The sequence below is a fragment of the Mus musculus genome, chromosome 2, assembly GCF_000001635.26.
Source record: "Mus musculus strain C57BL/6J chromosome 2, GRCm38.p6 C57BL/6J".
In the NCBI taxonomy this organism is placed as follows: Eukaryota; Metazoa; Chordata; class Mammalia; order Rodentia; family Muridae; genus Mus; species Mus musculus.
The window spans coordinates 176,202,854-176,274,942 of NC_000068.7; the positions used below are offsets into that span (position 1 = coordinate 176,202,854).

General features: G+C 40.7%; 1 protein-coding gene and 1 pseudogene across 3 annotated transcripts; both read left to right on the forward strand.

The window, feature by feature from the left end:
• Positions 1-183: 183 nt before the first annotated feature.
• Gm42249 lies at positions 184-928 on the forward strand (annotated as a pseudogene).
• Positions 929-23,711: 22,783 nt separating this feature from the next.
• 2210418O10Rik (RIKEN cDNA 2210418O10 gene) lies at positions 23,712-59,019 on the forward strand. Of its 3 annotated transcripts, none has more exons than NR_130971.1 (6): positions 23,712-23,833; positions 27,272-27,326; positions 32,466-32,592; positions 32,798-32,858; positions 48,667-48,849; positions 54,389-59,019. NR_130971.1 is itself a non-coding variant. In NM_001305137.1 (6 exons), the coding sequence occupies exons 4-6, from the start codon at positions 32,559-32,561 to the stop codon at positions 34,225-34,227; spliced, it is 309 nt and encodes a 102-aa protein (NP_001292066.1). In that variant the 5' UTR covers positions 23,712-23,833; positions 27,272-27,326; positions 28,628-28,729; positions 32,466-32,558; the 3' UTR covers positions 34,228-37,483. The 3 variants fall into 3 exon arrangements, 2 of the variants coding, with proteins under 2 accessions (NP_001292066.1, NP_001292065.1); NM_001305137.1 differs by lacking the exons at positions 48,667-48,849; positions 54,389-59,019 and adding exons at positions 28,628-28,729; positions 34,014-37,483; NM_001305136.1 differs by lacking the exons at positions 48,667-48,849; positions 54,389-59,019 and adding an exon at positions 34,014-37,483.
• Positions 59,020-72,089: the final 13,070 nt, after the last annotated feature.

Genomic DNA, 72,089 nt, shown 5'->3' on the forward strand with positions numbered 1-72,089 from the left:
GAGGAGAGAAAACCTATGAATGTAACCAATGTGGTAAAACCTTTGCTGTAAGAAGTGACCTCCAAATACATAAGCGAACACATACAGGAGAGAAACCCTATGATTGTAAACAGTGTGGTAAAGCTTTTATAAGAAGGGGAGACCTCCAAATACATAAGCGAATACATAGAGAAGAGAAACCCTATGAATGTAACCACTATGGTAAAGCCTTTGTAATAAGCTGTCATCTCCGAATACATAAGGGAACACATACAGGAGATAAACCCTATGAATGTAACCAATGTGGTAAAGCTTTTATAAGAAGTGCGGACCTCCAAATACATATGCGAATACATACAGGAGCGAAACCCTATGAATGTAAACAATGTGGTAAAGCCTTTACAAAAAGCAGTAATCTCCAAATACATGAGCGAACACATACAGGAGAGAAAGCCTATGAATGTAACCAATGTGGTAAAACTTTTATAAGAAGTGGTCACCTCCGAATACATAAGCGAACACATACAGGAGAGAAACCCTATGAATGTAACCAATGTGGTAAAGCTTGTATACATAGTGGTAACCTCAAAAGACATGAAAGAACACATACAGGAGAGAAACTCAATGAAGGCATCTAATGTTATAAAACCTTTGCAGCAAGCATTGTTCTCCAAGTATATAAATGAACACATACCAGAAAGGAACCTTTTAAATGTAACCAACGTGGTAAAGCTTTTTCGAAAACCAATCGTCTTTACACACATAAAAGCACATATAGTTGAGAGAAATGCTTTGACTTCAACCAATGTAGTTATACTTTTTCAAAAAGCAGTCATGAACAAAATCATAAAAGAACACGTATAGGAGAGAGATTTTTGAAAGTTAGCAATGTCCTTTTACACCTTACTCACAAAGCAGTGGTCTCCAAATATATAAAGAAATACATACAGGAGAGAAACTCTATGAATATCATCAATGTTCTAAAGCCCTTCTACATCACAATCATCTTCAAATCCTCTTACACGCGTTCGCGACCGGCCAGGAAAGACGCGACAAACCAGAATCTTCTGCGGCAAAAGCTTTATTGCTTACATCTTCAGGAGCAAGAGCAAGAATGCAAGAGACGAAGAGAGGGAGTGCCAGAACCCCGTCCCTTTTAAGGAGAATTATCCTCCACCTAGGACGTGTTACTCCCTGATTGGCTGCAGCCCATCGGCCCAGTTGTCATCACGGGAAAGGCAGAACACATGGCGGGAAAACTGCCCCTGCACGTGTGCAGATTATGTTTACCACTTAGAACACGGCTGTCAGCGCCATCTTGTGACGGCGAATGTGGGGGCGGCTCCCCACAAAATCCGTAAAGAACATGAGGTGGAAAGAAATCCTCTGAATATCTCTAATTAGGTAAAGTCATTGTACAAAATAGTCATTTCCCAACACAAAAGTATACACACTGGATAGAAACCCTATGAATATAAGAATGTGGTAAACATTTTAGAAGTCACAGTAGTCTCTAAGTCAATAAAAGAAGACAGAGTTGAGAGAAACCCTATGAAAGTTATCAAAGGGACAAAGCCTTGTACATAAAGATCTTCAAATACATAAAAGTAGACAGAGGTGAGAAACCCTATGTCTGTAATGCATGTGGCATTGCCTATACTTATGAGTCATATTCAAAGACACACACAAAAATCATAATAGAGACAAAATCCTGTGAGAGTATTTAATATGGTGAAGCTTTTTGAATATTTCTAGAGTCTTCACAATGAAACAATCCATACTGCAAAGAAATTTAGAAATATAATATGGTGAAACCTTTTCAGATTTCCCAAATCTTCATCATTATGAAAGAGAAACCCTATGAATGCATTCAATATGGGGAAGTCTTTTAGCATTTCTAAATCATCATCATGAAAATAATCATACAAAGGAGACCAAGGGGATACAAGAGATGTTTCTTACTGTCTTGCTTGAGTTATAGTCCTGACATCCTTTGGAGATCAACAGCAATGTGGAAAGTGTAAACTGGATTAAACCCTTTCCTCCCCAAGTGTTTCTTGGTCATGATGTTTGTGTAGGAATAGAAGCCCCGACTAAGCCGGGCGTGGTGGTGCACACCTTTAATTCCAGCACTTGGGAGGCAGAGGCAGGTGGGTTTCTGAGTTCAAGACCAGCCTGGTCTACACAGTGAGTTCCAGGACAGCCATGGCTACACAGAGAAACCCTCTCGAAAAATCAAAAAAAAAAAAAAAAAAAAAAAAAAAAGAAAGAAAAGAAAAGAAAAGAAAAGAAAAGAAAAGAAAAGAAAACCTGACTAAGACAAATTGGTATCGGGAGTGGGGTATTCCTGTGACAACCTTACCATGTTTTGGGAGGACTGTGGAAGGACTTTGGAACTTTGGGCCAGAAGATCCATTCGGTGTTCAGAACACTGTGATGACTCGGTGGGATGCTGTGTAGGAGCTTGGAAGATAATGTTGAGAATAGTGCAGAAGATGGAGGCCTGGCTTGTGAAATTTCACAGGGAAAATTAAAGACTCTTTTCAGGGCCATTACTATTTTGGATTGTGAAGATTCTGTGGTTCTGGTTATCTAGGGCTAAAGAATCAGCTGTGATTAACAAGATACCAGAACTACTAGAGTGAAAACTTTGCATTGCTGGGAATATTGATGCTAGTTAGGTGGAGCTAAGAATTTAGCAGTGATTAAGAAGAGACCAGCATCATTGAGGTGGCATCTTCTGGGAAGTGTTTTCTGAGAGCACAGAGGCAGTGTTCTAGAGATAGCAAGGTTGTACGTTTTACTGTGGCTTAACTTGTTAATGTGTAAGTGTTACCCAGGTGGTACTGGTTTTGAAGGCATGAAGGAATCATGCAAAGCAGCCGAGGCCCAGCCCTGTGAGAGGCCATGCAATGCCATTGGTGAAGGTGCAGCCTCAGGTGCAATTGATGGCCCAGAAATTAAGGAGTCATGCAGTGTTTTGGAGATGCCAGGACCATGAATGACCACCAAGAACAGCAGCAGCAGTAATGTACAGGCATCTGGAGCCTAGAGGACAAGCTGTGTGCTACAAAGGACAGGGCTAGAAAAGTGACCCAAGCCCTTGGTGTTGCCCAGAAGATCGTGAGTTGGATTCCAGACATTGGACAATTAGAGTTTAATTTTTGCTTTTGATTGTGACTGTGCCCTAATATTTTTCCCTCTTGAAGGGAGAAAATATTTTAGTGGATTCTACAGTTAAGAGACTTTTAATTGTAAAAGGCTTTGGATTTTAAAGGCTATTGGATATTTTTAAAGGATTGAACTTTTAATATGTAAAGATTGTGGGACTTTCAAAGTTGTGAATATCTTGGGGATGAAGAAGAAACTAAGGGTTGAGGGTTACTAGTGATGTGTTTGTGTGTCAAGTTGACAAGGTGTCAATTGAACTGGTAAGTTTTGTGTCAACTTGACACAAGCTGGAGTTATCACAGAGAAAAGAGCTTCAAAAATGCCTCCACCAGATCCAGCTGTAAGGCATTTTCTCAATTAGTGATCAAGCAGGAAAGACCCCTTGTGGGTGGGACCATCTCTCTGGGCTGGTAGACTTGGGTTCTATAAGAGAGCAGGCTGAGCAAGCCAGGGGAAGCAAGCCAGTTAAGACACATCCATTCATGGCCTCTGCATCAGCTCCTGCTTCCTGACCTGCTTGAATTCCAGTCCTGACTTCCTTGGAGATGTAGAGTAGTATGTAATCATAAGCCCAATAAACCTTTTCCTTCAAAACTTGCTTCTTGGTCATCATGTTTGTGCAGGAATAGAAACCCTGAATAAGACAATGGGTATAAGGAGTGGATTGTAAAAATAGGTTAGACAATAAAGAAATAAAGAATCCAAGGAACTAAAGGGAACTGCAACCCTATAGGTGCAACAACAATATGAACTAACCAGTACCCCGGAGCTCTTGTCTCTAGCTGCATATGTATCAAAAGATGGCCTAATAGGCCATCACTTGAAAGAGAGGCCCATTGGACTTGCAAACTTTATATGCCACAGTACAGGGGAATGCCAGGGCCAAAAAGGGGGAGTGGGTGGGTAGGGGAGTGGGGGGGGCGGGTATGGGGGACTTTCGGTATAGCATTGGAAATGTAAATGACCTAAATACCTAATAAAAAATGGGAAAAAATAAAGAAATAAAGAAAAAAAGTATTAAAAAAAAAGGAGGGACAAACAGAAACATTCCTTCCAAATTATAGCTTCATTTTCACGCCAATCAGGATTTAGGGATAGGGGCTTATGTAGTTTACAGTGTCACCTGTTATAGAATATGGGTGTTATAGTTTAACCAATCATATGGATTTGTTCTTTGGTGGTAAAGAACATGTGTTATGTTTTGAGGAGCACAAACACGATGAAAAGCAGAAAGCATTGTTTTCTGTCTTTATGTTTTCAAGAACAAAATATGGGTAAAATTAGGTTGGATCTCCACAATACTCCATGCCTGGAAACTTGAACTTAGTTTCACCATATGAGTAAATGCAGGGTAATAACAAAACGGCAATACTTAGGGCCTGGTGTTCGGTTTGGTTTGGTTTTTCTGCTCATTCCCAATTGTGTATTGGTTGTCATGCTACTCATGTTAAATTGTTCCCAAATTGCATGATAATATTGCATTTGATACACTGAGATTCCCCCCCCCCCCAAGCTGATTGTAACTGGGAACAAAAGGGCCAGCAGCCAATGGCTAGGCAGGAGACACAGGCAGGACAGCTAGAACATCTAGCACCAGAGACTACCAGATGGTGAAAGGCAAACGAAAGAATCTTACTAACATAAACCAGGACCACAGGGCATCATCAGAACCCAGTATGCCCACCACAGTGAGTCCTGAATACGACAACACACCTGAAAAGCAATATTCAAATCTTATCTCATGATGCTGGTATAGGATGTTCAGAAGTGCATTAATAACTCACTTAAAGAAATTCAGGAGAACATTGCTAAACAGGTAGAAGCCCTTAAATAGGAAGCACAATAATCCCTCAAGGAATTATAGGAAATCACTGCTACACAGGTAGAAGACCTTAAAGAGGAAAGACAAAAATCCCATAAAGAATTACAAGGAAACACAACCAAAGAGGTGATAGAATTGAACAAATCCATCCAAGATCTAAAAATGGAAGTAGAAATAATAAAGGAAACCCAAAGGGAGACAACTCTGTAGATAGAAACCCTAAGAAAGAAATCAGGAACCTTAGATGCAAGCATCAGGAACAGAATACAAGAGATGGAAGGGAGAGACCCAGGTGCAGAAGATTCCATAGAGAACATGGACATGGCAATCAAAGAAAATGCAAAATGCAAAATGATCCTAACCCAAAACATGCAGGAAATCCAGGACTCAAAGAGAAGACCAAACTACAGATAATAGGTATAGATGAGAATGGAGAATTTCAACTCAAAGCACTAGTAAATATCTTCAACAAAATTATACAAGAAAATTTCCCCAACCAAAAAGAGATGCCCATGAACTTACAAGGGACTTATAGAACTCCAAATAGACAGGACCAGAAAAGTATCTCCTGACACATAATAATCAGGACAACAAATGCACTAGATAAAGATACAATATTGAAAGCAGTAAGGGACAAAGGTCAAGTAGCATATAGAGGCAGGGCTATTAGAATTACACCAGATGGTCCCTTCCAGTCGGTGCCAGCACAGGGTCACCTTGGGCTCAGAGTCGACGGACATCTCTAAGGTCCCTAGAGGACTCTTCTCGTGATCTTAGGACCATCGGTAAGTGGAACACAACTTCTGTTCCAATCCATCGCGTACGGAACCTGAGACAGCATTAGGGACACAGAAAACCCGCTTGACCAGAGTTACAAGTCCCTGTTGGCGCCAGTACCTGGTCACCTTGTGTGCAGAGTTGGCGGACACCCCCATGGTCCCTAGAGGACTGTCCACACTAACTTAGGACCACTGACCAGACAGCTCCATGCTCCTCAAAGGAAACACCACCTCCAGGCACTGTAACATGCCCAGGATCTTTGACAACAGGATCCTAGAATAAAAAGAGCTTGTTCACACCAGTATTTCAGGGTCTCAGAGGAAGCTTGACTGCCAAAAAGTCTGACACACCCAGAATCTCAGATTCACAGGAGCCCACAAGCAAAGGATCACAGAGAAAGCTGGACTCTTACCAGTCCTGAATCAACTGGGATTGTAGGAATGACAGGCTACAATCAGATATATTGAGGGCAGCAAATACTTGAGATGATCAGATGGCAGGACGCAAGCTTAAGAACAGAAGCAACAGAAACCAAGGTTACTTGGCATCATCGGAACCAAACTCTCCCACCATAGCAAGTCCTGGATACACCATCACACCAGAAAAGCAAGACATGGATCTAAAGTCACTTCTTATGATGATGATGGAGGACTTTAATTAGGAAATACAGGAAAACACAGGTAAACAGCTAGAAACCCTTAAGGAGGAAACACAAAAATGCCTTAGAGAGTTACAGGAAAACAATACCAAACAGGAGATGGAATTGAACAAAACCATCCAGGATCTAAAAAGGTAATAGAAACAAAAAGGAAACCTAAAGGGAGACAACTCTGGAGATAGAAACCCTAGGAAAGAAAGCAGGAAGTGTAGAACAACAGAATAGAGGATATGGAATAGAGAATCTCAGTTGCAGAAGATTCCTTAGGGAACATGGTCAAAACAACAAAGGAAATGCAAAATGCAAAAAGATCCTAACTCAAAACATCTAGGAAATGCAGGATACAATGAGAAGACCAAACCTATGGATAATAGGAGTAGATGAGAATGAAGATTTTCAACTTAAAGGCGAGCAAATATCTTCAACAAAATTATAGAAGAAAACTTTCCATACCTAAAAAAGAGATGCCCATGAACATACAAGAAGCCTACAGAACTCCAAATAGACTGGACCAGAAAAGAAATTCCTCCTGACACATAATAATCAAAATAACAAATGCACTAAATAAAGACAAAATATTAAAAGCAGCAATGGAAAAAGATCAAGTAACATATAAAGGCAGGTCCATTAGAATTACTGCAGACTTTTCACCAGAGACTATGAAAGCTAGAAGATCCTGGACATATGTTATACAGACACTAAGAGAAGACAACTGCCAGACCGGGTTACTATAACCAGCCAAACTCTCACTTACCATAGATCGAGAAACCAAAGTATTCCATAACAAAACCAGATTCACAAAATGTTTTGCACGAATTTAGCACTCAAAAAATAATAACAGAAGAAAACCAATACAAGGATGGAATCTATGCCCTAGAAAAAGCAAGAAAGTAACCTTACAACAAACCTAAAAGAAGACAGCCACAAGAAGAGAATGCCAACTCTAACAACAAAAATAATAGGAAGCAACAATTACTTTTCCTTAATATCTCTTAATATCAATGGACTCAATTCCCCAATAAAAAGACATAGACTAACAGACTGGCTACACAAACAGGACCCAACATTTTGCTGCTTACAGGAAACCCACCTCAGGGAAAAAGATACTACCCCAGAGTGAAAGGCTGGAAAACAATTTTCCAAGCAAACTGTCCGAAGAAACAAGCTGGAATAGCCATTCGAATATTGAATAAAATCGACTTCCAACCCAAAGTTATCAAAAAAGACAAGGAGGGGTACTTTATAGTCATCAAAGGTAAAATCTTTCAAGAGGAACTCTCAATTTTGAATATCTATGCTCCAAATGCAAGGGAAGCCACATTCATTAAAGAAACTTTAGTACAGCTTAAAGCACACATTGCACCTCACACAATAATACTGGGAGACTTCAACACCCCACTTTCATCTATGAGCAGATCGTGGAAACAGAAACTAAACAGGGACCCAGTGAAACTAACAGAAGTTATGAAACAAATGGATTTAACAGATATCTACAGAACATTTTATCCTAAAACAAAAGGATAATACATCTCAGCACCTCATGGTACCTTCTCCAAAATCGACCATGTAATTGGCCACAAAACAGGCCTCAACAGATACAAAAATATTGAAATTGTCCCATGCATCCTATCAGATCACTATGGACTATAAGGCTGATCTTCAATAACAACATAAATAATAGAAAGCCAACATTCACCTGGGAACTGAACAAAGCTCTCCCCAATGATACCTTGGTCAAGGGAGAAATAAAGAAAGAAATTAAAAACTTTTTAGAGTTTAATGAAAATGAAACCACAACATACCCAAACGTATGAGACACAATGAAAGCAGTCCTAAGAGGAAAACTCAAAGCTCTGAGTGCCTCCAAAAAGAAAGCAGAGAGAGCACACACTAGCAGCTTGAAGCACAACTAAAACCTCCAGAACAAAAGGAAGTAAAATCACCCATGAGGAGTAGATGGCAGGAAATAATCAAACTCACTGCTGAAATCAACCAAGTGGAAATGAAGAGAACTATACAAAGAATCAACCCATCAAAGAGCTGGTTCTTTGAGGAAATCAACAAGATAGATGAACCCTTAGTCAAACTCACTAGAGGGAACAAGGACAGTATCCTAATTAACAAAATCAGAAACAAAATCTTCTCAATGATACCTTGGTCAAGGAAGGAATAAAGAAAGAAATTAAAGACTTTTTAGAGTTTAATGAAAATGAAGCCACAACATACCCAAACCTTTGGGACACATTGAAAGCATTTCTAATAGGGAAACTCATAGCTCTGAGTGCCTCCAAGAAGAAACAGGAGAGAGCACATACTAGCAGCTTGACAACACCTCACACAATAATAGTGGGAGACTTCAACACACCACTTTCATCAATCGACAGATCGTGGAAACAAAAACTAACAGGGACACAGTGAAACTAACAGAAGTTATGAAACAAAGGGATCTGACAGATATCTACATAACAACAGATCCCGAGGAAATAAAAAACACCATCAGATCGTACTACAAAACTGGAAACCTGGATGGAACGAACAAATTCTAGATAGATACAAGGTACCAAAGTTTAATCAGGATCAGAATAATAACCTAAACAGTCCTATATCTCCTAAAGAAAAGGAAGCAGTCATTAATAGTCTCCCAACGAAAAAAAAAAAGCCCAGTACCAGATGGGTTTAGTGCAGAGTTCTATCAGATCTTCAAAGAAGACCTAACTACAGTTCTTTTCAAACTATTCCACAAAATAGAAACAGAAGGTACCTTACCCAATTCATTCTATGAAGTCACAATTACTCTGATACCTAAAGCACAAAAAGACCCAACAAAGATAGAGAACTTCATCAGGGAAAAAGACAGACACTACTTCAGAGTGAAAGGCTAGAAAACAATTTTTCAAGCGAATGGTCTGAAGAAACAAGCTGGAGTAGCCATTCTAATATCTAAGAAAATTGACTTCCAACCCAAAGTTATCAAAAAAGACAAAGAGGGACACTTCATACTCATCAAAGATACAATCCTCCAAGAGGAACTCTCGATTCTGAATATATACGCTCCAAATGCAAGGGCAGCCACATTCATTAAAGACACTTTAGTAAAGCTCAAAGCACACATTGCACCTCACACAATAATAGTGGGAGACGTCAACACACCACTTTCATCAATCAACAGATCGTGGAAACAAAAACTAAACAGGGACACAGTGAAACTAACAGAAGTTATGAAACAAAGGGATCTGACAGATATCTACAGAACATTTTATCCTAAAACAAAAGGATATACCTTCTTCTCAGCACCTCACGGGACCTTCTCCAAAACTGACCATATAATTGGCCACAAAACAGGCCTCAACAGATACAAAAATATTGAAATTGTCCCATGTATCCTATCAGACCACCATGGCCTAAGGCTGATCTTCAATAACAACATAAATAATGGAAAGCCAACATTCACGTGGAAACTGAACAACACTCTTCTCAATGATACCTTGGTCAAGGAAGGAATAAAGAAAGAAATTAAAGACTTTTTAGAGTTTAATGAAAATGAAGCCACAACATACCCAAACCTTTGGGACACATTGAAAGCATTTCTAATAGGGAAACTCATAGCTCTGAGTGCCTCCAAGAAGAAACAGGAGAGAGCACATACTAGCAGCTTGACAACACATCTAAAAGTTCTAGAAAAAAAGGAAGCAAATTCACCCAAGAGGAGTAGACGGCAGGAAATAATCAAACTCAGGGGTGAAATCAACCAAGTGGAAACAAGAAGAACTATTCAAAGAATCAAACAACGAGGAGCTGGTTCTTTGAAAAAAATCAACAAGATAGATAAACCCTTAGCCAGACTCACTAGAGGGCACAGGGACAGCATCTTAATTAACACAATCAGAAAGGAAAAGGGAGACATAACAACAGATCCTGGAGAAATCCAAAACACCATCAGATCCTTCTACAAAAGGCTATACTCAACAAAACTGGAAAACCTGGATGAAATGGACAAATTTCTAGACAGATACCAGGTACCAAAGTTAAATCAGGATCAAGTTAACTATCTAAACAGCCCCATATCCCCTAAGGAAATAGAAGCAGTCATTAATAGTCTCCCAACCAAAAAAAGCCCAGGACCAGATGGGTTTAGTGCAGAGTTCTACCAGACCTTCAAAGAAGATCTAATCCCAGTTCTTCACAAACTATTCCACAAAATAGAAGTAGAGGGAACTCTAGCCAACTCATTCAATGAAGCCACTATTACTCTGATACCTAAACCACAGAAAGATCCGACAAAGATAGAGAACTTCAGACCAATTTCCTTTATGAATAACGATGCAAAAATCCTCAATAAAATTCTTGCTAACAGAATCCAAGAACACATTAATGCAATCATCCATCCTAACCAAGCAGGTTTTATTCCAGGGATGCAGGGATGGTTTAATATACGAAAATCCATCAATGTAATCCATTATATAAACAAACCCAAAGACAAAAACCACATGATCATCTCGTTAGATGCGGAAAAAGCATTCGACAAGATCCAACACCCATTCATGATAAAAGTCTTGGAAAGATCAGGAATTCAAGGCCCATACCTAAACATGATAAAAGCAATCTACAGCAAACCAGTAGCCAACATCATAGTAAATGGTGAGAAGCTGGAAGCAATCCCACTAAAATCAGGGACTAGACAAGGCTGCCCACTTTCTCCCTACCTCTTCAACATAGTACTTGAAGTCCTAGCCAGAGCAATTAGACAACAAAAGGAAAACAAGGGGACACAAATTGGAAAAGAGGAAGTCAAAATATCACTTTTTGCAGATGATATGATAGTATATATAAGTGACCCTAAAAATTCCACCAGAGAACTCCTAAACCTGATAAACAGCTTCGGTGAAGTAGCTGGATATAAAATTAACTCAAACACGTCAATGGCCTTTCTCTACACAAAGAATAAACAGGCTGAGAAAGAAATTAGGGAAACAACACCCTTCTCAATAGTCACAAATAATATAACATATCTTGGTGTGACTCTAACTAAGGAAGTGAAAGATCTGTAGGATAAAAACTTCAAGTCCCTGAAGAAAGAAATGAAAGAAGATCTCAGAAGATGAAAATATCTCCCATGCTCATGGATTGGCAGGATCAACATTGTAAAAATGGCTATCTTTCCAAAAGCAATCTACAGATTCAATGCAATCCCCATCAAAATTCCAACTCAATTCTTCAACGAATTAGGAAGAGCAATCTGCAAATTCATCTGGAATAACAAAAAACCTAGGATAGCAAAAGCTCTTCTAAAGGATAAAAGTACCTCTGGTGGAATCACCATGCCTGACCTAAAGCTTTACTACAGAGCAATTGTGATAAAAACTGCATGGTATTGGTAGAGTGACAGACAAGTAGACCAATGGAATAGAATTGAAGACCCAGAAATGAACCCACACACCTATGGTCACTTGATCTTCGACAAGGGAGCTAAAACCATTCAGTGGAAAAAAAGACAGCATTTTCAACAAATGGTGCTGGCACAACTGGTTGTTATCATGTAGAAGAATGTGAATCGACCCATTCCTCTCTCCTTGTACTAAGGTCTAAACTAAGTGGATCAAGGAACTCCACATAAAACCAGAGACGCTGAAACTTATAGAGGAGAAAGTAGGGAAAAGTCTTCAAGATATGGGCACAGGGAAAAAAATTCCTGAATAGAACAGCAATGGCTTGTGCTTTAAGATCGAGGATTGACAAATGGGACCTCATGAAACTGCAAAGCTTCTGCAAGGCAAAAGACACTGTCAATAAGACAAAAAGACCACCAACAGATTGGGAAAGGATCTTTACCTATCTTAAATCAGATAGGGGACTAATATCCAATATATATAAAGAACTCAAGAGGGTGGACTCCAGAAAATCAAATAGCCCCCTTAAAAGATGGGGCTCAGAGCTGAACAAAGAATTCTCACCTGAGGAATACCGAAAGGCTGAGAAACACCTGAAAAAAATGTTCAACATCCTTAATCATCAGAGAAATGCAAATCAAAACAACCCTGAGATTCCATCTCACACCAGTCAGAATGGCTAAGATCAAAAATTCAGGTGACAGCAGATGCTGGCAAGGATGTGAAGAAAGAGGAACACTCCTCCATTGTTGGTGGGATTGCAAGCTCGTACAACCACTCTGGAAATCAGTCTGGCGGTTCCCCCGAAAATTGGACATAGTACTACTGGAGGATCCCGCAATACCTTTCCTGGGCATATATCCAGAAGATGTTCCAACTGGTAAGAAGGACACATGCTCCACTATGTTCATAGCAGCCTTATTTATAATAGCCAGAAGCGGGAAAGAACCCAGATGTCCCTCAACAGAGGAATGGATATAAAAAATGTGGTACATTTACACAATGGAGTACTACTCAGCTATTAAAAAGAATGAATTCAGGAAATTCCTAGGCAAATGGTTGGACCTGGAGGGCATCATCCTGAGTGAGGTAACCCAATCACAAAAGAACTCAAATGAAATGTACTCACTGATAAGTGGATATTAACCCAGAAACTTAGTATAGCGAGATATAAGGTACAATATGTAAAACATATGAAACTGAAGAAGAACAAAGACAAAAGAGTGGACACTTTGCTCATTCTTAGAATTGGAAAAAATCACCCATGGAAGGAGTTACAGAGACAAAGTTTGGAGCTGAGACAAAAGGATGGTCCATCTAGAGACTGCCATATCCAGGGATCCATCCCATAATTAGCCTCCAAGCGATGACACCATTGCATACACTAGCAAGCCTTTGTTAAAAGGACAGTGATATAGCTGTCCCTTGTGAGACTAGGCCGGGGCCTAGCAAACACAGAAGTGGATGCTCACAGTCAACTATTGGATGGATCACAGGGCCCCCAATGGAGGAGCTAGAGAAAGTATCCAAGGAGCTAAAGAGATTGCAACTCTATCGGAGGAACAACATTATGAACTAACCAGTACCCCAGAGCTCTTGACTCTACCTGCATATGTATCAAAAGATGACCTAGTCGGCCATCACTGGAAAGAGAGGCCCATTGGTCAGGCAAATGTTATATGCCCCAGTACAGGGGAATGCCAGGGCCAAAAAATGGGAATGGGTGGGGGGGGGCACTTTTGGGATAGCATTGGAAATGTAATTGAAGAAAATACGTAATAAAAAAAAGGAAAAAAAATAGAGAACTTCAGACCAATTTACCTTATGAATATCAATGCAAAAATACTCAATAAAATTCTTGCTAACCGAGTCCAAGAACACATCAAAAGGATCATCCATCATGACCAAGAGGGCTTCATCCCAGGGAAGCAGGGATGGTTTAATATGCGGAAATTCATCAACATAATCCACTATATAAACAAACTCAAAGACAAAACTCACATGATCATCTTGTTAGATGCTCAGAAAGCAGTAAACAAAATCTAACACTCATTCATGATAAAAGTCTTGGAAAGAGCAGGAATTCAAGGCCCATATCTAAACATAATAAAATCAATCTACATCAAACCAGTAGCCAACATCCAAGTAAATGGAGAGAAACTGGAAGCAATCCCACTAAAATCAGGGACTAGACAAGGCTGCCCACTTTCTTCCTTTCTATTCAATATAGTACTCAAAGTCCTAGCCAGAACAATTAGACAACAAAAGGAGGTCAATGGGATGCACATTGGAAAGGAAGAAGTCAAAATATCACTATTTGCAGATGATATGATAGTATATATAAGTGACCCTAAAAATTCCAGCAGAGAACTCCTAAACCTGATAAACAGCTTCAGTGTACTAGCTGCATATAAAATTAAATCAAACAAATCAGTGACCTTTCTCTACACAAAGGATAAACAGGCTGAGAAAGAAATTAGGGAAACAGTACCCTTCACAATAGTCACAAAAAATATAAAATACCTTGGTGTGACACTAAGAAGTAAAAGATCTGTATGATAAGAACCTCAAGTCTCTGAAGAAAGAAATCAAAGAAAATCTCAGAAGATGGAAAGATCTCTGATGCACATGGGTTGGCAGGATCAATATAGTGAAATTAGCTATCTTGCCAAAAGCAATCTACAGATCCAATGCAATCCCCATCAAAATTCCAACTCAATTCTTCATCGAATTAGAAAGGGCAATTTGCAAATTCATCTGTATTAACAAAAGACCTAGGATAGGAAAAATTCTTCTCAATGATAAAAGAATCTCTGGTGGAATCACTATGCCTGACCTAAAGCTGTACTACAGAGCAATTGTGATGAAAACTGCATGGTACTGGTATAGCGACAGTCAAGTAGACCAATGGAATAGAATTGAAGACCCAGAAATGAACCCACACACCTATAGTAACTTGATCTTTGACAAGGGAGCTAAAACCATTCAGTGGAAAAGAGACAGCATTTTCATTAAATGGTGTTGGCACAATTGGCAGTTATCATGTAGAAGAACGTGAATTGATTCATTCTCATCTCCTTGTTCTAAGGTCAAACCTAAGTGCACCAAGGAACTCCACATAAAACGAGAGACACTGAAACTTGTCTAGGAGAAAGTGGGGAAAAGCCTTGAAGATATGGAGAAAAGTTCCTGAATAGAACAGCCATGGCTTGTGCTGTAAGGTTGAGAATTGGCAAATGGGACCTCATAAAATTGCAAAACTTCTGTAAGGCAAAAGACACTGTCAATAAGACAAAAAGGCCACCAACAGATTGGGAAAGAATCTTTACCAATCCTAAATCAGATAGGGGACTAATATCTAATATATATAAAGAACTCAAGAATGTGGACTTCAGAAAATCAAATAACCCCATTAAAAAAATGGAGCTCAGAGCTAAACAAAGAATTCTCAACTGAGGAATACCAAATGGTTGAGAAGCACCTGAAAAAATGTTCAGTATCCTTAATCATCAGGGAAATTCAAATCAAAACAACCCTGAGATTCCATCTCACACCAGTCAGTATGAATAAGATCAAAAATTCAGGTAACAGCAGATGCTGGTGAGGATGTGGAGAAAGAGGGACATTCCTTCATTGTTGGTGGGATTGCAAGCTTGTACAACCACTCTGGAAATCAGTCTGATGGTTCCTCAGAAAATTGGACATAGTACTACTGGAGGATCCAGTAATATGTCTCCTGGGCATATACCCAGATATTCCAACTGGTAATAAGAACACATGCTCCTCTATGTTCCTAGCAGCCTTATTTATAATAGCCAGAAGCTGGAGAGAACCCAGATGTCCCTCAACAGAGGAATGTATACCAAAAATGTGGTACATTTACACAATGGAGTACTATTCAGCTATTAAAAGCTATGAATTTATTAAATTCCTAGGCAAATGGATGGATCTGGAGAATATCATCCTGAGTGAGTTGACCCAATGACAAGAGAACTCATATGATATGCATTCAGGGATAAGTGGATAGTAGCCCAGAAACTTAGAATACCTAAGATACAATTTGCAAAACACATGAAACTCAAGAAGAAGGAAGACCAAAGTGTGGACACTTCACCCCTTCTTAGAATTGGGAACAAAACACCCATGGAAGGAGTTACAGAGACAAAGTTTGGAGCTGAGACAAAAGGATGGACCATCTAGAGACTGCCCCACACTGAGGTCCATCCCATAATCAGCCTCCAAACACAGACACTATTGCATATGCCAGTAAGTATTTGCTGAAAGGACTGTGATATAGCTGTCTCTCGTGAGTCTATGCCAGTGCCAGGCAAACACAGAAGTGGATGCTCACAGTCAACTATTGGATGGAACACAGGGCCCCCAGTGGGGAGCTAGTGAAAGTACCCAAGGAGCTGAAGGGTTCTGCAACTCTATAGGTGGAACAACAATATGAACTAACCAATACCCCTGAGCTAGTATCTCTAGCTGCACATGTAGCAGAAGATTGCCTATTCGGCCATCATTGGGAAGAGAGGCAGGCCCTTTGGTCTTGCAAAATTTATATGCCCCAATACAGGGGAAACACCAGGGTCAAGACATGGGAGTTGGTGGGTAGGGGAGCATGGAGGAGGCAATGTATAGGGAACTTCCAGGATTGCATTTGAAATGTAAATAAAGTAAATACCTAATAAAAAATTGGAAGAAAAAAAAGTCTTTCACCAGGGATTGACTGTTGAACATATTGGAGAGGTTGGCTATTTTACCTTCAATTTTTGGTGTCAACGGCAAGTGCTGTTCTCTGTCTCTTATGGAGGCACCGTCCTAATTTTTTGTTCTTTGTTGCCATATGGCAATGATTCTATGTCTAGTTTTTTTCTCTTTGTTGAAACAATTGTGCCTAAATGAGTTCTAATATTACATGGATATGTTTAGCTTTTCTGTTTTTAGGGACTGTCTCTCAGGTTTATATGTTATGTTGTTACACAGAAGACTTCGTTTTCTTCACTATGAGTATTTTCTGTATATCCATTTGATAATGTCTGACAACAAATAGTTCTTAATGTAGGTGTGAGCATTACTTTATTTAACATTTTTGCTTAGTCATTACCCAGTTTCCCAGTGACTTCATACTGTCAGAAAGCTGGTGTTTCTATGATAAGCATGCATCAGATTGAAATGCTAATTATTGTGTACTATGACCAATGCTCAAGAAAAATACAGAAAATTAACAAGCAGGAATTTGAGGTACATGAGCCTAATGAATCTGTTTCTTTTTTTTTAATATAGATTTTAAATGTTAAAATGGCATTTTTGGGCTCGTGAGATGGCCCAGTGCTTAAGAGCATTAGCTGATCTTACAGACATCCTGAATTCAATTCCCAGCAACCACATGGTGGCTCCCAACCATCTGTAATGGGATCCAATGCGCTCTTTTCCTGTGTCCAAAGACCACTATCGTGTACTCATTTACATAAAATAATTAAATAAAAATTTTCAAAATGACAAAAAAAAAAAAGAACTGAATGATCTGAGCAGTCCACTAACCCACTTTCAATAGAATAAACGAGAATACTATACACAAAAGATTCAATACAAGGACCAGTTTTGAGGACAGCTGCAGAAAGAAGATAGTGGTGTTTGTAGGAAAGAAGCTATGTAGGGGCTGGAGAGATGGCTCAGCAGTTAAGAACACTGACTCTTCTTTTGAAGATCTTGAGTTCAAATCTCAACAACCACATGGTAGCTTAGAACCTTCTATAATGACATCTGACATCCTCTCCTGGTGTGTCTGAAGACAGCTACAGTGTACTTACATATAAGTAATAAATAAATCTTTTTTATTTATGTTTTTTAGAAAGGAAGCTATGTATGCAGGAGGTGACACAGCTAGAGGAGTGGGAATACCTAAGACCTTAGAGTCAGGGCAATTTTATCATAATCTCAAATTGCTGAACAAGAAGCTATAAGTTTTGGTGTTTTCCCTGCAGAATTTTGGTCTTGTTTGGTCTGTTCATTCTTTCCTATCCTCTGACTTTTTTCTGGTAAGGTGTGTTTCTATTATAACACTGTATGTTGGAAACATAATGTCTCTCTTAAGGATATGGTACAGTGTGGTCAGATAAAAATAGTTTTTACTTCTGAAAAAAACTTGTAGTAGTTAAATGAGAGTGGTTCCCATAGACTCATATGTTTGAAAACTTACGTTTAGTTTGTGGAGTTCTTTGGGACAGAGAGCATACATGTGGCCCTTTTGCAAGAGGTCTGTCACATGGGTACATTTTCAGGTTTTAACATCTTCTGACCATGCCCATATTGCTAGCTACCTCTTGCCTGTGGATCAAAATATGAATTCTCATCTCTGCCTGATGCTGTGTTTATGCTGCTATGATTGACTCTAACACTTTGGAACTGTAAACCCGATTTTATGCCTTCAATTATAATTTGTCCATGGTGTGTTTTATAATAACAATAGAAAAGTAAATATACACATATGTTGTGTGGAAGGTCAGAACCCAGAAAATGCCCCCTTCCAACTATAGGAACCAGGATGGAATACTGTTCAAACTTTATCTCTAGAGCAGTTATAATCTGTCCTGTGTCTTTGAAGTTAGGCATGATCCCAAGATTGACAATTATAGACTTCCCTGAAGAAGCAACCCCTTTATGAACATTCTCCTTTACTTCTAACTCAACCAATACCAAATCATGAATCAGGTCCATCTTGTATTGAAGACTCTCATTTAAGTAATGGTGGCCCAAAACACAGGATTAAATAAACACTACTCCTTACTACAGATCCAATAAGTGTTGTAAATTGTAGTTTATTTAGTGAGTAAAGGTCAGCTGCATTATAAATGAGAACCTGTCTCAAAAAAAAAAAAGGATGATTAAACAATCTAAACTATATTTTTTAACAGCCAGTTAAAGACTATTCTTTATCCTGTTCCAAATTAATCCTAAAGAAAAAAATACAGTAATTTCTATATTGTTTAGTACGGTATTTTCTCTACTCATGTTCTATGTTAAAGGACAATTTTTCATTTTGACTTGTTTTTCCCCAATAATCTTAAGATTTACATGGTGTAAATTGTTTCCAGTGTTCGTGGTATGGTTTTAGAGCTGCCAGGTTTTTCACTAAATTACTGACTGCTAAGCAATTCTAGTTTTGTAATCACCTACTATGAACCTTGGCCTTGAGTTTAAATAGAAAATTTCCTGTGTTTTTACTCAGGGCTGCTATTCTTTCCTAATTCAGAGGAGACTGCAGGATTGGCCTGGAAATAAAATAACTTTTTACTTCACATCATTTAGGTCATTGCTCCTTTGTTCTTGACAGTGCAACCAAAACTATTTTTTAAAAATATGGACATGACTATGTAGAACAGTGTGTCCTCAAATTCATGGATGTGAATTTGCCTCCAAACTGCTGGAATTGATAGCACATGCTATTATGTTTGGCTATATTCATTTTTGAAAATGATTGTATGGCATTGGATCCAAACATCTTAAATAACTTTAAGGGTTATAGTACTGTCCCAATTCCCCAATGCTCTTTTTATCATGTTATTAATTTTGTTTTTCTTTTCCTGTGAGTGTGTGAGTGAGTGTGTGTGTGTGTGTGTGTGTGTGTGTGTGTGTGTGTTGATATGTAACAATGGCTATCCAAAATCTCAGGGATCTCCTCTGAGTTCTGAGTGCCTGGACTGAAAATGCATTGCATGCTACTGAAAAGGTGAGCTCAGCAACTTTGGGAAATTCCACCACACCCCTCCCCTCCTGAAAGAAAATGGTCATAGAACATGTAGGCACCCCTGTGCTCCAGAAGGGAGAAGCTAATTTAATTAAATTCTGCAGACCATAGGGGGGACCTACTGCTGACCACATGCAGATAAGGGAAACCCAGAGCACATAGACACACTCCTCAAGGTGAAGAGACAGGTCGCATCCCCCCACCACCTCTCTTTCCTCCTCTGAACTCCCCCTGCCCCCGCAGCCACGAAAAGCCCTTGCTACCTCATCCCATAAAGACCAAACTCTTTAAAGGGTACAGTCTTCCACTAGTCATATTGTGTCTACTTGCTGCTGCTCTGAAAACTGTATAAAAAAATTAATGAATGGGCTGCACGAGGTCACCACCTCTCCTTCAGGTGTAGTATAATCCCAAAACATTCAAACAATAAATTCCTCTTGCTTTTTGCATTGATTTTCTGCTCTGCATTGTTCAATCAGGGGGTTCCCTGTAAGCTGATGCTTGCCAGAGTCTTACTTTATCCACAGCTTCGTAATAAGGTCTCTTGAAAAGGTCAACTCAGGAACTTTGGGAAGGTCATGAAACACTTGCCCCTCCATAAGGAAGAGGGTAATTAACATTTCTCAGACCACAGGGCAGGACAACCTGTGGGTGGGGACACATTCCACAGGATGGACCATTGCCCCCTTTCAGACAAGGGAAGTTCCTGGTCACCTCTTTCCCTAAAGACCAGTTTAAAGGGTGCACTGTTCCACCAATCATATTTTGCCTAGTTGCTGATGCTCTATTCTGCCCTGGAAACCATATAAAAACTTGGTTACTACAGAATGGCATGGTTTCTGCCCCTCCCACAGGACCAGTGGATGTGGGCCTCTGAAAGTGCTAATGACTACCATGAGCTTAAGGCTTGTTTACAGAATAATATACATATTTTACAATCCTCCTTTAAGGAATGTTCTCCCTGTTAACATTAATGAGTGCATGATGATCAGAAACAGCACAAGTCCAAAAGCAAAGGTGTGGCTCATGTCTCATCCAAATGGTAAATGCTGGGACTTTCAAGACAGCCCTTAAGACTGTGGAACAGACACCAAAAACATCGATTAAAAATATATTATTTCTCAATAAATAATAATGTATATAAATTATGAGGGACGTCAAGAATCTAAAGGAATGAAAGCCGACTTCTCAGAAAGATACTAAGGAAGGAGATAAAGAGATTTGGAAAGTGGTGATCACAGAAGATCTCACCCAGCTAATGTTTTTGTTGTTGTTGTTGATGATGATGCTTAGAAAGGCTGACAGTTTACTGATTTCAGGATCAGCCTGGGAAAGAGCAAATTTAGTCTCATGTGTGGTAGAAATGGTAATTTCAGGCCTGGGTCCCACTCAGCCAGTTTGAGCTTAGCCTTTATGCTTCACAGAGGCAGGCAAATATCTGCTTTTGTAAGGTTAAAAGAAAATGTATGCTTCCTGTCTCATAAGAATTAAGTTCCTGTGGATACAGGATCTATTTCTTAAGACAATCAAAAGGAAAACTGGAGTAAATGGCTGGTTTGAGAGATATAATAATAGATTCTGGTTATGGTATGCAGGAGATGAACTATTGAGTGAATTTTTTAGAATAGCAGGAGATAGCTGCTTGGTGAACAGTCTCCAGCAGAACATAGACAGAGAGCTGTCTGGAGACCTGCAGAGCAAGCAGATCAGAAAGAAAACAGAATACAGCAAAAGGAGGATGGGAAGCTGTCTCCTGCAGAGCATAGACTGACAGCTTGGACACAGGACTTGACTACCAGTCCTTTGTTTTCATGCTCCCAGACACCCCTTCTCTCTCTACCAGTCTCCAAGCCCAGTCTTGGTCCTTGGCAACAGAGGTATACTTTGATATCATTAATCTTACATCTAGATGTCAGGACTTAGAGCAAATGTATCACTTATGTAGCCATCCAAGTCAATGACAGGTACCAGCTTATACTAAAGTATTTTCATAGAAGTGTAGCTACAGATGAGTGAACTCCCATTTGAGTGCTAGGAAGTGAAATGGGTTTGGGCAGTGCTCTTAACAACAACTGAATGATCCCTGTAGCCCACTAACCTACTTTCAATAAAATAAGAGAGAGTGCTATACATTATAGATTTGAGATACAAACACCAGCTTTGAGGAAAGCTGAAAGAAGATAGTGACTTTGAAGAAACAAAGCTGTGTGTGCTTCAGGTGACAGAACTAAAAGAGTGGGAATACCTAAGACCTTGTGACTTATGCAATTTCATCATAATCTCAAGTTGCTGAACAAGAAACTATTAGTTTTGATGGATTCCCTGTTGAATTTTGGTCTTGTTTGTTCTGTTTATTGTTTATATGCTCTGATTCTTTCTGGTAAGGCTTCTTTTGTGACATTGTATGTTGAAAGCATAATAGTCTCTCTTTAGGATATGGTACAGTGATGTTAGGTAAACAGGTGTTTTTACGTTTGAGGAGACAGATGGTAGTTAAATTAATATGGCTCCCGTAGACTCATAAGTTTGAATACATGTTTCCTAGTTTGTGGAACAGTTTGGGAAGGAACACAGGTCTGCCTTTTTGGAAGAGGTGTGACACTTGGGTGCATTTTCAGGCTTTAACATCTTCTGACCACGCCCATATTGCAAGCTCCCACTTTCATGGAGTTCAAAATGAGTTCTCACCTTTCCCTTGATTTACAGCTAAGACCTTGTAATACAAGAGGAACTTTCCAGATGCATTTATGTCCAACATTTTTATAATTTATGGATGATTCTGGATGACTATGAGGTAAGAATGCCCTTCAATATCTCAGCTTTTACATTTGATCATCTTCAGAAAAGAATTTAACTTAACATTCATAGGAGTAGGCAAATCTATGTGTAAATGTGTCTAGATTCCCTGAGTAAAATCTCAATGCTCCCACACTTGAAGAAAGGCGTTGCTTTGGAAATGGCTCCTGTGCTCTCCTTACTCATCACCGGAAAAATCTTTTGAAGCTGTTCTGTCTTGTCTGCTGTGCTAGGTATTCTTGTCAGTCAAATTGAACACATCTGGAATTAGCTGAAACAGAAAGAGTTGGGTACTGTGAGGGATTTTTCTTAATTGTAGTTTTCAATCTGGGAAAAGTATTTTTAATCTGGGTCTTTTGGGGTGATAAGATCCACCTTGGATCTAGGCAACAGCTTATGGTGACAGCCTACATATATAAAGGACATTGAAGATGGTAGCTCTATCTCTTTGCCTTAATGCCCTACCTCTTTCTAACAACTTTTTGTTGTTGTTGTTGTTGTTGTTATTGTGTGTGTTTGCTTGTTTTTTTGTTTTATTTTTGGTAGTAGTGCATAATTTTGAAAATTAAGGTATATAATGAAGACTAGTTGAGACGTCAAGCCACATGAACTGAACCACTATTGGAAATTTTAAATGTGTAGACAGCCATTTTTGGACTGGTTGAATGGCATCCTGTGAGTCATTCTAATAAATGCATTAACTATATAATAGAGATTCATTCTATCAGCTCTGTTCATCAGGAGAATCTTTGATAGCACAGCTGTGGGTTTGTGGTTGTTGTTTCCTGCTTTGCTCTGAGGCTTGTCTCAGAAACACCAGGTGAACAGTCCTTGCAGTGTAGCTGAACCCAGCCTAAAGGCACCAAACAAATATTGCTTTCTAAAATCTTTCTTAATTGTTAATATTCTGGGCACATTTCCACATTTGGGACAGATTTAACTCCATTGCAATCTGATTTATTGACTGTGAGAGCCATCCAACTTGAATCCAGGAGGAAGAAGTGGAAATATCTTCTGAGTGCTGTGATTGGAGCTTAAGCAAGCTCCAAATTTGCAAAGCAGGGAAGCATAGAGTTACTGCCCACAAGGGGGTAGAAGCAGGCAGTTGAATAGCAGGGATGTGAAGTCTTACATTCTCCCAGGTGCTTGATGGGAGGACAGACCGGTAAGCAATTGGATGAGAGGCACTTGTGCTAATGAACTTCAAATCTGCAGATCTGAAAAAGGTTTGGCCAAAGCTGGAACCTCTATGCCCTGTCTCTTTAACATACTCTAACCCTAAGGGTGGTGCTCATGTCACTCAAGACTCAATAGCCAATCAGAACCTCCACATGGACCTGCCAGTCAGAAGAGGAGGCAGCTCTTCCAGGTCAAGCTTGCAAGCTCCTTTCTGTAACTCAGCAGTCATGGGAGTTTCTGTGTGATGTGTTCTGCGTGACTCTACTGGGTGTTGTGAGAGGAGGTTAGTCAAGCTCAGAACTCCAAACATAGTAAGTGCCAGGTCATCTCCTGCGGTGCCGTCGGTGTGGGGAAAAGAGGGGAGTGGGAGAGAACTCGCTTCTGGCCAGAGTTCCATTGCCCTGGGCAGGCAAGAGCGGGAGGACTGCAGGACGCTTTCCACATGGCCCCCGTTGGCTGTCTGGCCATGTGAAGGCACGGACCCAACTCGGTGGGTGGTGGACAAGGGCAGCTCTAGGCACCAGGTTCCCAGTCTCCAGCATCCCACGCTGGATACCCTGGAAGAGCTTAGGACAGAATGGGGTCCCCGGGGTGGCACTGGCTTCGGGGCCAAAGGGAGGAGAAGTTGGGGGATAGGGGCCACTGAATGGTTCCCACGCGAGCGAGCGTCCTTGGTCAGGTCCGGGGCTGGAGCACAGGATGGCCTTCTGGCGGGAGGTTTTCTTTTTAATTTTTGTTACTGTGTGAATTTGATTGCAGTTTGACTGCAGGGCTTCCCAAGTAGGAAGCAGAGATGGCTGCACTGGACATTGCCTGTATAATTTAATAATGTTCTTTAATTGCAAAGAAAGGCTCTGTGCCTTTAAAAAGGAAAATAAGTGGAGTCTGGAAAATTCTAGTGAATGCAAATTTCCCAGACTAGAGCTCTGTCTGCAACTGTGGCGGAATTGCTGAGCCAGGAAAGCTTCAGCTGCCTGAATCATTTGCTCTGTGATCTTGCAGTGGAGGAGCTGCTGTTGTCTGAGTCCCAGCTGTGTTTTCCAGGCTAATGAGGGACTCTGTCCATGCCTCTCTATCAGGAACCCTAGTGGAAGGTAGCTTGGGGTTCTTTATGGGAGTCTCTTCAGAGCCATCTGTTGCAAACTGTGAAGAAGGCCAAAAGCCATGTCATGGTGATTGTAATTGTCTCCTTTGCCAGGCCAGGAGGAGCAAGTTTACTGAGTTATCTGAGTCAGATCTGCTGGTTCCAAGGACTGTGGTTCTGTTGGTCCATGTGGTGATCATAGCAGAGGCCCTTGTCCTTTGCCCCTTCCTGAGGGTGGATTAATGGGGATGTGGGAAGCTCAGTAGCCCTAGTAGCTTGTGGACTTGGGTACCAAAGGTTTTCCACGGAGATCTCTTGCCAGCCTTGGTGCGAGGGTTCCAGCAAATACAAAGGAATGCAGGCAGGGAGGGGAAGTTGCAAACCCGCTTCTGCAGTGCCAGTCAATTCCACCTCTGTCTCTGCTGTGCCATGCAGTAATTCTGTGCCACCCTGCACTGAGTAGGGTCCCCAAGTGCACTGGGGGCTTGGTCAGTAATGTTTGTTTTAGATACTTGGCAGTTCCCTTGTGCAGGGTTGTTTTATTAGACTTCTCCTGAATTTGTCCCAGTGTATTCTAGCTTCTGCAAACTTCATAGAGGTCTCCATTTCTTTCCACTTATCCCTGTAAGTAGGATAGAAGATGCTACTCTTCTTTTTTTTTTTTGAGACAGGGTTTCTCTGTGTTGTCCTGGCTGTCCTGGAACTCACTCTGTCGACCAGGCTGGCCTCGATCTCAGAAATCCGCCTGCCTCTGCCTCCCAAGTGCTGGGGTTAAAGGCGTGCGCCACCACGCCCGGCTGATGCTACTCTTAAAAAGTTTACTTGACATAAGACATAGCTTGTGTAAGCTGTCCCCACTGCAGCTGTTGTAAATTCTACCTTCTACTTTTGCTATTTTTCTCATCTCCTGCGACCTCCAACTCAGGAACCCATCTCTGAGAAATGGCTTGTTATTTCAGGGCTCTGAGGCACTTAATAAGTGATTCTGGGGGTCTTTGCTGTGTAAATGTCCTAGCAGTCTTAAGTAGGACTTGTAATCTCCAGTCCATATTAAAATTGTTCAAAATAACCAGGGGACTGAACAGGAAAGAAACTTATGGGTGAGAGCATGTGTGGAATCCAAAACCTGTTTTTGCCTGCCTGGTCTTTGAGCATTAGCCGCAGCTGAATCCATGCTGTCATTAAGAAATTTTTCCTAATTAATATTTTAGTTGTATATGGAGAGATTTTTTCAAGGATGAGATGTTAGTTCGGGGAGAGCTGTCTCTTCTTCCCCATATAGAGATGTTTCTAAGACAAGCTATTTTGACTCAGGTAGCCTTGATCCTGGTCTGCTGCTCCCCAGGACAATGGCCTTGCTTTCCTCTTGATATAAATTCCTAAATTCTTGAGTTAAAGAATGTAGCAAAAAAGTGTTTTATAATTGCTCATTTGAGTCATATAATGAACCCTCCATTTTTTCCACCTTTAGATAAGAACGGGAGCAATGGTTTACTGTTATCTCTGTCATGTGAAACAGGGCAGGAGATAGCTTGATCATAGATAAAACCATGAGAGAATCTGCTCCAGGTGTCACCATTCTAGAGAAGGATAAGAGTCAGGCAGGGTGAATAATTTTGTAATTTAACAGCGTGTATTAAATAATGCATGTGATTAAATAAAACTAGATTGGTGGGTGCTTAGTTTGTGCAGGTTGGCTTGAGCCAGTGATAATGAATTTCTGTTTTAGGATCTGTACTATATAGATAGAATGTATCAGAAATGTAAAACACATGCCATTAGCTGTAGCTGTGTGTGTCACATTATAGATCTCAGTAGTTAACAAAGCACATAGGAACAAGGTCAAACACTATCTTATTAATGCCATTCCTTCTACCAAGAAAGGCCTGATCTTTTTCAAATCAGTACAGTGATATATTTTTCCCAATATAGGTGTGGGTTTGTTGTTGTTATGTTTGTTTTACCAACCCACTGAGGACAATGTGCTGATTAACAAGAGTGCTCCACAGTGTCTGACATGTGTCCTGCTTTGCTCTGAGCCTTGTCTCATAGCCATTAGGTGGAAAGTACTTGCAATTTACCTGAACCCAGCCTGAAGCCACAAAACTAAGTTTGTGTCCAAAAATCCCTCTTCAGTTGCTAATATTCTGGCACTGACCACCTGTGGACAGTTTGGTAACTCCAGTGTCAGCTGATTAATGGGGTATGCAAGCTATCCAGTTTGATTCCAGGAGGAAGAAGGGAAATTGCCTCCTGAGTCCTGTCATTGAAGCTCAGGCAAGCTCCAAAGCAGTGAACCCAGGGTCACTGACCAGAAAGGTGGAGAGGCAGGCAGGTAAGCAGCAGGGATCAGGAGTCTTAGACCCTCCCAAGGGCTTGGCGGGAGAACAGACAGGTAGGCCATTGGAGGAGACACATTGGTGCTACTGAACTGGAAATCTGCAGATATGGAAAAGGATTGGCCCAGGCTGGAAACACTATATTGTGTCCCTTCAGCAAACTCTAACCCTAAGGGTGTTGCTCATGTCACTCAAGATTCAATAGCCAATCAGAACCTCCACATGGAGCTGCCAGTTAGAAGAGGCAGTGACTTCCGGGTACCAAGCCTGCAAGTTTCTCTGTGTAACTCAGCTGATCTCAGTGTTTCTGTGTGATCTGTTCTTAGTGTCTTCGCTGGATGCTGTGAATTTAGCTCAAGCAAGCTCAGAACTTCACACATGGTAAGTGCAGTGTCATGTCCCACAAAGAGGAGGAGCTAGCATCTTAGCAAAGGATGCCTGTGTAATAGGTCTTCCCAGAGCCAGGATGGTAAGCATCAGCCAGACAGATGGGGCCACCTGTGAGGTCTTTTGTGGACCTAGTCTCTCCTTTTGGACCAGCCTGTGGCCTCTGAGTAACTTTATTATAAGACTGTACTGCAAAAAACCTTTGTGGCAGGGGCTTGTGTGTGGAAATGCACTTGGCAGGATGAGAACCAGAGGAACAGCTTACTGTGTACACTGTCAGGTAAAACAGTGCAGACAAGAGCTAGGTCACAGACCAAAGGAAAGGTGAGTATGCTGCAGGGGTCAATATTATGGAGAAGGGCCTGATTAGGGCAGTGAGAATGATTTTGTTATTTCACTGATTGTATTAATTATGCATGGATGTATATAAAACTAGATTCGTGGGTCTTTAATTTGGGCAGGTTAGCTTGAACCAGTGGGTAATGAATTCCCATTTTAGGATCTGTATTATGAGATATGTGCAATCCTTGGGTGACATATTTAAGTGAGCCCACAAATATTAAACACGTGACATTATCTGTAGCTGTGTGTGTCACATTGTAGACACCAGTAGTTAACAAAGCACTTAGGGGCAAGGTCAAACACTATCTTATTAATGCCATTCCTTCTACCAAGAAGGGCCTGGTCTTTTTCAAATCAGAACAGTGATATATTTTACTTATATAGGTGTGGGTTTGTTGTTATGTTTGTTTTACCAACCCAGTGAGGACAATTGTTCTGATTAATGCACTGAGTGCTCCTCAGTGACATGTGTCCTGCTTTGCTCTGAGCTTTGTCTCATAGCCATTAGGTAGAAAGTACTTGCAATTTACCTGAACCCAGCCTGAAGCCACAAAACAAAATCTTGTGTCCTAAAATCCCTCTTTAGTTGCTAATATTCTGGCACTGACCACCTGTGGACAGTTTGGTAACTCCAGTGTCAGCTGATTGATGGGGTATGCAAGCTATCCAGCTTGATTCCAGGAGGAAGAAGGGGAAATGCCTACTGAGTGTTGGATTTGGGGCTCAGGTAAGCTCCAAACTTTCAAAGCAGTGAACCCAGGGTCACTGACCAGAAAGGTGGAGAGGCAGGCAGGTGAGCAGCAGGGATCAGGAATCTTAGCCCCTCCCAAGGACTTGGCAGAGGATCAGACAGGTAGGCTATTGGCGAGACACACTAGTGCTACTGAACTGGAAATCTGCAGATATGGAAAAGGATTGGCCCAGGCTCGAACCATTGTGCTGTGTCCCTACAGACACTCTGACCCTAAGCATGGTCCTCATGTCACTCAAGACTCAATGGCCAATCAAAACCTCCACATGGAGTTGCCAGGCAGAAGAGGAGGTGACTCTTCCAGGTACTAAGCCTGCAAGTTTCTCTGTGTAACTCAGCTGCTCTCAGATTTTCTGTGGAATCGGTTCTTATTATTTTTACTGAGTGCTGTGAGGTTAGCTCAGGCAAGCTTAGAACTTCAGACATGGTAAGTGCAACTTCATCTCCAACAAAGTGGGGTGAGCAAGCATCTTAGCAAAGGATGCCTGTGTAATAGGTCTTCCCAGAGGCAGGATGGTAAGCATCAGGCAGACAGATGGGGCCACCTGTGAGGTCCCTTGTGGACTTAGTCTCTCCTTTTGGACCAGGCTGTGGCCTCTGAGTAACTTTATTATAAGCCTGCATCTGGACAAAACCTTTGTGGCAGGGGCTTGTGTATGGAAATACACTTGGCAGGATGAGAACCAGAGGAACAGCTTACTGTGTACACTGTCAGGTAAAACAGTGCAGACAAGAGCTAGGTCACAGACCAAAGGAAAAGGGAGTGTGCTGCAGGGGTCACTGTTATGGAGAAGGACCTGATTAGGGCAGTGAGAATAATTTGATAACTTCACAGATTGTATTAATTTATGGATATAGTTTAGTAAAATCTGATTGGTGGGTGTTCAATTTGGGCAGGTTAGCTAGAACCAGTTAGTAATGAATTCCCATTTCAGGATCTGTATTAGATAAACATGTGCAATCCTTGGGTGACATATTTAAGTGAGCTCAAAAATGTAAAACACATGCCATTACTTGTAACTGTGTGTGTCACATTATAGGTCTCAGTAGTTAACAAAGCACATAGGGGCAAGGTCAAATGCTATCTTATTAATGCCATTTCTTCTACCAGGAAGGGCCTAATCTTTTTCAAATCTGTACAGGAATATATTTTTTCAATTATATTGATCTTTTTAAATATTAAATTTTGGTATTACTTTTCTGAATTTCATTTTCATTATGCATAGGTGATTTGACGTCTTACGTGTTTCTATTCTCCAATATTTCCCCCAAATTAAGAATTTCATTCCTATTTTTAAAGAGATTTCACATCTGTCTGTTTAGAGAAACATCTCCTGTAGCTCCTACTTTCTTTATGTCATGTAGTTAAAACTTGCTTTGAACTCCTCTTCCAGCCTCTGCTGCCCAGGGCTTGGAAAACAGTCCTACAACTGCTTTCAGGCTGGGTTCTGACTGATCAGTGAGACAAAAGACACCAGGGAATGAGTGTTGTCTAACCTCCCTGGGTTACAGGGTTACAAATTAGGGGGTTACAAATAAAGAGGGACAGGAATAAGGTTGAGTTCACTGACCAACTTTGAAGCTGGTCTACTTGCAGCACAGAAAAGGAGGAGGAATGAGGTAGGTGAGCCATTTCTGCTTTGGCAGTAGTTGACATTCACCATGAGGAGTCATGGAATCAATTTTACACAATCAGTAAAATTCCATACTGGTCATCTTGTGGCATTTCCCAGATTAGAGCAATGACAATTGAGATCACAGTCCCTGCCTGTTACAGCATATTGCTGGCATACCTCACCATCTAACCCAGGAGTAGGATAGCCGATCTACCAGCTGCCATTTCTTATGCAATCCAATCATTTGGAAACTGGCCTTTTCATCTATCATTAATCCTCCTGACCTGGCTCTTGCTTCTCCCCTCCTTGCTCTCTTCACAAGGTCCAAGGTCATGTCTACTCTAAATTTTACTAGGTACAAATGGGTCTGGCTATGTTCTAACTTTGTGTATAATATACCTAGGTGCAATATACCTAGGAGCAGTGATGTCTTTTTTTTTAATTTCTTCTTTTTTTCCCCTTTTCTCGCCCATTAACTACTTCTAGGTTTAAAATTCATAGCCACTTTCACTTTTCAATTTTTGTTAATGTATGAATTTGATTGCAGGTTGGCTGCAGGAATTCCCCATAAGAAGTAGAGATGGCTATAGTTGGTATTGCATGCATAAGTGAATATATAAAGAAAGGACCTTGGGCCTTTAAAATGGAAATTACTTGGTGTGCAGGACTAGAACATTCTTTTAAATGTAAATTTTCCAGACTACAGCAATGTCTGCATGTAGGGTCAAACAGCAGAGCTTAGAAGGTTTTAGCTGTCTAAATCCTTTGCTCTGAGATCCCACAGTAAAGGAGCTGCTGTTGCCCTGAGGCTCAGCTGGGTTTTCCATGCTAATGAGGGACTCTGGGCAGGCCTAACAATCAGGAACACTAGGGGAAGGTAGCATGCAGGTTCTTTACAGGATTCTCCTCAGATGCATGTGTTACAAGCTGCCAGGAAGACCACAAGCCATCCCCTGGTTATTATAGTAATGTCCATTGACAGTACAGGAGGAGCAAGAATGCAGAGCTATTTGTGTCTGATCTGCTGGTTCTAAATGGACTGTAGATCAGAGTTTGGTTCTGTTGTTCCTTGTGGTGATCATAGCAGATGCCCTTGTCCTTTGACTCTTCCTGAGTGTGGATTTACAGGGGTGCTGGTGGCTCAGTAGCCCTGGGAGTGGGAAGGTATGGAACTTAAATGTCACTATGCAGTGTGTATATACAGGCATTGCCTTTGGTGTGCCCTAGGACAGAGAACATTGGAAAAGTAATGGTTTGATTTCTACAATTCCTGACCCTTCTGTATTCAGTTTTGTGTGACTAGTTTTATAAATAGTTTAGAAGGTAGTAGTAAAGAGCTGATCACGATCATCCTTCAGAAATATTTGATTAGATTCCTTTTACCTTTCTGTTACCTATTGTCAAAATGGCATGATTCACAGAACTTCAATTCTTGCTACAAAAGGAGCTTCTGACATGCAGAAGTTTCTCAGGTGTTGATGGTGCTGGGTGGGTGGATAGGACAGATTGGAACATAATGCATATGGAAGGAAGCAAACATTAAGTTGCCATTCAGCATTGTTTTGTATATGGACTCCTGTGGGCCTGGTTTAGCCTGAAAGTACAAAGGGTCATGAACAGCTATAGAACAGTAGCTCAACTTTCTGATCATCTACAATGACAGAGAGAGCTCTGGAGCATGGGTCCTCTCTGTTTGGAAGACAGATCAGTAGTAACTGTAGAGTCAGATTTATAACAGTGACTTTGAGTTATTTTTATTGGAGTCAGGAAATATGATTTTATTTTATTTCTATACACATACTAGCACAGGTAACATTAGTCAAGTTCACATTGTTCCTGGTGTAGTTGCCTTAGTTATTGAAGAAAAGTTGAAAATTGGTCACATGGAAATGGGCAGAGGAAGCTTTCCCTGATATTGTGTGGCAGTTCTGTGGGCTACTATGAGAATCCTGTCTAGGAAAAGAGATAGTGGGCTTGTTCTTTAGACAGACTGCTTGGTCTTCGGGAGAATTGGCTATGGTTGAGAAGGGGGTGTCTGTCCATACTTGGGGGCTAAGAAGGGAAGGGGACATGTGGCACGAAGAAAAAGGGAGATTGAAATGGTCTTCTCTATCTACAGGTGACATGGATAGGTGAGAGGAAACTGCAGTTTGAAGGGAATTCTTGCATATTTGATCTCAGGGGACAAAAAAGGGGAAGGTCTACCAGCATTCTACGTGGTTCCATACACAACATCTTAATACTAAGGCATCAGGTTCCCAGAGATCATTTATTTACTTAAGTTTTGTTGTCCAACTGTGAAAGACTGGATAAAAATACTACGTGGGTGGGCAGGGTAGTCAGCAAATATTCATTTTGAAGTACACCGTTACACTGTTGTCTGTATCATATTTTTTTAATGTACGCACATTTGGGATCTTGTAGGATTTAGTCACCTATGATGACGTGCATGTGAACTTCACTCAGGAAGAGTGGGCTTTGCTGGATCCTTCTCAGAAGAGTCTCTATAAAGGTGTGATGCTAGAGACCTATAGGAATCTCACAGCTATAGGTAATATTGTGATTTTTTATTTACTTTATAACATGTATGCACAACTGTTTCTTTGTTATTGTTATTTGTTTTGGTAATTTCAATTGAGAGTGAGGAAGAATATGGTGAATCATTCACTCATGGTTTTAAAGTTCAATGGTATTAGTAACTTAAATATTGTTTAATTGCCAATAATGTAACATACTTTCTCTGGTACTGGGTTTAGGTTACATTTGGGAAGAACATACAATTGAAGACCATTTCCAAACTTCTAGAAGTCATGGAAGGTAATTTTCCTCTGTAAGCTGATGAGAAAATGCCTATGAAGAAAGTTTAAAGTGTGCTACAAGTAGTAAAGAAAACCAATAGGGTACAATAAGCACTGATTTCAGTTATGGATGTTTACTGAATTTCATTAAATCATATATGTCTATGGTATGTATGTAATTATTGTTTGCAAGACATTCCATTAGTTCAAAGACAGAGAAATAATGGCTTAGCAGATATGTTACTGTTTAAATCAAGCCTAGTAGAGCCATGCTGTACAAGTGCGAGTGTCTTCAGTCTCATATCGCTTAGCTATTGCAAAAGGAACACACAGTGATTAGGTGACAAGTATATGTCTAAAACCTAGTATTGAGCAAATAATCCATAGTATATCTGAACTCAATGATATACTTGTAGTAACATTGCTAAATTTATTGAGATGAACACTTCATGAGATTCAAGAATGAATTTGTGGTAAAACCTTAATCTCTGTATCACATCTCTGTGATGAAAAAAAAGTCAGCTGTGAAAGTAATGTGGAATATTCACTTGTTATTCTCTTTTGATGTGGATATCAAAGGTTAGGAAGGATAGAAGCCTTGTGAGCATTGGGGTATTGAAAGAAGCCACATACCTTTCACTTTTCCAGAACAATTAGAGGGTATGCAGTATAAAATACCTTGAGCGACATTCTAAATGTGCTATAAGTTTATAAATAATTTGTTTTTCGAACATTGCTGCGGACATTTACCAACTCAAACTGCTGAAAATAGTAATGAGAATTAAGGCAGTAGGAATGTTTTTTTTTTTTTGCATTTGTTCATATTCCAAATGTAGTATTACTCTCATGATAACAAAATTTTTGAATGCAAACATTCTGCAAACACTATGAGTTCTTCCTGTTTTTTCAAATATGTGAGTAATCTTTTATAGAAAAAGTATGTTATAATTGTGAGCCAGATGATCAGTACTGTTCCCATTTCATGTATCCTCGAAGATGTAAAACAATCAATAATTTAGTAGAACTCCTTTGAATGTAAACAAAGTAATATTATGTTAACATTAGATTGCTCTTTTCAATGAAACCAAATTTTAAAACAATTCATACAGATAAAAAAAACCGATCAATATATTCAATGTAAGAAAGATTTCACGTGTGCCAATTATATTTGCAGGCATGAAAGAAGTTGTACTGCAGAGCAACCCTCTGAGTTTATTCAATGTGGTAAAGCCTTTGCATATGAGAGTCATAGTCAAATGCATCAAATTAAACATACTGGAGAGAAACACTATGACTGTAACCAATGTGGTAAAGCTTTTAAAAGAAGGAGTGACCTCCAAATACATAAGCGAACACATACAGGAGAGAAACCCTATGAATGTAAATGATGTGGTAAAGCCTTTGCAAGAAGCAGTCATCTCCGAATACATAAGCGAACACATACAGGAGAGAAACCCTATGAATGTAAACGATGTGGTAAAGCCTTTGCAAGAAGTGATAACCTCCAACAACATAAACGAACACATACAGGAGAGAAACCCTATGAATGTAAACAATGTGGTAAAGCCTTTTCACAAAGCAGTCATCTCCGAATACATAAGCGAATACATACAGGAGAGAAACCCTATGAATGTAACCAATGTGGAAAAGCCTTTACAAGAAGTGGTGACCTCCAAAAACATAAACGAACACATACAGGAGAGAAACCCTATAAATGTAAACAATGTGGTAAAGCCTTTGCACAAAGCAGTAATCTCCGATTACATAAGCAAACACATACAGGAGAGAGACCCTATCAATGTAACTAGCTTTGCAGGAAGCAGGGGTCTCCAATGCCATAAAAGATCACATACTGGAGAGACACTATATGAATGTAACCAAGGTGGTAAACCCTTTGCAGGAAGGAATGACCTTTAAAGAGAAAAGACCATACAGGAGAGAAACTCTATGAAGGTATCTAATGTTATAAAGCCTTTGCAGCAAGCATTGATCTCCAAGTACATAAATGAACACATACCAGAGAGGAACCTTTTAAATGAAACCAATGTGGTAAAACTTTTTCGAAATCCAATAGTCTTTACACACATAAAAGCACATATAGTTGAGAGAAATGCTTTGATTTTAACCAATGTGGTTAAACTTTTTTCAAAGGGCAGTCATCAACAAAATCATAAAAGAACACATATAGGAGAGAGATTTTTGAATGTTAGCAATGGTGCTTTTACACCTTTTTCATGAAGCAGTGGCCTCCAAATATATAAAGGAACACATACAAGAGAGAAACCCTATGAATATTGGCAATGTTTTAAAGCACTTCTACAGCACAATCATCAAATCCATAAAGAACATGAGGTGGAGAGAAATCCTCTGAACAACACTAATTAGGGAAAGCAATTGTACAAAAAAGTCATCTCCCAACACAAAAGTATACACACTGGATAGAAACCCTATGAATATAGGCAGTGTGGTAAATATTTTTTAAGTCACAGTAGTTCCTAAGTAAATAAAAGGAGACACAGTTGAGAGAAACCCTATGAAAGTTATCAAATGAACAAAGCCTTGAAAGTTAAAATCTTCAAATGCATAAAAGAAGAAATAGAGGTGAGAAACCCTATGTTTGCAAGCCATGTGGTATTGCTTTCATTTGTCAGTCATATTCAAAGACACAAAAGAAAACATAATGTAGACAAAATGTTGAGTGTATTTAATATGGTGAAGATTTTTGAATATTTCTAGAGTCTTCACAATCAAACAATCCATACTGCAAAGAAATTTAGAAATATAATATGGTGAAACCTTTTCAGATCCCAAATCTTCATCATTATGAAAAAGAAACCTATGAATGCATTCAATATGGGGAAGCCTTTAAACATTTCTAATTCTTCATCATCATGAAAATAATCATACAAAGGAGATCAAGGGGATACAAGGCATGATTCTTATTGTCTTGCTTGAGTTACAGTCCTGACATCCTTTGGTGATGAATATCAGTGTGGAAAGTGTGAGCTGGATTAAACTCTTTCCTCCCCAACTGCTTCTTCGTCATGTTTATGCAGGAATAGAAACCCTGACTAAGACAAATTGGTATGAGGATTGGGGTATTCCAGTGACAACCTGACCATGTTTTGGGAGGACTAAAAGGACTTTGGAACTTTGGGCTAGAAGATCCATTCTGTGTTAAGAACTCTGTGGGATGTTGTGTAGGAGCTTGGAAGATAATGTTGAGAACAGTGGAGAAGATGAAGGCCTCACTTTTGAAATTTCACAGGAAAATTAAAGACTCTTTTGAGGTCCATTGCTGTTTTGGATTGTGAAGATTCTGTGGTTCTGTGTAGCTAGGGCTGAAGAATCAGCTGTGATGAACAAGATACCAGAACTTCTAGAGTGAAAACTTTGCATTACTGGGACTATTGATGCTGGTTAGCTGGAGCTAAGAAATTAGCAGTGATTAAGAAGAGACCAGCATCATTGAGGTGGCATCTTCTGGGAAGTGTTTTCTGAGAGCACAGAGGCAGTGTTCTAGAGATAGCCAAGGTTGTACCTTGTGCTGTGCCTGGACTTGGTAATGTGTTAGAGTTACCCACATGGTACTGGTTTTGAAGGCCTGAAGGGATAATGTAGAGCAGCTGATGCCCTGCCCTGTGAGAGGCCATGGAAGGCCATTGGTGAAGGTGCAAACTCAGGTGAAATTGATGTCCCAGTACTGAAGAGATCATGCAGTGTTTTGGAGTTGCTAGGTCCATGAATGACCAAGAACAGCAGCAACAGTAAAGTACAGGCATCTGGAGCCTAGAGGACAAGCTGTGTGCTACAAAGGACAGGGCTGGAGAAGTGACCCAAGCCCTTGGAGGAGCCCAATAAATGGTGATTTTGAACCCAGACATTGGACAGTTGGAGTTTAATTTTTGCTTTTGATTGTGACTGTACACTAATATTTTTCCCTCTTGAAGGGAGAAAATATTTTAGTGGATTCCACAGTTAAGAGACTTTTAGTTGTAAAAGGCTTTGGATTTTAAAGGATATTGGATATTTTAAAAGGATTGAACTTTTACTATGTAAAGACTGTGGGACTTTCAAAGTTTCTTAGAACTTAGGGATGAATAAGAAACTAAGGGTTAAGGCTTAATTGTGATGTGCTTGTGTGTCAAGTTGACAAGGGGTCAATTGTACTGGCTAGTTTTCTGTCAACTTGACACAAGCTGGAGTTATCACAGAGAAAGGAGCTTCATTGGGGGAAATGTCTCCATGAGATCCATCTGTAAGACATTTTCTCAATTTGTGATCAAGTGGAAAGGCCCCTTGTGGGTGGGACCATCTCTCTGGGCTGGTAGTCTTGGGTTCTATAAGAGAGCAGTCTGAGAAAGCCAGGTGAAGCAAACCAGTAAAGAAAGATCCCTCCATGGCCTCTGCATCAGCTCCTGCTTCTTGACCTGCTTGAGTTCCAGTCCTGACTTCCTTGGTGATGAACAGCAAGCAGTATGAAAGTATAAACTGAACAAACCCTTTCCTCCCCAACTTGCTTCTTGGTCATGTTGTTTGTGCACGAATAGAAACCCTGAATAATACAAGGGGTATAAGGTGTGGATTGTAAAAAAAGAGACTAGACAATAAAGAAATGAAGAAATAAAATTATTTTAAAAAAAAGGTGGGATAGACAGAAACATTCCTTTCAAATTATAGCTTCATTTTCACACCAATCAGGATTTAGGGATAGGGGCTTATGTAGTTTACAGTGTCAACTGTTATAGAATATGGGTGTTATAGTTTATCCAATCATATGTACTTGTTCTTTGGTGGTAAAGTGCAGGTCTTATATTTTGAGGAGCACAACGAAAAGCAGAAAGCATTGTTAGAGACATTCATTATGTTTTCAAGAAGAAAATATGAGTAAAGTGAGGTTGGATCTCCAGAAGACCCCATGCCTGGAAACTTGAACTTAGTTTCAGCATATGAGTAAATGCAGGGTAATAACAAAAAGGCAATACCTAGGGCCTGGTGTTTGGTTTGGTTTGGTTTTTCTGCTTAATCCCAATTGTGTATTGGTTCTCATGCTACTCCTGTTAAATTGTCCCCAAATTGCATGATAATCCCGTATTGGGGCACTGAGATTCCCTGCCCCAAGCTGATTGTAAATGGGAAACAGAAGTGCCAGTAGCCAATGGCTAGGCAGGAGACAAAGGCAGGACTTTTGGATTCATGGCAAGGGGAACAAACAGGATCTCCATACCAGTAAAGGAATTGGATGACAGCTTGAGAGCAGGGAAAGACAGAACACCAGCCACATAATAGATGGGGAAGAATAACCCCAGTGTTCCCTCCTCTGATTGATTCTGGGGTAGCAAAGATGGGCTCTAGATCTAGGAAATTAGGTGTATCACAGGGGAGCCAATAGCAATGTGTATGTTTGGGAGTGTCCCAGCCAATGAACTGATTTGGCATATTAAATATAGCTGTTTGTCTTTCATTTCAGACTCCAAAGCACTTGCAAGCTGAGCTAGGAACTTGCACAGGTGTCATCCTATAGTAGAGCAGAGTAACCAGCTGAGTCTAAAGAAGGCATCACACCTATAGGTGGAATGCAGTATTAAAAACTAATTTGACATTCTCAAATGAAAAACAACTGCTATGATGTGAAATTAAGAGATGAGGCAAATTGGATTCTTAGCAGAGTCACTGGTTTTGCTGAGCCATCTGATTCCTCACCAAGCTGGGCAGGTTCACAACTAAAACAAAAGTTGAGCTGAATTGGTATGCTTAATTCTTGGGTTCCTGGAATGAGCTGGGTCTCAGCAAAATCCCCCAAGCTGATCCAGACATCCTTGTTAGTCTGGATTTACCACGAACTCTTCTTAAAGATTTCTGTTTGTCTCTGATAGTTTGAGCTTGGAGGTGCAGTACAAAGAGACAGGCTGGCCAGAAAGCAGAGAAAGAGGTAGATGGTAGAGGCTGCCCAGAGCTATAATCGGAAAAAAAGAATAGAGAGAAACCGATGAGATTTGTTTAATTTCTTTAAAGGATAAATGAGCAGGTAGTGATTGTTTACGAGTGTTTGAGGCGATCTCTGCTGAGAGCCCTAATGTTTCCAGAGGACTCTCCACATGGCTGGCATACTAGCACACCCAGGTCCTTGAGTTCACTAGTGAGTGGAGCACAACATAAGTTCCAAAAAATCTAGAGGGTCTTGTGATAGCAGGAACAGGGACAAAAGACAGCAGCCTGACCAGCAGCTGGGTTTAACTGCTGGTCAGTGCCTCCCTCACCCCTCCCCCATGCCTCATTTGGCATGATCTCGGCAGAGGGCCCAAAGGTCCTCAGTGGACTCTCCATGCTGCAGGCCCACTAGTACACCCGGGTCCTTGAGATCTCTGGTGAGTGGATTTCAACATCACTTCCAAAAATACCAGAGGGTCTTTTGCTAGTGGCAACAGGGTCAAGGGACAAAGGCAGGCCCTAGTACATCCAGAATCTTGGGATTTCTGAGACCAGTTTATGCAGGAGAGTAAGTGGGCAACAGAAGCAACCAAGCTTCTTGGACAGGGTTTCTTCAGACCTTCATCCTCAGCCAGAAGACAAAACAGTAATCTCAGAATACATAAGCGAACACATATAGGAGAGAAACCCTATGAATGTAACCAATGTGGAAAAGCCTTTGCAAGAAGTGGTGACCTCCAAAAACATAAACGAACACATACAGGAGAGAAACCCTATGAATGTAAACAATGTGGTAAAGCCTTTTCAGAAAGCAGTCATCTCCGAATACATAAGCAGACACATATAGGAGAGAGACCCAATGAATGTAACTAGTGTGGTAAAGCCTTTGCAGGAAGGAGTGACCTTTAAAGAGAAAAGACCATAAAGGAAAGACATCTATGAAGGCATCTAATGTTATAAAGCCTTTGCAGAAAGCATTGATCTCCAAGTACATAAATGAACCAGAGGAACCTTTGAAATGTAACCAATGTGGTAAAGCTTTTTTGAAAACCAATAGTCTTTACACACATAAAAGCACATATAGTTGAGAGAAATGCTTTGATATTAACCAATGTGGTTAAACTTTTTCAAAAAGCAGTCATCAACAAAATCATGAAAGAACACATATAGGAGAGAGATTTTTGAATGTTAGCAATGGTGCTTTTACACCTTTTTCACAAAGCAGTGGCCTCCAAATATATAAAGGGATAAGTACAGGAGAGAAATCCCATGAATATTGGCAATGTTTTAAAGCACTTCTACAGCACAATCATCTTGAAATCCATAAAGAACATGAGATGGAGAGAAATCCTCTGAATAACACTATTTAGGGAAAGCAATTGTACAAAAGAGTCACCTCCCAAAACAAAAGTATACACACTGGATAGAAACCCTATTAATATAAGCAGTGTTGTAAACATTTTATAAGTCACAGTAGTCCCTAAGTAAATAAAAGGAGTCACAGTTGAGAGAAACCCTATGAAAGTTAACAAATGAAAAAAGCCTTGTACATTAAAATCTTCAAATACATAAAAGAAGACATAGAGGTGAGAAACCCTATGTTTGCAAGCCATGTGGTATTGCTTTCACTTATCAGTCATATTCAAAGACACTAAAGAAACATAATGTAGACAAAATGCTGAGTGTATTTAATATGGTGAAGATTTTTGAATATTTCTAGAGTCTTCACAATCAAACAATCCATACTGCAAAGAAATTTAGGAATATAATATGGTGAAGCCTTTTTTAGATTTCTTAAATCTTCATCATTATGAAAGAGAAACCCATGAATGCATTCAATATGGGGAAGCCTTTAAACATTTCTAATTCTTCATCATCATGAAAATAATCATACAAAGGAGATCAAGGGGATACAAGGCATGATTCCTTATTGTCTTGCTTGAGTTACAGTCCTGACACCTTGTGGTGATAAATATCAATGTGGAAAGTGTGAGCTGGATTAAACTCTTTCCTCCCCAACTGCTTCTTCGTCATGATGTTTATGCAGGAATAGAAACCCTGACTAAGACATATTGTTATGAGGAGTGGGGTATTCCTGTGACAACCTGAACATGTTTTGGGAGGACTGTGGAAGGACTTTTGAACTTTGGGCCAGAAGATCCATTCTGTGTTAAGAACTCTGTGGGATGTTGTGTAGGAGCTTGGAAGATAATGTTGAGAACAGTGGAGAAGATGAAGGCCTTGCTTTTGAAATTTCACAGGAAAAATTAAAGACTCTTTTGAGGTCCATTGCTATTTTGGATTGTGAAGATTCTGTGGTTCTGTGTAGCTAGGGCTGAAGAATCAGCTGTGATGAACAAGATACCAGAACTTTTAGAGTGAAAACTTTGCATTACTGGGACTATTGATGCTGGTTAGCTGGAGCTAAGAAATTAGCAGTGATTAAGAAGAAACCAGCATCATTGAGGTGGCATCATCTGGGAAGTGTTTTCTGAGAGCACAGAGGCAGTGTTCTAGAGATAGTCAAGGTTGTACCTTGTGCTGTGCCTGGACTTGGTAATGTGTTAGAGTTACCCACATGGTACTGGTTTTGAAGGCCTGAAGGGATAATGCAGAGCAGCTGATGCCCTGCCCTGTGAGAGGCCATGGAAGGCCATTGGTGAAGGTGCAAACTCAGGTGAAATTGATGTCTCAATATTGAAGAGATCATGCAGTGTTTTGGAGTTGATAGGTCCATGATTGACCAAGAACAGCAGCAACAGTAAAGTACAGGCATCTGGAGCCTAGAGGATGAGCTGTGTGCTACAAAGGACAGGGCTGGAGAAGTGACCCAAGCCCTTGGAGGAGCCCAAAAGATCGTGAGTTTGATCCCAGACATTGGACAGTTGGAGTTTAATTTTTGCTTTTGATTGTGACTGTACACTAATATTTTTCCCTCTTGAACGGAGAAATTATTTTAGTGGATTACAACAATCAAAGAAAATGCAAGGAGATCCTAACCCAAAACCCAAATCCAGCATGCAAGGAGAAGACCAAACCTACAAATTATAGATAGATGACAATGGAAAATTTCAAATCAAAGGACCAGTAAATATCTTCAACAAAATTATAGAAGAAAACTTCCCTAACCAAAGAAAGAGATGGCCATGAACATACAAAGAAACTACAGAAATCCAAATAGACTGGACCAGAAAAGAAATTCCTCCCGACACATAATAATCAGAACAACAAATGCACTAAATAAAGATAGAATATTGAAAGCAGTAAGGGAAAAAGGTCAAGTAACATATAGAGCCAGGCCTATTAGAATTACATCAGACTTCTCACCAGAGACTTTGAAAGCCAGAAGATCCTGGACAGATGTTATACAGACCCTAAGAGAACTCAAATGCCAGCCCAGGCTACTATACCCAGCAAAACTCTCCATTACCATAGATGGAGAAAACTAAGTAGTCCATGACAAAACCAAATTCACATAATACCTTTCCATGAACCCAGCCCTTCAGAGGATAATAATGGGAAAACACCAACACAAGGACAGAAACTAAGCCCTAGAAAAAGCAAGAAAGTAAGCCTTCAACAAACCTAAAGGAAGACAGCCACAAGAACAGAATCTGAACTCTAACCACAAAAATAACAGGAAGCAACAAATACTTTTCCTTATTATGTCTTAATATCAATGGCTCAATTCCCTAATAAAAAGATATAGACTAACAGACTGGCTACATAAACAGGACCCAACCTTTTGCTGCTAACAGGAAACCCATCTCAGGGAAAAAGACAGACACTACCTCAGGGTAAAAGGCTGGAAAACAATTTTCCAAGTAAATGGTCTGAATAAACAAGCTGGAGCAGCCATTCTAATATCAAATAAAATCAACTTCCAATCTAAAGTTATCAAAAAAGACAAGGAGGTGCATACATGCCCCAAAGCTGAGGACAGGTAGAGAGGATAAATAGAACCATTAAAGAGACCCTTAACAAATTGACAGCAGAGACTAGCACTAATGATTAGATAGCTCTCCTAGCCTTTGTGCTCTTCAGGGTTAGAAACACTCCTGGACAGTTTGGACTGACCCTGAAAGACTCTGAGAGTATCCCCTCACTCAGGCGTCAGGATAGTAGCAGACCCCCCAAGAACTCATGAGAGACCAAGCTTGATGCAAACCACACGAGGCTTTATTTGGGGAAAGCCAGAGCTATGGGGATTACTCCTATCCCACGCAGGGTTAGAGGAGTCGACCCTGAGGTAAAAGGGGTTTCAGTTTTTATAGGCCCTTAGGGGGGAAAGGAGAAGGGGGAAGTAGGGGATTTTCAGATCTAAACAATGTCTATTCTAAAATGATTGATTCCTCTTGAAATGGGTATGGGAGGGAAACATGGAAGAAGTCTAATGAAGGTGCAACAACTCAAGATTGGCCCCTACTGTGGTTGCTGGGGAGATTTTCTGACTCTTTCCCAGCAACCAATATAGCAAACAATACCACAGACACTTGGCAGTGAGGTACAGCAATGGGGGCACACCTTGTCAGAACATTGACAGACACACAGGTTCGAGGAGCAGCCAGAGCATTGTGCTCCTCTATTTTTCTAAATCAGTGAAGCTAGTTATACTAACAGTGAAATCTACTTTGCCAATTTCAGGGCTTCTGTGGCCTTTTACATTCTGTCAGGATCTTTCAACCCCCTATAAATCACTCTACGGGGGGTGGGGAGGGGCTCCACTTGTAGAAATAGCTTCTGTACATAGTGCTGACATGCTGCTTTCCCAGCCTTTGTTCTCTAGGCTCAAGGAGCTCAAGTGTTTTAGAATGGGAGCAAAGAAGCAGCTCCAGAAGGCCTACTCAAGAGAAGGAGACTTGCAAGCCCCACAAAAGTTCCAAGTTAGAGATTTGGTCTACATTAGACGCCACCATGCAGAAAACCTTATCTTGTACTCTTGACCACCCTACTTTCTACCCTTATGGGACCCTTTAGATTTTGCTTCTGCTTTTAATTATAGGTCCATGTGTGTTATCGCCTTTATTAGAACAAGAATTAGTGCAGTGCAGCTTTTAGTTTTAAGACAACAGTACCATGCCCTAAAGGATCAAGTGTGTCAGACAGAAGATAGTGTCTAGTTCTAAGATTAAAACTACTAACAAGTAGAAGTCGGGAATGAAAAAGTGAAACCCACCCTTTGATTTACCCCATTCTCCCCTTCCTTTCCCCAGTTCAGCCTTTCTTTTTCTAATTAAAAATCATTTTATTATTCTATGTGTTTGAGTGTTTTGCCTGCTTGTATGTGTACTGCATGCATGCCTGTTTCCCTCATAGGTCAGTAGTGGGCAGTGAATCATTTGCACTGGGGTTTTAGACAGTTCTGTGCCACTGTGTTGGCACTGAGAATTGAATCCAGGTTCTCTGCAAAAGTATTCTTTAAGCCATCTATTTAGCCTCTCTCTCTCTCTCTCTCTCTCTCTCTCTCTCTCTCTCTCTCTCTCTCTCTCTCTCTCTCTCTCTCCCTCTCTTTGTTTTTTGAGACAAGGTTTCTCTGTGTAGCCCTGGTTGTCCTGGAACTCACTCTGTAGTCAAGGCTGGCCTCTAACTCAGAAATGTGCCTGCCTCTGCCTTCCAAGTGCTGAGATTAAAGTTGTGAGCCACCACTGCCTGGCTTTCCTTAGCTTCCCAATGCCTGTTTTTTTTTTTTTCCTTTATGTTTCTAAGTTTTTAATGGTTAGACTTCCTTTAAGTTCTTTGTATATTCTATCCACTGATCTTCCAGATGAACATCTGGCAGAGATACCTCTCCTGTTTTGTGGGCCTCTCCTCTTCACTCACCTGACAGGTCACTCTACAGAAGTTCTAGCCACATGTGGTTCCCTTTGAAAGTAATTGCTTTCATCCTCTGCACCACCAGGGTCCTGTTTAGAAATCCCACTCCCATACTTCTATGTGGACGCAGATTCCTTGCTGGTTCTGGTGCAGTTTTGGAGTGTGGGGTCCTGTGTTGATGTTTTTGATCCAACTGGGATTAAGTTCTGTGCAGGACGAGAAGATGTGGCTTTATTTTCCTAAATATTGATTGTCGGCTTCAGGGGAGCATGTAGGCATGTGTATTAGTGTGGGGGTACGTGTATGTGTGTGTGTTAGTATGTGTATGGAGATGTGTGTGTTTATGTGTATCTATGAGCATATGGGCGGGAGGGCATGTGTATGTGTGTGTGGAGGGATTGCACATGCACGTGCATGTGGGGCTGTATGTTTGCATTTATGTGTGTCATCACCTGTGTGTGTACATGTGTTTGGGTTACATGTGTGCATGTGTGTATGAGCATATGGAGCAGTGCATATGTGCATGTCTGTGTGTGAGGGCATTCGGAGGGTGCATGTGTTTGTGTGAGCATGTGGCGAGTGGGGGTTTCATGAGTGTTTGTGTGCGTTTGTGTGTGGTGTTCTACATGTTTATAAGCAGGGATCAGGTATATGGTGTGCCTTTGTGTCTACATGTTTGTAAGCAGGGATCAGGTATATGGTGTGCCTTTGTGTCTACATGTTTATAATCAGGGATCAGGTATATGGTGTGCCTTTGTGTGTGAGCATGTTTATGTGGGTGTATGTGTGCCTGTGTGGCTGTGACCATGTGGCTGGAGTACAGGCATGTGTGTGTGTGTGTGTGTGTGTGTGTGTTTCAGCATGTGGTGGTACATGTGTATGTGTGGTGTGTTTGAGAGCATGTAAGTAGGGGTTCATGTGTAAAATTGTGTGTGTCTTTGTCATAGATAATGTGACTTCATGCACTTATATGTGGATCTTCTATTCCAGTGCTTCAGACTGTGTCTGGTTATGTATTAGTACCATGCTGATTTCTATTACTACAGCCTTGTCATATAATTTGATATCAGGTAAGATGATGACCCTGTAGTATCCCAGAACACAGTGGTATTTTATTCAAATATAATCACAGGTAAATTTTTATTAATAAGGTGCACTGAAATGAAGTTTATGAAAGCAAAGAAACCTTTCAAATAGTTTTATTTCACTCCTGTTGTTTTCTGGCACTACCTGTTCAACACACCCCCAAAATATTGAGCAATACCTAAAGTCCCCACAAGAGGGCAACAACAACCTTCCTGAACCATGGTTACTCGGGGAGTGTTGGAGGGGGTAATTGGAGAAGCCCCTGCCTTGTTTTTCTTTGTACAAACAGTGTCACTTTTGCCCTTGTCCTCTTTGAAGCCATTTTTCATCTTTTATAGACATTTCCTTGTAGTCTGCCCACTTAGCACCAGCTCTGATGTCCCAACACTGAGGTGGGATCCTGGCTCCATGGCAGTGACAGTTCATAGGATATCCCGGGATCTTCTCACTTGTCAACTAAGAAATTGGCTTTAGGTCAGGCGCTCATCCTGGATGATGATACAAACAATTGACTAGTGGGGCATTTGTGATTCTGTTTCCCAGGGAGATGTGAAGGAACTTCTGTTCCTCCCAGATAGAGGATGTTGAGAGATAGGAGATGGCTTCATACAAACATTACTTGGTGCATCAGTGATATTTCTTGTTGCTTTGAATAAATATCCAAAAAAAATATCTTAGAAATAGGGAAAGGAAAGTTTTATCTTGTTTTGTTGGAGTCTATCATGGTGAGAAAGGCAGGGTGGAAAGTGGGAGATAGGATGGGGAGGGCTAGGAGGCATTTGGGGATGAGTGGGAGACATGTGGGATTGGGATGCAGATGGGGAGAGGGAGGCAGGGTTGGAAGTTGAAAGTAGCCTGTCGTATTCCATCTGTGGTCCAAATAGATGAAGATGAAAGGTTTCCCTCTCACTTTCTCCTTAAGCTGGGCCACCAGTTGGAGGCATTCCATTTTGGGTGGCTCTTCATTTTTTTTGGAAGCTTCTGTCAAAACACCCAAACACACACAGAACTGTGTCTCTTGCCCAGGAAGGGAAGGAATATTTTTATTGTTCTTGTAGGAACATGGTTGACATAGTCAGCTAACTGTATCACTAACAAAGCCACCCAACATAAGTGATGCCTTGGGGAAGCTTAATCCCTGGAGTTTGCTACACTGATTGCAGGCTGCTCTGCCAGAGTTTTCTCTCCCTCAGCAATCAGTTCTTCCTTATACAACTCCATTGAGACCCCTGAGTCCCATAACCTCCTTCTGAATTAGTTTCAGATTGGAGGTAATGCCTGCTCATCAACACTGCTTTGAGCCACGCCAGGGTCAATAGAGTAGGAATCTGCAGTTTCCTCACTGGAGAAATGAAGAGTGTTGAAAGAGGCCGAGAATGAGGGAGGTTGTCCTCAAAAGAACTATCCCAGTGAGGAGATGTGTGCACATGGCATTCTTTGGACAGCACCTTTCATGCCATATATATTTAAGCTTCATTTTTAAAAATCCTCAAAACAGAAAGTAAATGCTTAAATTTTAGGATAAGCCTCTTCACGATAGTCAAAATAAAATATCCTAATAAAAGCAACTTGGGAAAGTAAAAGTGATGTTAGCTCACAGTTTCTGTGTATGGGCCATTATTGGATGATGTGATGGTATCAAGAGCCTGAGACAAGAGTTCACACATATCCAAAGTCAAGGGCAGAGTGCTCAGAGCATGTGTGCTAGTGCACAATTCACTTTCTTCATTCTTAAAGAACCTGAATCCCTGCCTAAAGGATGGAGTGACTCAGGGTGGTGAGTCTCTTCTTAGTTAACATAATTGTGACAGTATCACACAACTATAGTCAGAGGCTAACCTAATTCAGATGAGGACTCCTTGAGACTTTCCTCCCAGGTGGATCTAGGTTGTGCCAAGTTGACAATTAAAAGGATACATCATACCCTCATCTTTTTTAATGGTAGTGAATACAAACAAATGACAACAAGTGTTCTGGTCTATGGAGAAACTGGAGCCCGTGTGCATTGTTGGGGGATCATGAGAGGATACGATATCTATAGAAAATGGTATGGTGACTTCCAAAGGGCCACTAACAACTGAATTAACATGGTAGCCCACAGTTCTGCTTAAAAGAACTGAAAACCAAGTGTCATATAGCTTTCCACACCCAGGCTCATCACAACTGTATTCTCAAGACCTAGAAGTAGAAGCAGACAGAGTTCCTTTAGAGAGGTGAAGAACTAAGCAAAGCATGATCTATGCAAACAACATAATATCAGTCATGTCACTGGCCATAAAGTAGATGAACTCTTGAAGTCTCTCCATATTTTTTATTGCTGTGAAAAAACACCAAACAAAAGCAACATAAAGAAAAGTTTATTGGGAACTTACACTTTCAAGGTAAATGCAATAAGAGTTTGTGGCCATGGTTGGAGGATATTCAATCACATGGTGAACCTCAAGATTGTGAAAAAAACTTGTTCCTTGTTGTGCTGTGGCTCAGCTCTAGCATACAACTTTAATACTAAGTAAGAGCTTTCTGTAAACAGGAGTAAATAAAGTTGACCATAGGTTAATAGGCGAGCAAGTTGCCAGTTGAGAGGCTGTTGGGAGCTATTAAGACAACTCTTGATCTCTAAATTGGGCCTCTCCCCCGGAGAAAAAAAAGGGGTCAAGCGGGCCACCGACACATGGATTCCGAGAACAACCACGGGATGTTCCAGCCCTAAGTCATCACCGATGTCCTGACCACACCCTGTTACCACCAAGATCCTGCTTCCCCGTGTAGCTGCCAAAAGAAAGAATTTCTATTGCCCCCCTCCCATAAGTACTTCTCCTTTTGCTTGTATTGGCATACCCCTCCTACTGATAAGTATCTGTACTTCCCCTTTTGCTTGTGTATTTAAACCTGGGGCCTGACTAATACATTTGGGGCTTTGATGCATTCCAGAATGTTTCCGTGTCGTTATTCACACAAGGCCCCTCGTCCCTCTCTACCCACCATTTGGTTCTTAGGAGGAGGTCCCCTCGAGACCCTCAAATAACTGGACCTGCTGGACGGGTTAAGTGGCGCCCGACATGGGACACGAGGTATGACCACCCTTCAGACAACGGATTAAAGAGGTAACGCGCAGACAGAGAAACAGTGGGACAGTCCGCCAATACTTCACTCGAGTGTCGAGGACTGACGTCTGAGAGGTAAGCCTAGGCATTCAGTTGTTGTCCCATTAACCATGGGGAAGGTTCTGTCCAAAGAGGCAGTTTTTATTCAAGAGATGAAGGGTTCTCTTAAGGAGAGAGGGATAAGAGTTTAAAAAAAGGATTTAATAAAGTTTTTTTTTTTTTGTGGACGAGAGATGTCCAAGGCTGATATTAAATGGTTCTGAAATACACCCTATAACCTGGAATAAAGTAGGCAAAGAAATCAATAGTTTAATAAAACAAGAAGATGATGTCCCTGAGTCCTTTTTTAGTTATTGGGGAATCATCAGAGACCTCCTTGAGCAGGCAGAAAAGGGCGGAGAAGGCGCTCGCCTCTTAGCCCTCACTGAAGATTTTTTTAGAAAACTCCCAATCGCCATCTCGCAAAAGCGAAGCTGAGCCATCAGCGAATTATCAGTCTCGGCCATCATCGAATATCGATGCCCCGGCCTCTAAGGACTCCCTGCCTTCCCCTCTTTCTCCCCAAATTACATTAGATTCTAGAAAAGGGGCTACTGCTCAACCCTCTGTTAGACTAAAAAGAATTTACCCCGTTTTGTATAAGGAGTTGTCAGATAAACCCCTCGATCCTGCCTCAGAGGCAGAATTGGATGAGGAAGCCTTTGAATATGAACAAGATCACTATGATCCCGGGCCCGGTGCCTATCTTAACCATGGAGCCCTTCAATTACCACCCCACTCCTTATTTGCCCCCCATTTCCCCTACCGCCCATCCCATATCGCTGGCTTATCCGTCTGTTCGGCAATTACTTTGAACTAAAAATGAACTTCAGACTCAGATCACCAATCTTAAAGATGTCCTAGGGCTTCAAAAGGAGCTACAAGACTAGAGACCCAGAGTCTACAAAGAGCCCTCATGGGGAACCTTCAAGGTCCCATCTCAAAAAATCCTCAAACTGGCCGCAGAGGTCCCTCTCAAAAACATGGGAATAAAAAATTGACCTTCCCTGTCCTCACCCGAGCTCGAGCCCATCAGGCTGCTCCAGGTCATGAAGATCCCCCCACTGGCTCTTCCGATAAAGATCAGGGGGAACCAGAGAGTGATGATGAGGAGGATCAAGCAAACTCTGATTCTGATGAGGGTGGCATGTCCCCCGATGAAGGGTTGGACACCAACAGCCAACCAGTCTACAAAAGGCTAAAACCGAGACATGTAAAAGATCTTCATTCAGCAGTCAAAAATTATGGGGTTAATGCCCCGTTCACAGTATCTATATTAGAAGGTTTAGCAGGAGAAGGCTATTAGATACCCAACGAATGGAATAAAGTTGTTCAGTCTGTCCTCACTAGAGGCCAATATTTAACTTGGAAGTCAGAGTTTGTAGACAGAGGAGAAAATTTGGCTGCAAATAATAGAAAGAATCCTACTAGTAAGACAGCCTCCTGGACTGCTGATAAAATCTGCGGTAAAGGCAATTTTGCTGCAGACATAAAACAATTAGGGTTCTCCCCTGGTGTCCTTGCCCAGACAGCACAGGTGGCCCTGGGATCTTGGCACACTGTGTCTGCTGCAGGGGCGCTAACTATGCCCCTAACCAAGATTATACAAGGGCCCCAAGAGTCCTATGCACAGTTCATTGCCAGATTGCAGGAAGCAGCTGAGAGAATTTTGGGACCTGAGGAAAGTGAGGGTCTGTTAGTCCGACAACTTGCTTTTGAAAATGCCAATTCGTCATGTAGGGCTGCCCTGAGAGGTAAAACCAAGAGTTTAGATATAAATGGTATGATTAAGCTTTGTAATGAGGTAAATGTGTTTTCTCAACAAGTTTCTAAGTCTATTAACCTGGCCATTGGTGCTGGTCTACAACTAAGTAAAGGACAGAAAACTTGCTATAGATGCCACCAACCTGGACATTTTGCTAGAGAATGCCCTACTCAAGGACAGACCACCCTAGTCTCAACCATGCCTGTTACCCAACAAAAACTCTCCCCCGGTCTTTGCCATAAGTGCAAGAGAGGACATCATTGGGCACGAGATTGCCGATCTAAGACTGATATCAATGGCCATCCACTATCTGCGGTCCAGGGAAACGGCCAAAGGGCCCCCCTGCGGGGTCCGTCTCCCCTAATAACAACTGCAAACAACCCCCTAGCCCCCACGGGAGATTGTGCAGGGCCACGACAGGAAATGCAGCATTGGACCTGTGTTCCTCCACCACCAGGATTATAACTCCTGAAGAGGGAACAGTGGTCATCGAAACAGGTGAATTTGGGCCCCCTCCCCAAAAGATGTTTTTTCTCATCATCAGCCGAGTGTCCAGAATTTTACAAGGCCTAACGGTGACTACCATGGGGAGATAAAAATCTTAGTCACCACGCAGGGACCTCTTACCCTTAGGGCTGGAGAGCGCATAGCCCAAGCCCTACCACTCCCACTATTTGGCCATTTCCCTTATATGAAAGAAGAGCGAGGACCATCCACCCCAGGATCCTCAAAAGTCTACTGGGCACAGAAAATAACCGATTCACTGCCCATGCTGACTTTGTTTCTAGAGGGCAAACAGTTTCAAGGGCTCCTAGATACCGGGGCAGATGCGACAGTAATTTCCTTAACACATTGGCCTACAGCCTGGCCCTTACAGCCCACTGCCACTCATTTAAAAGGCATAGGCCAAACACAGGACACTTTACTAAGCTCCAAACTACTAACATGGTCAGACAAAGAAAACAATACTGGAACTGTTCGACCCTTTGTGGTAAAAGGCCTTCCTGTGAATCTATGGGGAAGAGACATACTCTCCCAAATGGGGATGATAATGTTTAGCCCCAAGGAGACTGTCACCAAATTGATGCTAAAAACAGGGTACCTCCCAGGGAAGGGTCTAGGGAAAGATGAACATGGAAGGATTTCTCCCATTATGCCCACACCCAAAAATGATAAAAAAGGTTTAGGGGCAGACCTTTTTTTTTAGAGACCACTGCTCCTCCTGCATTCCAGGCAGTTAAAATATCTTGGAAATCCAATGATCCTGTCTGGATTGATCAGTGGTCTATGCCTCAAGAGAAATTTCAGGCAGCCTTACAGTTTGTGCAGGAACAATTGAGACTGTCACATCTTGAGCCTTCTACCTCCCCGTGGAACACACCGATATTTGTCATAAAAAAGAAAAGTGGAGCCTGGAGGCTGTTACAAGACCTCCGAGCTGTAAATAAGACCATGATGCCGATGGGGGCACTTCAACCAGGCTTACCATCTCCTATCGCAATTCCCAGAGGTTATTCTAAAATTGTCATAGATATTAAAGGTTGTTTCTTTTCTATCCCACTTCATCCCCAAGATTGTGTCCGTTTTGCCTTTTCCATTCCCATTGTAAATCACGTGGGACCAAATCCCCACTTTTAATGGCGGGTTTTACCCCAGGGAATGGCTAATAGCCCTACCTTATGTCAGAAATATGTGGCACAGATTATTAACCCTTTAAGACAAGAATTCTCTGATGCCTATATAGTACACTATATGGATGACCTGCTCGTTGCCACAAAAGAATTATCCTCCACCCTTGTGGTTGCCCAGGCCGTAGTTAGGGCCCTCCAAAGATGGGGATTTGTAATAGCTCCTGATAAAGTTCAAGTTCAGTACCCTTTCATGTTTCTAGGCTTTCAGTTAGAACCCATTAGAGTACATTCCCAGAAATTAACCATCTGCACCTCACAGCTGAGGACCCTAAATGATTTCCAAAAGTTGCTAGGAGATATAAATTGGTTACGTCCCTATTTAAAATTAACTACTGGATATCTAAAGCCCCTTTTTGATACACTCCAGGGAGATTCAGACCCAAACTCCCCGAGAAAGTTATCTCCTGCTGCCCTAGAGGCTCTCCATAAGGTAGAGTCAGCCATTAATCAACAAACCATGGGCTATTATAACCCCCTTCAACCCCTGTCCTTAATAGTCTTTTCCACACCCTTTGCACCCACTGGCCTATTATGGCAAGATGATAATTCCCTTTTCTGGATCCATTTACCAGCCACACCTACAAAGGTTCTCCCTGTTTATCCTTCTCTTATATGTCAGGTAATTATCCTAGGAATCAAGATGGCTACCCGCCATTTTGGAAAAGCTCCTGATACTGTTATTTTTCCTTATTCATCTGAACAGCTTTCTTGGTTACAGTCACAATTTGATGAGTGGACTATATTATTATCCTCCTTTCAGGGAACCTTTGATACACATTTACCAGCCAATAGGTTGGTTCAGTTTTTGCAAACTACCCCTTTTGTCTTCCCCAAGGTTACCCAGCTGCAGCCTATATCCAAAGCCTTAACTGTGTTCATTGATGGGTCCAATAATGGAAGGGCTGCTATCATTGTCGAAGGACAACGCCAAATCATTGAGACCACCCACACCTCGGCCCAGCTGGTAGAGCTCCAAGGAGCTTTACAAGTGTTTGAATCGGTCTCATCTCCCTTTAACTTGTATTCAGATAGCCATTATGTGGTAAGAGCTTTGAGAGCTTTAGAGGTGGTCCCTAGTATTCAACCCACCACTGCCACTTTTCAGATGTTTCTTAAAATACAAATGCTCATAAGAAGTAGAGCCTACCCATTTTTTGTGGGGCATATTCGAGCCCACACGGGACTTCCCAGACCCCTGTCCCGGTGAAATGATCTTGCTGATCAGGCCACTTGGCTTACATGCCTTACTATCGAGCCTGACCCACTGTCACAGACTCAGAGAACCCATACTTTACATCATCTCAATGCACAGACACTCAGACTACGATTCAACATAACCAGGGAACAAGCCAGACAAATCGTTAAACAGTGTAAAAATTGTCTTACCCTGTTGCCAGAACCACATTTAGGAGTTAACCCATGGGGCCTTGTCCCCGGAGAACTCTGGCAAATGGATGTAACTCACATCCCATCTTTTGGGAAGCTTATGTTTGTACATGTGTCCGTTGATACCTTCAGTGGGTTTTTGTGTGCTTCCGCCCACACTGGAGAAGCTACCAAAGATGTTATATAAATCATTCATTGTATGCCTTTTCTGTCATGGGACAGCCCAAAATTATCAAAACAGACAACGGCCCTGGATATAGCAGTCTTAAGTTTAAACAGTTTTGTGCACAATTACAGATCAAGCACATGACTGGAATTCCCTATAACCCATCAGGGGCAGGGAATTGTCGAAAGGGCCCATCAGACCTTAAAGAATACCCTGACTAAGCTCGGGGCCCAAGAGACTATCTACACCCTTAAGGGAAATTCAAAACAGCTACTGTCTCATGCGCTTTTTGTGCTTAACTTTTTAACTCTAGACATAAGTGGTTGCTCAGCAGCTGACTGACTTTGGCATCCTAAGACCAGTTTAGGGTATGCTCAAGCACTGTGGGAAGATCCCCTCACAGGGATTTGGAATGGGCCAGACCCCATCATCATCTGGGCAAAAGGCTCAGCCTGCATCTATAATTCCAAGGAAGGGCGAGCCAGATGGCTCCCTGAAAGACTAATTAAGCCATTTAATACAACCCAGGGTGGCGCCTGAGAAGATGTTTCATGTTTTCTCTTGTAGGATCACCATGGACAGATCTCTCACAACATTGATGATGCTGGTCATGACGGCGACAGCCAGGCAAGCCCAGACCTATCAGGTTTTTAACTATACCTGGATTATTCAAAATCAGGCTGGAGACAGAGTTAACTCCAGCTCCAAGATTGGTGCCAAGCCCCATTGGCCCGAGTTAGAAGTAGACATCTGTGTCCTCGCATTGGGTGCAGATGCCGCCTGGGGCACCCCTGATTATTATATGCCTCAATTAACAGCAGTTAACACAGGTGATAAAAAGACTGATCCAGGTTGCAGCAGTGATATACGTCGTACTGCCCTGGCCTTACACACTGGAGGTATATATGTCTGTCCAGGAACTCATCGAGATAGATCTCTAAATTATAAATGTGGCTATGAAAATGATTTTTACTGCGCCTCGTGGGGCTGTGAAACCACTGGAGATACCTATTGGACTCCATCCTCCTCTTGGGATTATATCACAGTTAAACGACTTCACCCCAACTCCAAAGTCACCTCCCCTAGAAAACAACCTCTTAATAGCTATTTTTCCCCCAATTCTTCGAGACAAGGGTGGTGCAACCCATTACAAATTGGCTTTACAACAGCCGCAAGGACTGCTGACTGGACCAAGAGAGAATTCTCTTGGGGGTTGCGCATATATAAAGAGGGCACAGATTGGGGATTGACATTCAAGATTCAACTACAAAAAGAAATCCCCAACAAACATAAAGCATCTATAGGACCTAACCCCCAATTACATCACCCTAATTCCCCAAACAATCCCCGACTTCCAGGTACCAGCCCTCCTTTTCCTGCCCTAGGGCATACTACAACCCTATTTCAGCCCACTATCCCTGCGGGGGGGGCCCCCCTTCTTCCACTGATTTATTGTGGTCTATATTGAATGCTTCTGCTTTAGCCTTGTTAGATAAAACACAAAGAGATAATACGTCAGAATTTGAAGATTGTTGGATGTGCTTTTCTGCTTCCCCATCCTTTTATGAGGGCATAGCCTTATTTGGAAATTTTACCCTGCTTTCAGATGCTAGGCAGCTTCCCTTTGAGTCAGTTCAGCTTACCCTGACAAAACTCTCTGGGAAAGGAGGTTGTGTGTTGGGCCCAGACATGCTTCCGCTGTGGCCCTTGCTAGAAATTTGCAATAACATGTTTAGAGGAAATAAAAATAGGTATTCTTATCTTCTTGCCCCAAATGATACCTTTTTTGGCATGTTCCACAGGCCTTACATGGTACATTATTATACAAGATTTTATAAATAATAGAGATTATTGTGTCTTGGTTCAGCTTTTTCCAAATTTTAGTATTCATAAGACAGATGACTTATTAACGTTTTGGGACCAAGGGGCCTCCTTGCTATCCCACCACAAAAGAGAGCCTATCTCGGCGGTGAGCCTTGCGGTCCTTCTTGGCCTGGGTGCTGCTGGGACCGTGACCGGAATCGCAGCCCTTGTGTCATCTCAACAGAATGCGTGCAATTACCATCTGCTCAATGAGGCTATTAACCAAGATATAGAAAATATAAAAAAGGGCCTAGGTGATCTTACTGATTCCTTGGTCTCCCTTTCAGAAGTTGCCCTTCAAAATAGAAGGGGATTAGATTTGCTCTTTCTACAACAAGGAGGCTTATGCGCTGCACTTAAAGAAGAATGCTGTGTATATGTTGATAAAACTGGATTAGTTAAAGATAGCATTGCCAAGGTTACTGCCAGTTTAGAAAAAAGAAAAAGAGAGAGAGAACAACAAGAGTCATGGTATCAAAATTTGTTTTCAACCTCCCCCTGGCTTTCGACCTTGTTGTTCTCCCTTTTGGGGCCCCTATTGGGACTCCTATTATTGATTTCCTTTGGTCCTTGGGCATTTCAAAAATTGACCCGATTTGTTAAATCTCAAATTGATTCATCTCTTTCAAGTGCATTTGTTTCAGTTCATTACCATCGGCTGGACATTGGTGATAACAAGCAGGTTACTAGAGAAGAGGCAGACGTGGATGCCGCTTCATCACCCTCATCTCGGGGAGAGAGACTCAATTTCCATAAAATGCTTAAGTAAGATCATTCCCCTTCCCCTAAATTCGGCCATCAGTCTCATGCCACGAATCATTTATAGATTGCCATAGTCTGTGCTTCCGACATGGTAATATACATTCTCGCCACATTGGAAACTAAACAGTCATCCCAGGCTAGACACATCAAAAAAATGGAACTTGAAGTCGTATGTATGAAGGTTGAGTGCCCTAGGGTCCTTCTCCCAGGAAAAACGGCATGGGAGCAGGTCAGGGTTACTCTGGGTAGAAATCTGTGGGCCTAAGAGTCAATCCTGTACATGACCTCTAACATTGCACACTGGGTATCAGACCTCTACCTCTACCCACAGAGCTTGCTTCATTCCTAAATCCCTTGGCTGGTCCAAGTTATACCCAACAGACTGGGAACATTAATTCAAGCCTCATAGATGACTTTTCCTTGTGTCCTTCATGGTTTTAGAAATTCACCGGGTGAGCAAACAGAAGTTTAGGTGATCGTTAAAAACATGGCTACAAATTTATTATACAATATGCCTTCATAAAAATATTAAAATGGGGGAGATGTTGGGAGCTATTAAGACAACTCTTGATCTCTAAATTCGGCCTCTCCTACCGAGAAGAAAAAAGGGGTCAAGCGGGCCACCGACACATGGATTCCGAGAACCACCACGGGATGTACCAGCCCTAAGTCATCTCCGATGCCCTGACCCCACCCTGATACCACCAAGTTCCTGCTTCCCCGTGTAGCTGCCAAAAGAAAGAATTTCTATTGCCCCCCCTCCCATAAGTACTTCTCCTTTTGCTTGTATTGCCATACCCCTCCCACTGATAAGTATCTGTACTTCCCCTTTTGCTTGTGCATTTAAACCTGGGGCCTGACTAATACATTTGGGGCTTTGATGCATTCCAGAACATTTCCATGCCGTTATTCGCACAAGGCCCTCGTCCCTCTCTAACCCCCATTTGGTTCTTAGGAGGAGGTCCCCTCGAGACCCTCAAATAACTGGACCTGCTAGATGGGTCAAGAGGCAATGAACACTGGATGTGGAAATGAAGGCCATTAGTTGAAGAGTATTTAGAACAGCTAGTAGGAGGGGAAAGGGCCCTTCCCTCTGGAAAGTCAATTGAGGAAGTTAAGCTGGGTTCTTTCTCTGCCTCTGGTCTTGAAGGCATTCACAACTTCATCAGCCTCCTCAGTCTTCATTGGTAAAACTGAATGTCTGGGAAGTTGTTGTTGTTGTTGTTTTTAACAAAACAAAACCAAAGAATCATAATGGCAGAAAATGTGGCAATCAGTAGGTTGCATGGAGTTGCCTTAGTAGGTAGACATTACATCCTGATCTAGTATCAGAGTAGAAAAGAAGGACAAGGTAGAAAAAAAACACTCAGATTGGCTGGGTTTAGGAAATCCTCAAAGTCTGCCTGCCACCACTGACATACCTCCTCTAACAGGGCCACATCCCCAATCCTTCCTAAATTTCCCACCATCTAGGGACCAAGTATTCAAACATATAAGTGTATTGCAAGGATTCTCATTCAAAACCCCATGAGGTCCTTATGCTAAGTGAAATGAGCCAGCCACTAAATGAACAACAAACAGTTCTTGATCCTTAGAGCTAGCAAATATACAGATTTGGAGTCAAGAATAGGAGACAAAAAATTGGGTGAGTAATGAAAATTTAATGTTTCCATAAACACAAAGGATGAGTTTGAAATATCAATGATGCTCTGTAGATGGCCTGTGGGGTTTGTACATCATTTTCTTAACACTACTGAACTGGGTACTTGAATGTGGTAAGATGGTAAAACATAGATAGCCTCTAAATCACAAATAGAATCATGCTGATTGAGGAGACCAGACTTTGCTCCACACAGAGAGGGCACACAGCCCCGAAGCGCACACAGCTTTGGGTGAGTCCCTGGACCTGTCTCTTTGAGAAAGATGTGTAGAATGATGTTTTGCCCATGGAGATGCAAGTGGACCAGGCTGTAAATAGCTCAGATGGCAAAGAACATACTTTGTGTGATGGTTTGAAAATGCTCATCCAGGGTGTAGAATTATTAGAAAGTATGGCCCTGTTGAAGTACAGGTTGCCTTATTGGAATAGTTGTATCACTATAGGTATGGGCAGTAAGATCACCATCCTCGCTGCCTGGAAGCCAGTATTCCACTATCAGCATGCAGATGAAGATGTAGAACTCTCATCTCCTCTGGTACCATACCAGCCTGGATGCTGCCACGTTCCTCTTTTGAAGATAATGGACTCAAACTCTGAATCTTTAAGTCAACTCCAATTCATTGATGTCCTTTATAAGATTTTCCTTGATCATGGTGTCCATTTGCAACAGTAAAATCATAAGATACATTGTAAGCATGAAGACTTGAGTTGACCCCAAGCATCACTTAGAAGAGTGTGACCCCAGACAAATATCTCAGTCTGCAAGTTGGTTTAGGTCAACTTGTTTCTAGATAAACTACTGGTTGAATAACTGGTTGAATAATTGTGAATTAGAAGCTGTGAGAAATAAATATTCTGCTTGTCAATAAATGATATTAGAGAATTCAACAATATATAAAGAGGTGCACCATTTCTCTGCTTCCCCTGTGTCCTGATTGCTGCAACCCTACTGAGGGACCCCAACACATTAGATTATGAAAGAGGTGAGGAGGTAGGGGGCATCTCCAGAAGGAATAAGAGACCTGGGGTAACAGACACACCCAAGAATCAATCTGAGTGATCATATCTGTGACTCACTTCATTGGGGATATATAATCTGAAGTGGCCACCTATATCCAGACAGGCACCCCAGTGGAATGGCAGAGACACCACCCTACCAACTAAACTTTCAACACACAATTTATCCTCTGTACAGGAAATCCAGGCACAAGGATTGGACAGAACCTGGGGAAATGGCAAACCAGTTAATGGCTGAGTTTGAGACTCATCCAATGGGCAAGTACCAATCTCTAACATTATTAATGATACTCTTGTGCTTTGAGACAGAAGCATAATGCCCACTTAGAGGCTCTACCTAGCAGCTGACTCAGACAGATGCAGAAACTCACATCTAAATACTAGATGGAGCTTGAGTACTCTTATGCAAAAATAGGCAAAAGAATTGTGTTCTCCATAATGCATAGGAACTCCACAGAAAAACCAATAGTATCAACTACCTTAACCCCTGGTGCTTCCAGAGTCTGAACTAGCATCCAAAGAAAATACACATGCTGGACCTAATTCTCTCTGCTCATATATGCCAAACTTGCAGCTTGGTCTTTATGTGGGTACGGAACAACTGGAACAGCGGTTATCCCAAAAGCTGTTGCCTTTATTTGGCATATATTGTACTAGCTGGGTTGCCTTGTCTAGCCTTACTGCGAAAGGAAATGAATAGCCTGGCAGAGAGTAGAATTGTCAGGGTGGAGAAGGGATACTCACAAACATGTGTAGCATAGATGTAGCTTGGAGCCTGTTATTTAGGAAGGTTCTCCAACAACAGGAACAGAGACAGTCCATGAGTCTCTTGCTTGCTTGTAGAATCTGTTCTCCTAACTCTGCAGCTTATTCTTATGAAAACGGCAATAGCAAAAACAAACAAACAAACCAAAAAAAAAAAAAAAAAAAAAAAAAAAAACCAAAACGCAAAAAAACATCCTGTTTTACTATCTGGAAAGAAGTCAATATTTTTCTAGCCTAGCATAATATTTCAGCTAATTTTATTTGCACATCTATGAAATGGTACAGTAGGAAAGGTCTACAGTATGCAATGCTGGCAACCTAACCTTGATCACTCTATGAAGAAGGCCAAGTAGACCCTACTAATTTGTCACTAAGTCTCTACATATCTTTCTTGGCTTAAAAATACACACCAAAACACACACAGACACACCAGAAATTCTTATTAAAACTACAACTCATTGATGTTACATTATTTAGCAATTTTATGTAATTCCCATTCAAGGCATGCTTCAAGAGGAAGTGCCAAATAGTAACTAATGGGAACATAAAGAAGAATGGAATGTCAAAAGATATGGGTATATTTATAACAATCAAGATAGACTGTGAGATACAGTTTGTTCCTGATTATCCAATTTAATGACATCTCTAATAGATAAATGAAAATACTGTTTTGGATACATATGAAGTATTTCATGATTGTTATATGCTATTCTATTAAGCATTTTAACATTAATATTGTTAAAATGTGTTGACAAAACAGGACACATTGGGGTGCATCTTCTATGCAATAACTTGTATTCAATTGGCTGACACATGAAAATCAAGAGGTAAAACGTAGCCTTGCCTAATGACTGACATCCACACCAGGCAACATAAAGAATCACCACATCAGAAGGTTATTTGAAACACTTGTGTTACCACATCACATGTGACCCCGTACCCCACTAAAGCTATAAGGCAAATTAAATTATTTTATAAGTTGCATTAGACATTGCATTTTATCACAGCAGCAGAAAAGTATTAATACACAGCCATAAAGTTTGACACAGTTTTGAGAAATTTTATGTAATTGAAGAGTAATATGATTACAATTTCAAACAAAATATAGAAGAACATCAAATTATACAGCTTGAATTGATTGACGATACTTAATTTTTTTGTGTGAAAAATAATCTTGGGTGTTGGCTATTGATCTTACCAAATCCTTCATAGTCATAGATCCCCTTCAGTTTGGTTACTTACATCCTCAGAGATTACTGTGGCATGCAAAGAACTTAAGATTAATTATACAATGAACACATTACTCTTGTATATAGGAACCTTAAAGTGCAACATGTTACCACAATGACTACAAATATGGGTTCTTCAGCAATATGACTTTTTCTCATGGTATTTGAGGATATGGCTACATGCAAATTAATTACCATTTGCTTATCCATAAGATTTCTATCCAGAATGTGCTATGTATTTGTGGATAACTGTGTTGTAAAAAGGCCTTATTGTTGTGTTTGGCCAGTGGCTCACATGCCTGGGTTCTAGTCTGGAAAGGCATCTTGGAAACCTGGAAGAGAAGAGGGAGGCTAGGCAGCATGAGAGAGAGATGAAACCAAGACAAGCAGTCTGATCAAGGTTCAATTTTAATGTCAGCAAACATGCTTTATAAAGAAGAGGGGAGGCCCATTCCTAGCCATGCAAAGTTCCTTTGAAGTAGATAGGTCAGCCTTGTGGGAACTCACGAAGTTCGGTGCTAACCCCGGAAAATCTTGGATGACAACTGGTTAGGCCTCAGGCAGGTAGTAGCACATCAAAGGAGAGGGATGAGAAGCAGCACAGAAGGTGGCTCTGCTTAAGCAGTGGATGGTCATAGCCAGCCTTGCTAGGCTGGAAGCAGGTAACATTTCCCCCCTTTAAATAATATTAAACAAAACTGGACTGAGGTAAAAAAAATTATTCATGCTCTATAGTTCTGCCTGAATTTTTAGGGTCTAATGAAGAAACCTGTCTCAGTGGGATTCCCTAACTTTTCTCATGGTAAACTCATATTTGGATAAGACTGTCCTTTCTGTGCTAGTAACTTCTTTGCTGAATTCCTACTGAATTTGATGGTCATACTAGGACATTGGAACTCTGGCGAAGACTGACTGTACGAATTGAAAGGCACTTTATTATGAATAACACTGAAGGAGAGTATGTGGATATTCCTCCGCATTCTTGGATGACAGGCAGGGAACAGGGAGGAGAGGGTGATGACTGGCTCCGTAGTACAAGGCCAATTGGCTTTTTAGGGTGGGAGGCTGTGTAGGGCTTGCCCTTCTAATAGTACGGTCTCTAATCTCTCTCCCCCCACCTATTAATTAAGTTTAATAAGGCCATGCTTAACTGAGGTAATCAAATGATTTTCTCATCCTTAGATGAGTGGGCTTTAACTATGGCTTGGGGGGATATTGACCAGATTCCTCCTGTGGGCTGTCATGTCCCACACTTGTGGCTCTTGGTATCTTTTGGGGAGGTGAGGCAGAGCCTTAGAAAGATATTTTTGGTTGTAACTGGAACTAGATACCAACCTCCATCCAAACCGGGTGTATCTCACAGGGAACCCAGAAATGGTCGAGCTGGACCTTCCCCTGCAATAAATTTCTGCACCCAAGCGGTACCCGTACTGTATTCGTATGATCACAAATCAGTATGCACAGTTCTGAGTACTGTGCAGCTCCTAAAGGAGAACTGTCAACCTCAGATTTAGCAAGGCCTCGACAAGAGTTATATCACTAGTAACACCACAATTTGTGGCTCTTAGGCTATATTAGGAGCTGGAGGTCACCCTCCTCATCTCTGTTATTCCCACAGCCTGAGGAACTAAGGGGCCCTTGCAATAACAGCAAGGGTGGAAAACCAGAGACCAGCTAAGGCACTAAGCCCGTCTATCAGAATAAAAACCAATCTTTTCTAATATTTGAAAATTTTTGCCTTTCTAGCCCTCGTAGTAAACCTAAATCTCAAATCAGACCTAAAGCCACAATACGTGCTGGAATGTCTTTAGAATGAAAAATAGCAGTTGCCACCTGTACACTCTTGGGGGCGGGGATGCACGCCCATTGCAGTATGGCTGAAGGTGTTGATTGATCTGCTTGAAAGACAAAAATCTTAGACAGTGAAGAGTAACATCACAAAGCTTCTTTTGGGGAAGTCCAGATACTTATTTCAGTTGCAAATTAGCAAGGCTCAGTCTCTGGGCTGCTTTTAGAATTAGTAAAAAGGCCAGAGATTTTCTGGAAGTGGGGGCTGTGCTCAGAATTAACTTTGCTAGGTAATTAAGAATTTTAGTTATCTACAATATGAATCTCTAATTTAAGACTAAATATTAGACCAGTCTAAGACTGAGTTAGAATGACTGGTCACATTGAAGAAAAGAGAAAAATCATTATGACTCTATTAAATGACTAATATTAATAAGTCAGAATATATAGTCTCTGATGTACTTTTGACATAAAGTTAAAAGGCTTGAAGCTAGTCTAAACTGGAAAAATGGCAAGCAAGGATGGATCTAAAACATGAATCCAATTTAGTTTCCTAGTCAACTCAATCAGGGCACCGAGTCAACTTACCTGCCAGCTTGTCACATGAATTAACCATCATGTTTCTGTAGCGTTCTGTGGAGAGAACCTGTTTTTCCCTTCCCTAATAAGGTAGCTGTTTAGGATCAATCTATAAGCCAATAAGTAGATCTTTTTAAGATACTATAAAGCATTTATTAAATTCTCTGACATTTAAATTTCAAAATTTGAAAATAAAGGTATGATTTAAATAGTGTGCATGGGAATGCACTAAATAGTATGTACGGGGATACAATTTCCCCCTTCTTTGTCTCTTAAGAAGTTAAAGTTTTAAAGTTCACAATATCTAATCCTTTGAATTAATAACTTGTTGACAAAACATTTTAAATACTTGACTGAAAAGGGGCAGTGACTAATTGTACTTTTGATCGTTTCTCTTAAGGAGCGGTTGTAATCAGAAAGCTTGAAATGTTATTAAGAGTCACATGTGCATAATTTATTTATTAACTAGAAATACGAGCATTTATTTATAGCGAATTATTAAATAAAAGTCCTCAATAATTAACACTATTATGTGGAAACAAGTATTAACTGAGGAAACTAAAAGGAAAGAATTATACACGCACAATTTTCAAGAAGACTAAAATATTATTTTAAACTATAGCTGTTATGAATATACAAAGAATGAGGTTATATATCCAATCTATCTTATATGTACGACCCATAGACTGTCTGAGATATAAATCTAGCCTGGCATTGTTTTAAAATGTCCAGGAAATTTCGAACAATTTAACAAATGTCTAAAAACCGCCTTCTTAAAAGGACAGCATTATTTCTATGAGTTGTATATGCAAAAGCAATTGCAAATTTGAGAATTAATAGTATCTGAGGGATGAACAATCTTAAGCAATTGTGAGCTCTGAGATATAGCATTGACTATTAATATACAAATTAAGGATTGATTGTTCAGCATTTTAACACACCATCTACACCACACAACTAGATTATTTGTGCTGAAACAGGGGGAAACTTAAGAGACTAAGCATATGATCTAATTTACATGTACTTAATGTCTTATATAGGGGTTGTTATTAAACACAATAATTGGGATGTATGTATGCATGAATTCATAGAAGATATAAAAGCATGCAGAAAAAACAATTTTTAACTCATCTTTGGGATATTGATTGTTAATCTATTTAGAATGATGGTATGTAATAGGTCAATTATTAATATTTTGTAATAACCAAATAAATTGTTGTATTGAACAAGGAACATACCTGTAGTCAGGTTTTTAAGACACTATTTTTGTTTTAGGTTTTCTAAAAATACACGAATATATTTTACAATTGTTTTTTTATTAGCACCACTGTGGTTCTAATAGGATAATGAAACTGTGCTTTGAGGTGAGTGCTACCTCGGCCCCACCCAATCTGCCTTGTCTTGGCTTTGTGGTCTAGGGCCTGACACCCACAGTGTACTTGGGGGAGGGGGGTGTTTGCCCTAAGTCCTCTTCAGCCCTGGCCTTCTGACGCCCTGGCATGTGGAGTCACTCTGAAAAGCAGTCTGGATTTTATCTCGCTGCTGAGCCCTGTATCTCTAACGCGGAGAAGGCGCTATGCGCCTGAGGTGCCACTCTGTCAAGCGGCAGTTCCAGTCCTGGCACTGGGGAGGAGCTGGCCCTGTTGCCACAGCCGCTTCTGCCACCTCGGCCTTCTTCTCAGTCTAGAAAACTCAAACAAGGGTGGCGGAGTACCCCGGGCCTTAGCGGGAAAAATATGGCTATTCCAGCGGAGAAGGACAGAGGCTTATGGGGCAATGGCGGGCAAGGCCCTTCTCCCTGAGTTGGCTACAAGGCCACCCGCTTTTTGGCGGCTTCTCAAGTTAACACGCCCAGGGAAAGCTATGAGCCCAAAGGCCCTGCCCTGCAGCCACCAGCAGTTACCTGGGTCCACAAGGGCCAACGATCAGCTGGAAGGATGAGAAAAATGACTTTACAATAATGTTTTCTCTTGCCAAAGAATTGTTTTGCGCAAGCTAATATTTAATTACCAATGATTATAATTAATAACAATTGTAAAAGCTTTCTTTATTTTCTGCAAAACCTTTTGTAGTAAACTAAAACCCTAAGTAATAAAAAGATATTGTCTCTGAATCTTTTGGGTGAGAGCAAGGATTTAAGGTAAACTTCCCTTGAGAAGCATTAGCTAATAAAACATTTTTCACTTGGGAAATAATATACATTGAAAGATTCAAACTCTTGGCTTCTTGTATAGAAGCAGAAATGATAAAATTTTTTACATAATGTAGATCAATACTTAGCCATATAAGAGGCAGAATATTCTAGTTATTACAAATTCACTAGAAGCAAAACCTTTACAATCGTTAAGATGCAAAGGAGAGAGAAAAAGAAACAAACCTTCGGATCTATAATAACTATATAAAAAGTAAGCAAACCAGATTGTAATGCCTTGATAAATTTTACGGTCTGATTGACTCTTTATAAACTATGAATTTGAACTTCATTAAAACAGCATCTGGCTAGATCTGTAAAGAATTATTAAGTTTCTTTTTGCAACATTAACTTTGAGAAAGTAAAACCCAGTTTCAAGATAATTTATTACTTATAGAATCAATATTAGAAGTATTACTATCATATTACGAAGTTTCACAGCCAATTAATACCTATGAATACATGTAAGCTTTAATGCTTTAATAAAGAGGCATTGTTTTAAATCTTATCTCTAATTCTACTTTCTAGGATAGGAACCACATTAATTATTATCTCAACTAGAAATATCTTAAGATACCCAGCCTCTTGGCCTGCCTTATGCTATGTGTTGGAAGGACTCTAAACTTGAGTTATCAATTTTAAGACTAACCATCTGTAGCAATGTAACAATTATTAATCTTAACCCCTAACTTATGAGCTGATAGTGAAAACACGCAGAGTACATTACCAATAAAAAAAAAAAAAAACAAATGAAGCAGTTACATTTAAACCAATCAGAGAATATTATTTTTTCTACCTACAATCATAGAATAAAAATCACTTTATCATTTACTAAACGCAATAATCACGGATGTAGAGAATCCTCTAGGAAAATACCATTTATCAGCTTTTTAACCCTGAAACTAAGAGGCTGTAGACTCTCCTTCTTTCCTATAACCAACAGTTTTTCTAGCAGGGGCCATCCTGCCACGTGTCTGTTTACTGGTTGAAGCACGTGGCAGCTCTCAGTTTTGAAGATAAAGCTTTTTTAGCCATCTTTATTATCCAACATAAAACATAGAACATTCATTCATACAGACTAGACATGAACATACATGAACTGAACAAGTGAACAGATTGGTGCACCAGACATTAGACAAAGACACAATGAGGACAGAGCACTTCTGCTGTAAGGCCAAGAGAGAACAAAGCAGGGCACTCCTGAAATTTCTCTCTGCTTTTTTGGACAATTTCCTCCCGCATGATGCAGTTTTTAACTGTGGCCATCCGCCTGATTATTAATTTCCTTTTAATAAACCCTTTCTTTTCTCACGCCTAAAAATGTAGCTTCTGGGAGCTACGGCTAACCGCCTGTTAAGTTCCTAGATCTTGATAAGCTTTACTGCTGAACCTAAGTGAATTAGCGGTCAGGTTTAACGCTGTTTCAACTTAGCCCATACCGACCTTCTCCGGTATGGATTTCCTTTAATTATTTTCTTCTTCTATGGAGTTCCAAAACAGCAGTGTTTCTTCCAAATGTCCTCTGCTGTTTTTCAGTCCCACGTGGGTGCCAAATCTGTTGTGTTCGGCTAGCGGCTCACATGCCTGGGTTCTAGTCTGGAAAGGCATCTGGGAAACCTGGAAGAAAAGAGGGGGGCTAGGCAGCATGAGAGAGAGATGAAACCAAGACAAGCAGTCTGATCAAGGTTCAATTTTAATGTCAGCAAACACGCTTTATAAAGAAGAGAGGAGGCCCATTCCTAGCCATACAAAATTCCTTTGAAGTAGATAGGTCAGCCTTGTGGGAACTCACGAAGGTAACAGTTCAGAGCTAACTCTGGAAAATCTTGGAGGAGAACCGGTTCGGCCTCAGGCAGGTTGGGCCTCAGGCAGGTAGTGGCAAATCAAAGGAGAGGGATGAGAAGCAGCACAGCAGGTGGCTCTGCTTAAGCATCAGATGGTCATAGCCAGCCTTGCTAGGCTGGAAGGAGGTAACACCTTATCACATTGGTAGGGTTTCTCTCCAATGTGGTTATTTTCGTATTTATTGAAAAGGCATTGATAAGAAAATGTTGCGTGTAATGTTAATTGGTTAATTCCCTCTACTCACAGACAGTGGAGTGCAGGTTTATCAAATAGGACCAGCTGAGGATAGGAATCCACAACATCTCAAATGTGTGATCCTCATACAATTTGGGAACTGATTTAACACAAGTAGCATTAAAGCCAGTCCACAATAAGTCATCCATTTTGTGTATTAAAAAGGCCTTTCCTCTCAGATGTACATTGAATATAGTTATAACAGTTATGTAAACTATAGTTTATGATATACACTAACAACATCTAGTCCATCAATTTTTCCCAACATATGTACATTACTCTAGCATCTATCCTAGCTTAAAAAGTTTACAACTCTATCCCAGAAATATGTTTTGATTTTGATTTTCATTACCAACTGAAAACCATCCTTTCAAATCTACATCATCCTCCTCAATGCTAAATAACCTTGAGTTTAACCTTGAGACTATATTGAATCTTCAACCACATCAGACTTCCAAGAAAGACTTCATTTATAGGAAGCAGAAAAACACAGCACACAAAACTTGCAGAGACAGCCTACTACATGTACAGCCCCCTTTTCCTTAAAATACTGATCAACTGTCTTCAGCCTTCTGGCAAACAATCATCTGACAGAAATATTATGAAGGACTAGTTTACTCTGTCTTGACAGAGCAAAGCTGTTGACTATTTTGTATCTTGTGTCCTTTCCTTGACAGTATTTTTTGTCTGTATAAGAATTAGGGCAATTCTTGCCCAGTGGCTATCTTCCAAAACAGGAACAACCCCATATAGAGGTTATGATAGTCAATATCTTCTTTGAACCATGACTGGGGTGTTTCAGGTGCTAACATGTTTATTACTCAAATTTCCAATAATAACAAAATGATTACAAACGCCAAATTTTGTGGATTTCTGATATTTTTGAAGAAAATCTATAATAACATATATCCGAGCTGAAAAGCCTTGTCTGTTTAGTCATTTCTCTTTGAATAATATTAAAAACACTTTCTTATAATTAAATCAGAATCAAATATAACCATGTGTTTACTATAAGGCCCTCCAATTGCATAACTCAATTATATTAAACAGTTTGTAATATCGAGTATAGACAGACTGGGTCAGAGGTTGCTTTTCTTAAATGAATTGCAGAGGCACAATGTGTTTCTAAGACTAACCATATTTATTTCAAATTTTGTACCAATGTGCGTAGATTTATACCAATGAGAAACTCAAATCTGAAACTATATAAAAATTCTCTGATGCAAGAAATTGTAACTTCAAATTTGGAAAAAAATACAAAGATTCCTAGTAATGTAATTTTATTGCTACACAATGTTTTGTTCAACAATTTTAGTAACCCATCTCTTATCTTTCTTCTGTGTTTAAAATAAAGACCATTTCCAAATTATGCCTTAAAATGACAACCTAACCTTAATTACTAAAATAGCCATAACCAGACACCCAAATGTAAGGGATCAGCATGACAACTCTCCATAATGTCCTCCTGCTGAATTGGGACAATGCAATCTTTCAAGGGGTGGGGAGGAGTAGGAAAATTAGAAAAAAATGGTAAGACTATAGAAACCTAGCCTTAGCATTTGTTTTCCAGTCCCTGCATTCTTGGAAGACTTGATGTTGGATTGAAGTTCAATTATCTGTCTGGAAGTCAGGAGGAACTGAGTCCACATTGAAACTTGGCAGCAATTTCTGAAACTGTTCTAGAAGTAAGTCTCTGGGATCAGCACCAGGAGGCAGGTAGATGGAACAACAGGTCATCTCAGTGTCCCTGCCAATGAATCTTCTCAGAGGGGCACACTCAGCATAATGTGAATCTTACAACCAAGATTTTAGTTCTATTAAGATATTCATATGGATTGTGCAAGGTGCACAGAGCAGTGAAGGATTGATCTTAGCTCTGTGTTTGAGCAGGTTAAAGTCAACTGTCATTATACAAGTTAATTTAATCAATAACCAGTTGTAATAATCCTTTAATAATGCTATAGGAAGGACGAGACAGTGAATCTTAAGTGTTCCATAACCTACTATATGCATTGTATAATTTTAGCTGATGTTTTGGCTAGACACTTTTATATCTAGATGTGTAAAGCCTTCTGGAGTACCACTTGGCAGAAGTCTGACATTGGCCAAGGAAAAGGAAATGGGCTTCAGGCAGGAATCTGACATTAGGGCATAATAAGGAAGTAAGTTTCGGCAAGAATCTAAATTTAGTCTGTAATAGGGAAGTCGGGTAAGGCAGGAAATTTAGTCTTATGGTGGAACAGAAGAACTAGGATTCAGGCAAGATTTTGGGCTTGGACAAGGAAGTGGGCTCAAGCATTTTGGTCATTATGACAAGCCCTTTGAAACAACTGTCACGGGAGTAATCACAGGACTTCACTTAATGCTTTGCTAATTCCTTATTGTCCTGCTTGCCTAAAATACTGGCATGTAATTAAAATGGTATAAAATGTGGATTGAAGAGACAAAGTTTGGAGTTGAGACGAAAGAATGGACCATGTAGAGACTGCCATATCTAGGGATCCACCCCATAATCAGCATCCAAACGCTGACACCATTGCATACACTAGCAAGATTTTATCGAAAAGACCCAGATGTAGCTGTCTCTTGTGAGACTATGCCGGGGCCTAGCAAACACAGAAGTGGATGCTCACAGTCAGCTAATGGATGGATCACAGGGCTCCCAATGGAGGAGCTAGAAAAAGTACCCAAGGAGCTAAAGGGATCTGCAACCCTATAGGTGGAACAACATTATGAACTAACCAGTACCCCGGAGCTCTTGACTCTAGCTGCATATGTATCAAAAGATGGCCTAGTCGGCCATCACTGGAAAGAGAGGCCCATTGGACACGCAAACTTTATATGCCCCAGTACAGGGGAACGCCAGGGCCTAAAAGGGGGAGTGGGTGGGTAGGGGAGTGAGGATGGGTGGGTATGGGGGACTTTTAGTATAGCATTGGAAATGTAAATGAGCTAAATACCTAATAAAAATGGGAAAAAATGGGAAAAAAAAAAAAGAAAAAAATTCAAAAAAAAATGTGGATTGAAAAGTTAAATTTGCCTTCAGTCTCAGAATTGACTGCAGTCATTCTGCAATGTTGTTCAACTGCCTTTTTTTTTCTTTTTAATCCTCACTCCCGCACTGGAGAATCCATGGACTGAGCAGGCCTGGTCATCTAGGCCAGTTACAGGGCTGTTCCCATGTGGAGGAATCAGCAAATCATGTTTTCTACCTGTTTGTTTTTCTTAAACTTTTTTCTTTCTGGTAGCCAAGATCTATCTTCAGGGCGTCTTCCACTGTCACATCTGATCCATATCACCCGGGAAGGGGTCCAAAGCCTTTTCCTCTTTCCTATTAGCACGAATATAGAGCCTCTCCCATAATTGCATGTCCTTGTTCCAGTAACACAAAATCATCAATGCTATATATTGATTCAATTAGCAGCCTCCTTTCTCTTCAGGCTAGCCTGTATGGACATTTCTCCGAAAGGATTTTTAACATCGCAAAACCACCAAACTTAAAATCACATACATTTTGATATTTAAGACAATCAGAACAATCTACACAATTGTTATCCTTTGAGACAGTGCTTCTTCACTATCTCCTGCCTTGTTCTTACACAAGATCAGGTCTAAGTTTATACTCTCTGTCTAAGATAAGGTTATTCTGACTATCCCATGCTCTTGACCTACATTCTAAGATCAATACACACAATTTATTTAAGAATGCATAGTTAATTCTCCATTCTACAGAGAGTAATATCGCTATGGATATATATATATATATATATATATCTGCTTTCACTTTATATAACTTCAACAAACATCCTTTCCTATATATTTAACTTCAATTAAATTCCCTTCTACTTACTCTATAAGCCTATTTCCAGGCTCTTAATTGTCATACTTGTCCACATAATACCAGCATTCCTGTGTTACCCAGAGTCAACCCCAATGTCTGCACTGACATAGAATTTAAAATTTTTCTTTTAAGCATTCATTCTACATTGCATACCGATTAATACTTCTTATTATTATATGTTGAAACAGGATATCTCTCTATCTATATGCCTTCATTTCCTACATTTGAGACCAAAGTCCTGGATTACATTATTCCATGTAGACTCACAAACAAACAATTACCACTATATCTTTTTTATCCTGAAAAGCAGTTAAACAAATATCGTCTATCTGTGTCCTTTCTTGACTTGATCATAGCTAGTAGGAAGCCTCTACCATCTACCTCTGTCTCTTCTAGCTAAGAATTCTGCCTCCGAGCTCAAACTATCTGAGACAGCCAGAAGCCTTTGAGAAGGGCCCATGGTAAATCCTTACCACCCAGGATGTCTGGGTGAG

What these genes read in the sequence shown, in the direction of transcription:
- 2210418O10Rik (NM_001305136.1), top strand. An exon ending in TAGGAATCTCACAGCTATAG is followed by an intron (nt 32,593 to 32,797) that starts GTAATATTGTGA and finishes TACTGGGTTTAG; the next exon opens with GTTACATTTGGGAAGAACAT. An exon ending in ACTTCTAGAAGTCATGGAAG is followed by an intron (nt 32,859 to 34,013) that starts GTAATTTTCCTC and finishes TTATATTTGCAG; the next exon opens with GCATGAAAGAAGTTGTACTG.